At 37.4% G+C, this 72089-nt stretch overlaps 1 pseudogene; it reads left to right on the plus strand.

Annotated features, from left to right (window-relative positions):
- The first annotated feature begins 32510 nt into the window (after positions 1 to 32510).
- On the plus strand, positions 32511 to 33884 carry LOC137241851 (piggyBac transposable element-derived protein 1-like; annotated as a pseudogene).
- Positions 33885 to 72089: the final 38205 nt, after the last annotated feature.

Raw genomic sequence — 72089 nt, forward strand, 5'->3', positions numbered from 1 at the left:
GCGTTACTCGAAATGTCTCGGTTCTTAATGAGGATGATGTCTGTGCTCGGTTGTTCAAGTCTCTTTGCAGATAAAATCGACATCGGTGTCCAATTCGTAGTATTAGATGGACTTCAACGCCAAGTACTGTCGTTCACGCCTGTGTACAAACGTCTCGCCATAATCCACATAGGTAAATATAAACTGAGCCCGTGATTCCACGGAGCCCATATAAGGGTAAGGAAATAAGGTGTTTTTAAGACCAGACTTGAAACTTCAACATCCAAAGGGTCCTTAATATTTAACAGTGCGTGTTAAATTTCCACTAATTTGGACATCTTAACAGTAAACTGATTGATGTAGCTTTGCCTTCCAGTTGCTTAGGTTGACATCTTCGTATGACACGTTACGACAAAATATAATCATCATCTATTTGATCCGAAGGAACACGAGCGGCCCCACAACCACATTACAACAGAGCTGGTGGCTTTTTTGATGCCGTATGGACGGCAAACAAATGAATATAGTGAGCATAACCTTTGATCAAATCGAATACGACGAAATTAGTGTGCAGATTACGTTTGGGATGAAAGCAAGGCGGCTTTTTAGGAAGAAATAAAATAATAAAGGCAAGAAGGCGAAACTGCGATGAGCTATAAACCAACAGTAATAGCACCTGAAATTTGTATAAAAAAATTTAGAGGAAGATCGAAGGTTTCAAACCCAGAGGATAGTTTTTTAGGACGATGATGCCCATAGAGAGCGTGGATTAGGAAGGAGGATATAAACACATTCATATTTATCCTTAAAATTCGTCAAATATAATTAGGTCTATAAGGCATAATATGCGAGATACTGAGAGCTACCGGTGATCGACTAAGCCTTACCAGTGCAGATAAAGTTTAGCAAATCTGCTTTCGGTAAAAATTTAATTATGCAAAAAAAATTCCGGGGAAAACAGGGAATGATCTGCTTTAGCCTTAAGAAATAAAGCGAGGCCTCAAATAGCTTTACTCCTGTAGATATACAACCACGGATCGGTTATGGTGCCAAAATTGTGCGGGGGGATTTTAACGCCAGCGTGGGAAATGATAAAGCGTTTTAAGCGAAAAGCTTAAGGCTTCTTCACTAGAAGTGATTATGAGCTTCATCGTGTAGCGAAGAGGGAAGATACACATCTAGTTAGCAGCGACAACACCTCGATAGCAAACCGATAACTCGTCGATGACAAATCGGTAGCATAACCTTTGTTATCGATATCAAGTTTATAAGAACTCGATCACAAATCGATAACTTGTCTACATTTTGTCGATAACAAGCCGATAATAAACGGATGACATACCGATAACTTATTGATTAAGGTTGTATGCAAAAAAAGGTTAGGGTGGGGTACGTGCCCCCAGTTTGGTGGTATACTATGCCCTCTACAATCCATGAAAAGGACGCTTCCATAAAACGCTTTGAATATCGCGAAGCCTTCTTAATATCGATTAGCAAAAAGAGACTAAAGCCTACGCTCATCCAAACATTCGGTACTTATAATTAAAGATTCAGACTTGCTAAGCCCTTTATTATCCAGATCTTTCCAACTCCCAAGCGCATACATAAGACCCAAGTGAAAAAAAAACATATCCACAAAAAATCGTTGTCGACTTCAAGGGGCTTACGCTAATGTCAAGGTGTTGCCAGCGCAATTTATTGCGTTCCAAACCAGTTGCTAACCTAATCTACTCGTATCGAATTCTGCTTATTTATCAGGTGAGGTTCTGGTGATCATAAGCTCCTCACGGAAAGAGAAGGTTGGATTACATTGCAGGTGCATTGTGGTCATATCAAATTAATCTCACGATGATCGCATTACAATCTTATTGGTCCTATTTTCTACCTGATCTATAACCGGAAAGGTTCACCAACTACGATAAAACTACTCGAATCTTCCCCTTAACGCTACAAGTAGAAGAAAAAGAAAACTGTAAAGCAGTTTCTGACAGTTCAAAAAGGATCTACTTCTACTTTGCAATATATGGTTTTTAGCAGGCCTGACGAGAGGGTGGGGTGGGGGATTCCTCCCGGGCCCGGATTTTCTGAGGGGGTCCGGGATTTAGAGGTACTAAGACATTTTTTTAAATTCAGGAGAGTCTTTAGTTGTTCCATGTGCAATTTTTAAGCCGCATTTCAAAAGCAACGAATATCTGCATTTCGTTTTTATATTATAGTGAAGTGTGAAAAATAATTTGAAAAGTCCTTTTCCTTAAAATTTAAGAATAAATATTTCATTTGGCAGCTGGCTCAAAACCATTCAGGCATTCATTCCGTATCCGATTCGACTATTGATAATGATTTTTTCCTGGGCCTTCGAACAGTGGGGAGACAATAAAAACATCAACCAAAAATGTATGTTTACGTGAAACCGGAACCGTAAAGTTTCGTGGTGACACTGATGAAGGTTCATCTTCAAAAAGTCTTCCAACAATACCACCAACTCTGTATCAAAGTTCAGATTATTTAAACGACTTCAACATCGGTACCGTGAATAATGAGTTTTTGCGATCTGAAGAAATCAACGAAATAAGTCGTCGAGATCATCAAAAGTGCCCTGTGATTTTTTCACGTGATCGTCATGACAAGGTATTTCCTACCTCGTCGTTAAACAGAATCTTGCCAAATGGGGAGAAATTGGAGCGTGACTGGTTAGTGTGGAGTGCCAGTAGCAATGCTTTTTATGGCTTGGCATGTTGTCTGTTAAGCACCAATACTCATTAAATAGACCTAAAATTTGTTGTCCTGGCGGATATTCGAAATTGCAGGTGTGGGAGAAGCAATACGATAAACACGTGAAGGAAACTGTATTAGATCAACGCTAATATCGTTGATGCTACGCCTGATGGTGGTCACGTTGAGCAGACTATGTTCATTTCGCGCTACCTCCATTTCAATTCGACAGCAACAAATTTTACAATTCAAGAATGGGTTTTGGCTTTCGTGGATTGTAACCAAAAAACTAGTCAGGAAATCGCTGATTTAATTTGCCATACTCTAGGTAAACATGAAATCCCATTAAAAGATTGTCGTGCACAAGGATCTGAAAACGGCGCCAATATGAAAGGAGCTTACAACGGAGCACAGCGTCACATTCCACAAAAACTCGAATGCTGATTTTTCGTTTACTCGATTACCTTGTGCAACCCACAGGCTGAATTTATGTGGTCTTGATGCTGCAGAATGTTGTACGGCTTCAATTACTTTCATCGGAATTGTCAGTTCACAACGATGAGACATCCTCAAAAAAATTTACTGAGCTCTTCCCAGTCTTTCAGACACTAGGTGGTCGGCTAGAACTGCGGCAATTAGACCATTCGCAAACCATGTTCCAGGATTAACACAAGCATTAAACGCATTACTTAAGCTAAATTTGACTGCACAAGCATACGGAGATATTACCGGCATTCTCAAGTACATCAACAAGTTCGAATGTATCTTGCTGTCCTCAATTTGGTTCAAAATACTGAATACCATTTATGAAAGAAACGTCGTACTCCAAGCTAGAGACGCCATCATAGATGTTGAGGTCCGACATCTGGTTCCCCCCATAAATTCAGAAAACAAAAATTCGGAAACACATTTTTTCAGAAAACATTAGTCAGAACCCTTTTTTCAGAAAACCGAAATTCAGAAGTCAAAAATCCGGAAACAAAAATTCAGAAATCAATATTGAGAAGTCAAAATTAAGAAGTCAAATTTTGCGCAAAATTTTATGTTTTTTGCTGTTCGACTACTTTCTGAAATTTGACTTCTGAGATTTGACTTCTGAGCTTTAACGTCTGAATTGTGTCTTTCTGAAAAGGGGTTCGGACTAATGTTTTCTGAAAAAATTTGTTTCTGAATTTTTGTTTTCTGATTTTATGGGGGCACCGCGACATCTTCTGCCTTATAAGATGATTTGAAGTTGATCAGGAACCAATGGGAGAAAATTTTAAACGAATGCAAAACAGTTGCTATTCAATTGAACATCTCGCCAATGTTTCCGAACATTCGAAAGAGATGATTACGGATGATTCAGAGTCCTTTTAATATTTATATATGTATATACTCTTGGTGATCGTTGATTCGGTAATCGCTGACATTACTGAACGGTTTGCAGATATGAGAAGTTTGAACGACACGTTTTCCTTTTTGTTTCAATTTGAAGACATGGAAACTACAGTTCGGGCGAGCGCAGCAAAATTTGTCGAAAAATACAAGTCGCACGTTTCTCAAAGCTTATAATGCGAAATAATTCACTTGAAACGCATTTACGAAACAAATTTTGATAAAGGTCTGTCACCATTGGAATTGCTAAATGCCATCTATGTTCAAAATATGTATACAATTTTGCCCCACATTTGTGTTGTTTTACGTATCTTTTGCACAATACCTGTCACTGCAGCTAGTGTAAAACTTTTCTTTCAGCGTCCCTGCAAGAATCAAAAACTTGCATATATCGTGTTCATCTGAAGAGCGAGTTTCAGGACTTGCCACGCCTTGTGTTGAATCCGTTTTGGCAAGACAGTTAAAAATCGACACTGATGATGGCACAACGCCGAAACCGGTTGGTCTCGAAACCAAATTTGACAACGGATGACGGAAAATTCCTCCATATACATCAAATTTTGATATTGTTATAAAAAATTTTGCTGCGCAAAAAGCAAGAAAAGCCACCCTTTGATATCCGAACCTTCTATATTGAATAATAAAATTTATAATCATCACTATATTTATCAGAAATGTTCTAAAATGTTACCAAATACATAACTGGAAAAGATTATTTGAAACAATATGTCGCTGGTAAAAGAGAATTTTATTTCTACGTTAAAATAAAACAGTATAAGTTGTAAATATTCTGTGTTAATTTTATTTACAGCTCTTAGTCCAAAAATCATTTAGTTGATGTGGCAAAAATTTTGTTTGATGTAATCCATCAATAATGATTCATGAATGAGACGTCATTAATTCAAATTAATCAAATGTATTAGTGGTTTTTTACAGGTGGCCCGTAAATTGTGTAGTCCCGGGCCCGGATTTAGTCCCTACGGCCCTGGTTTAAGCTCTCTATTAAGTTGTGCTCTCATTAAACCGTTCCCGAGACCATTGGGGTAGTATCTTAATAGTGATATTTTCTTGATATTTCACATTGTTTTCTTACGAAGTACAAGTGCAGTATTTCTATCGAAAATAAATTTTTTACCGAAACATATATGAAATTGTTCTAGTTTTTGCAAAAAATATTCGCATAACCCTGCCTATCTGGACTTAGTCTTTTCTTAATGAACTGTAATGACCTTCCACGCGAACAACTGAAGCGTACTAGTTTTCCGCTTCTACAAAGGTTGTCCCTATATATGTGCTAGTTGCTCTGCAAAACATCATGCGATTAATCCCTAAAGAGAGTGATATGCGATTATTCTCTTTTGCCTTTATTGGGGTATAATTGATCTCCTCTAGTCCCTTTGGGTACAGTTGGGATAAGTCTGTTTGAAACTTATGTAGCAAGTTTTAAGAAACAAGGATCTGTCCCCTAGTATCCGTAGCGTACAAAGAGAACCTGACCGCCACTACCCATACGGGTGCAAAGGGGCCTTGTCCAACAGTGCCTGCTCAGGTTTTCTGCGCCTAATTATTGTTAAAACTTCTTTAGAGACTTTGGTAAACTATGGTCAACTGTGGTCTGGTAAAGTTCTTGTCAAACCCAACAAAACGACAACGAAAAAATATCAATCTCTTTTAGCGCAGTAGCACTCCAAAGTGGAATGCTCAGTAGCTATGCCAACGACTATCGCAGAAATTGTAAAATTCAAAACGGAATCCTCATTATCAACTTTTGTAGTTTTATAATGTTCCTTCACTATCTCTAGTGCACTAACATTTTGCGGGGAATTGTTGTTCGCATACTCCTTTGCGACTCATACCGGATTCATTCCAGGCTAAACGCATTTTTTGCAGGGTATCGGGCAAAACATGCGATAAGTCTTGAATGAGTTTGAGGTGAGTCACAAAGGAGTATGCGTCTATAGACAGTTTGGATCTCTTCATATGGGTTGAAGATGTCACTTTTGTTTGAGCATGCCCTTTGGAGAGCATAAGGCTGCCCGAACATGTTAAGTGAAGGTTGCATAAAACCGTATGATAGCAAAAGCTGATGTTAAGTAATAAACCTATTTTAAGCTTTATGGGTTATAGGAGCAAGCAGTGCTATTCCTTTAATCAAATACAACAGTTTATGTTGGGTGGCACACTTTTCGAGCTGCTCAACTCTCCCACGCCTAAATGAGTGCTTTGCCTAATTTAGTGCACATTTGAAATGTCAATTGTTGCCAATTGTTTTTTTTTGCTGTTGTGACAGTGCTTGCTTAATTATTGCTTGCATAACTCTTTTTTTCATTTTTTTGCATATCTTTCTCTTCTATATTTTTGTATGCATTTGAATTTTTAAATGCTCCCACTCTAACGGTAAGTTAAGTTCAGACAAAATCAACCCATATCACCAAACTTAAGCTACTGCGTCGCCCTTTATTGTTGTCTTAAATTTCTTGTTTGTTTTTATTTTCTTTGCTGTTTTTCATTACACGTGTTTCACTGTTGCGCATTTTATTGTTGAAACATGTCGCTTTTTATTTCTTTTTTGTTATTTTGTTGAACTTTGTGTCGGTTTTTGATTGCTGTTGCTTTCATTTGAACGCGTTTGCGCATTCAGCGTGGAGATGATCCTTTTCCATACATTTATGTATAACAACAAATTATATATTCAACATATGTATGTAGTAATGTATGTAAGTATGTAAAGGCACTGTAATATGTTAGTATGATTGTTTATGCGTGCCACAGAATAAATCATGCTTTTTGGTGAATTTTTGGTCGTTGTTTGGCTGGAGTTTTATCTGTTTTTATCCCCAAAAGATTTGTTGGGCGCAGAAGAGTCTTAAGCGGTGGTTCCTTGTTTGCTTGATATTTGTATGCATGTGTGTGTGAACGTATTCGCATACCTACTACGTTCATATGTGCATTTATGGATAGAGGCTGCCCTTTATGTAATCACTTCGGTTGTTGGTTTTTTGTTTTTAGGTATTTGGGTACAGATTAAAGGGTGATCCAATCAAATTAATTTTTTATTTATTTTATTTTTTTTTTATCTATTGTTCTAATAGTAAGACTCCTCGGTGCTTGAATTTGTGCTAGATATTTAACGATGGATGTGGACAAGAGGCGGAATATAGTAGATGCATTGTTCCTCACCCGAAAATATATAGAGAATGGAGTCCATGAGAGCTAAAACAGCCCTGAACAGTATAGAGCCTGGCAAAGCAGCAGGACCTGATAGGATACTAACAAAACATAAGATTGGTTGCTTATAACAGCTGCTGCATTATAACAAATGCCTGGCATCTAGGATGATTCCAACAACGTGGAAACGCACCTCGTGCTTATCCCGAAAGACAAAGGCGACCCGGATCTCCCGTCGTCTTTCTGGCAATTATGCATGCTCGAAATGGCAGGGAACATGATGGAAAGACTCCTAAAACAATGACTGATAGCATTCACTGAGTACGGTGGAGGTTTATCCCATCAGCAAAATGTCTTTAGCAAAGACCACTACCTTATAGACGAAATAGCCGAGGTACCAAATGATGTAAGAAAAACACGCCGTACTGCGCAATGCAAATTGTCTTATAGAACACGCTGGACCTAAAAGATGCCTTCAACTCCATCAGGTGGAATTACATGACGTAAACCCCTATCAAATTGTCATATTAAAGGATTACCTAAAATATGCATGGCGGTGCAGACACCATGTGGGGTCCTGACCTCTTGAATGCTACGTATGACAGCCTTCTGCGCTTGCATATGCCGGAAAGCACTTATCTTATCGCTTTCGCAGATGACGTGACAACAAGCCTATCACAGCTTAATTAAATCAAGTAATGCGCAGAGTTAAGAGTTGGATGAATGACTAGAACTACTTGAGCTTGCAACACCGAAAACTGAGATCGGTATTTTTTCAAAGATAACATTTCCCACGATAATCAGTATAATAGTTGGGGACCAGCAAGTAGAAAGGCGCATCTGTACGAAATACCTCGGAGTAAGGCTTGAAAACAAACTTACTTACTTACTTTATTGGGGCTTAACCGTCTAAACGGTTATGGCCGTCCAACAAGGCGCGCCAGTCGCTCCTTCGCTCCGCCAACCGGCGCCAATTGGTCACACCAAGAGAGGTTAAATCGTTTTCCACCTGGTCCTTCCAACGGAGTGGGGCCGCTCTCTACCTCTGCTTTCATAGGCGGGTTCCAATAGAAACACTTTCTTGGCCGGAGCATCATCTTTCATTCGCATAACATGGCCTAGCCAGCGCAGCCGCTGTGTTTTAATTCGCTGGACTATGTTGATGTCTGCGTATAGCTCGTACAGCTCATCATTAAATCTTCTTCGGTACTCGCCATCGCCAACGCGTAGAGGTCCATAATTCTTTTGAAGAACTTTTCTCTCGAACATTCCCAAAGCCGTTTCATCTGCTGCTGTCATGATCCATGCTTCTGCCCCATATAGCAGGACGGGTACGATAAGTGACTTGTAGAGTATGATTTTCGTTCGCCGAGAGAGGACTTTACTTTTCAATTACCTACCTAGTCCAAAGTAGCATTTATTGGCAAGATTGATTCTTCGCTGGATTTCAGTGCTGATGTTGTTGCTAGTGTTGAAAGCAAATTTACGTTCTCTCTAAAAAGAAGAAGGTATGAATGAAGCTATCCTAAAGGCGGGAAACGAGTCTAAACGACGCTGGAGTCAGCAACAGAGCTGTAGTGCTGCAGGAAAGTGGATCAGGGAACTGTTTTTCGAGCTTGAGAAATGGTTGGAGCGGCTACACAGAGAGGTCGAATTCTATCAGAGCAGCACCCTCTTTTAAATATTTTAGTAGTTAGAACATAACCTGAAAGTTTTATCAGCTCCGTCTCGAACCAAGACTTCTCAAACCTAGAGTGAAGAAATTCTTCAGCATACAAGCAAGTCTTCTGACACGAATATTATCCAGTTCACACACCCTGTAGGTATTCTCGCACAAACAAACTCACTCCTCCCAAAGCGTCGCAATCAAGTCCGCGAGTTGGTTTGGCTGTGTTAAAGGTAGTACTTAAATTTACTGAGTATTCTGTAGTCGACATGGAATTTATGTTCTAAAAAACGCAATTAAGTTCAGCTAAGTTCTTTTTGAATTTTGTGTCTAACACTGGGAAAATCGCCAGTATGATTTGAACATTTTATTTGAAAAAAAAAAATCACTTCAATTTCTTTCCTTTGTTTTTTGGGCGTTGTTTCCGCATTACAAACATACAAATGTACGTATGAATATATTTTCGTACTTCTTGTTAAAATTTTTTTTGAACTTGGCGTTAAATTGAGTTGCTTTAATTTTTATACAATTATTTTCTTTCATTCATTTTTACTATTTGTCTTCTACGCTTTTATTGTATTTACGCAAACAATCGTAAAATGAAGTGAAAAGTCAAACAAAATGACATTTGCATGTAAAAGTTGTAAACAAGAATATTATTTAGTTAAAACGGAATGAAAATTTTATTGCGCAGTAAGTGCGTAGGAGCTGGGAAAGTGGTGATGTTAGTATGTTTTTACATTGCTTATCGTTTATTATGTTTATTAGTAAGTGTAATTAGCATTAAGAGGATGTAAAAATTATTATTTCTGTGTAAGAAAAAAACAATAAATAAAAAGTGCAAATTGGATTGCATAAACATAAACTAGAAACTTTTGAAACACAAAGGGCACATTTAATAAATCTGGAATTAATTAGAATGAAATATAATGAATGGTTTCTTAGTAAAGACGTTTTTGTGTTTGGTTTTTCTCTTAAGTATTTTCGGAGTACATAGCATTTTTAAATCTAATGAAACTTTTTTAAGACAAATACAACTTATTAATTTTTCTATAATTGAAAAATTGTATTTTGTTTTTGGAATAGTAAGTAGAAAATTTTTTAGACAACCTGCCATAGCTGCGCAAATAGATCCATTTCTAAGGTTCATCATCAGTATGCTTGAGGCACGCTGTGCTAACCATTTAGCTATACAGCGGTGGTTTGTTTTGACGGATAAATTGCTACTTCTATTCCTCTTTGCCAACTATGTATATTTAATCAGCGTTGCGCAAAAAAAAAAAAAATATCATTACAAAAAAATTATTGTTCTGGCCTTGAGCTCGTTTCGAACCTTGAACCATTTATCAATAGGCCGATAAAACAAAAACAATTGTTGACAAATAAAACTTTTATCCCATCAAAAGAAACGTTTCCTATGAAAGGAACTTTTTTCTAATAAAATGAAACTTTTTTCCACTCAAATGCAATTCTTTCCAAATTAAATGAAACCTTTTTTAAAATTATTTTCTGAATAAACTGCAACTTTTGCAAATCAAATAAAACTTTTTGGAAACCAAATGAAGCTATTTTTAAATTAAATGGAATTTTTTTAAAACCATTTTAAACCTTTTACAAATCAAATGAAGTTTTTTTTTTTAAATCAAACAAAAAAATTAAAGTTTTCAAGTCAAATGAAACTTTCGAAACCAAATGAAACTATTTTCAAAGCGGTTTAAACTATTTTCAAATCAAATTAAACTTTTTTGAAACCATATGGAATTTTAAATCAAGTGAAATTTTATCAAATGAAATTCTTTCAAGTCAAATTAAACATTTTTTTAAGTCAGATGAACATTTTTTTAAGTCAAATGAAACTTTTTTCAAACCAATTTAAACTTTTTTCAATTCAAACGAAACTTTTTTAAAGTCAAATGAAACTTTTCCAATCGAATCAAATTTTTTTTTATAAAAAAACCTCAAATTTATTTGTACTAATAAATTTGATCAATAAATGAAATGAAATGAACTACAAATACAAATGCAATTTTTTCCATATTAAATTAAACCTTTTTTAAAATAAAATAAAATTATTTCCTAATCAAATGAAACATTTTCTGAACCAACTGCATCTTTTTGCAAATCAAACAAAACTTTTTGGAGCCAAATGACTCTACTTTTAAATCAAACGAAATTTTTTAAAACCAATTTAAACTTTTTGAAATCAAATGAAACTTTTTTTCATCAAATAAAACTTTTTTCCAATAAAATGAAACTTGTCAAATCAAACGAAACTTTTTTGAAACCAAATGAAACTTTTTTTAAAGCAATTGAAACTATTTTCAAATCAAATTTAACTTTTATGGAAAGAAATGAAATTTTTTTAAAACCACGTGAAATTGGTTTTATGAATGAAATAAAATTTGTTCAAATCAAATGAGACTTTTTTAAGTAAGATTAAACTTTTTTTCAATTCAAACGCAACCTTTTTTCAATTCAAACGAAACTTTTTTAAAATCAAATGAGGCTTTTTTCAAACCAATTGCAACTTTTTACAAATCAAATGAATTTTTTTTTTTTTTCAAATCAAATTAAATTATTTTCAAGTCAAATGAAACTTTTTTCAAACCAATTTAGATTTTCAAACGAAAATTTTTCAAAATCAAACGAAACTTTTTTCAAACCAATTGCAACTTTTTGCAAATCAAATGAAACTTTCAAATCAAATAAAATTCTTTCAATTAAATGAGACTTTTCTGTAATTAAATTAAATTTTTTTCGAACCCATTTAAACTTTTCCAATTCGAACGAAACTTTTTTAAAATCAAATGATATTTTTTTTTCAAACCAATTGCAACTGGTTGCAATTCAAACAAAACTTTTTTATAATCAAATGAAACTTTTTCCAAACCAATTGCAACTTTTTGCAAATCGAATAAATTTTTTTCAAATCAAATCAAATTTTTTGTAACTAAATGAAACTTTTTTCAAAGCAATTTAAACGTTTTGCAATTCAAACGAAACTTTTTTAAACTCAAATGAAACTGTTTTCAAATCAATTGCGACTTTTTGCAAATCAAATGAAATTTTTTTCAAATCAAATGAAACTTTTTTCAAATCAATTTAAACTTTTTTCAATTCAAACAAAAATTTTTTAAAATCAAATGAAACTTTTTTCAAACCAATTGCAACTTTTTGCAAATTAAATGAAAAATTTTCAAATCAAATGAAACTTTTTAAAGTCAAATGAGACTTTCTTCAATTCAAACGAAACTTTTTTAAAATCAAATGAAATTCTTTCAAATCAAATGAAACTTTTTTTTAAGTCAAATGACACTTTTTTTCAAAACAACTTAAACTTTTTTCAATTCAAACGAAACTTTTTTAAAATCAAATGAAACTTTTCTGTATTTAAATAAAACTTTTTCAAACAAATTGCAGCTTTTTGCAAATCAAATGAAATTTTTTCAAATCAAATGAAAGTTATTTTTAATAAAAATTTAAATTTTAAAAAACCAAAAAAAACTTTTTTCCAGTCAAATGAAACTTTTTTAAACCAAATAAAATTTTTTTAAAATTTGAACTTTTTTGAAGTCAAATGAAATATTTTGAATTCAAACGAAATCTTTTTCATACCAACAAAACCCTTTTTCAACCTAATAAAACTTTTTTTCAACCAGATGCAATCTTGTACAGGTCACATAACACTTTTTTTCAATTCAAATATATTTCTTGTTTTGCTATCTATAGGTTTTGGGCCTGACTTTTACACTCACAAACAACTGTGTGTTTTAACGTGTACTGTAGCAGCTTTATATGAAAAAATTTCGCTTTTGCCGAACTTTGACCTTTTAAATTGTGTGAATTATTTATTTATTTATTTATTTATTACAGCGTATGCCTAGTGTGAACAATATTTATTAAATCACATTGTAGAACTTATCTATAGGTAAGGTTTTACAGTGTACATATAGCCTGCTTTTAAATACATAAATTTCTTCACAATTTTTTATTTCATTAGGCAATTCATGTAAGTTTTTAAATCCTTTATGGAAAAGATTTTGTTTCTCCACTTCTGTTGTATAGAGTGGCATTTTTTTTTTTCCTACGGGTATTAAAATTATGGGTTTCGTTAATATATACAACATTATTTGTTAAGTATTCAGGACATTTCCTTTTCGTATGTTGAAGATCATTTTCATAGTATAATAAAAAATAATTTGTTTGACACTTAACCATTTTAGTTTTATTAGCATGTCGCTTATCGACGCATCTGACTTTTCCCGTAACACAAATCTCATAAACCTATTTTGCAATATCTGAAGTCTATCTATTTTTGTATCTGGTATAATAAATAAGACTGATGGGCAATATTTATCAATGTTTTGTGTACAATATCCTTAAACTCTCTATTTAAAAATTTACAGGTTCTTTGCATAAAACCGATTTGTTTAGCTATCGGTCCTACAGTATATCTAATATGTTCATCAAATTTGAGTTTGTTGTCAATTACAATCCCAAGATGTTTTATTGATTTTATTTGCTCTAACATTTCATCTTTCACCCTGAGCTCAATACACGCAACTTCGCTTTTGATTTTCGGCTAATAACAATATATTTTGTTTTACTCACGTAAAGTTTAAGTCAGCCATTTATATAAACTATCTAAGTCACACTGTATTTTTGTCACTTAAGTTGTTAAATTACTTTCACTTATTCTAAGCAGAGAATCATCCGCAAACAATTTTATGTTACAGTGTTTTACAGCTTTAACAATATCATTTATATAAATCAAAAATAATAAAGGAGTCAATACAGAACCTTGCGGTAAACATAATGGAACCGAAATTTCGTTCGATACTTTATCACCGATTATGGTATTTTGTTTTCTGCCAGTCAAGTAATTTTGGAACCACTTTAATTCTTTACCCTGAGTTCCCATGACTTTAATTTTCTAGAGCAAAATGTCACGATCCACTGTTTCGAAAGCCCTTTTCAGATCCAGGAAAACGCAAACAGTGTCTTTTTTGTTATTTAGATCTTCCTTCCAGTTAGAGATCATGATATTCAGTGCCGTTTCACATGGGTGTTTTCTTCTAAGTCCCGATTGTTCGTCTTCCGAGTAATTTTCTAACTTATTTTTTATAACTCTTTCCATAATTTTTTCATTACATGTTAGTGTATTTATAGGTCGCATTTCTTCAGGTTTATACGTATTTCTTATATTTTTGACTGGTATAATGGTCGACTTTTTCCATCTTTGTGATACAATGCCCATTTCCTTGCTTTCATTTATAAATTTTTGCATAAAAATAAGCTGTATACTCTATTGAATCTTTTAAAATTCCTTCTGAAAAAAGATTTTTGCCACCAATTTTGTTCTTGAATAGCCGAACTATTTTGATAATATCATCTGCTACAAATTTATTTAATTTAAATGTAAAACTGCTCTCAGATACGTTTCAATTTAAAAAAAAATGTTCGATACTTTGGTTTATTTCTAATACACTGTTTACGAAAAATTTATTGAGCTCATTCGCAATTTCGATCTTTTCTTCGATTTGCTTATCTAATATTTGATTTTTATTGATTTCTTGATGATCTTCTTTCAGGTTTATGGGTTGCTTTAGGTTTTTCCTCATTTCTTTGCTATTATTATACTCAGCTGAGCAGAGCTCACAGAGTATATTAACTTTGTTCGCATAACGGTAATCCGTAACGGCATAAACTAATCGAGATAGATATATACCTCTATATATCAAAATGATCTGGGTGAAAAAAGAAATTCATTTAGCCATGTCCGTCCGTCCGTCCGTCTGTCCGTCCGGCTTTAAACACGATAACTTGAGTAAATTTTGAGGTATCTTGATGAAATTTGGTATGTAGGTCCCTGGGCGCTCATCTCAGATCGCCATTTAAAATGAACGAAGTCGGACTACAACCACGCTCACTTTTTCGATATCGAAAATTTCGAAAAACCGAAAAAGTGCGATAATTCATTACCAAAGACGGATAAAGCGATGAAACTTGGTAGGTACGTTGACCTTATCACGCAAAATATAAAATAATACAAATTTTCGACAATGGGCGTGGCACCGCCCACTTTTAAAAGAAGTTAATTTAAAAGTTTTGCAAGCTGTAATTTGGCAGTCGTTGAAGACATCATGATGAAATTTGGTAGGAACGTTACTCCTATTACTATATGTGTGCTAAATAAAAATTTGTGAAATCGGATGACGAACACACCCACTTTTAAAAAAAAATTTTTTTTAAAGTCAAATTTTAACAAAAAATGTAATATCTTTACAGTATGAAAGTAAATTATATCAACATTCGACTCCAGTAATGATATGGTGCTACAAAATACAAAGATAAAAGAAAATTTCAAAATGGCCGTAACTCCGCCATTTTTCATTTAATTCTCCTAGAATACTTTTAATGCCATAATTCTAACAAAAATTTACCAATCGTTTTGAAATTTGGTAGGGGCATAGATTTTATGACGTTAACTGTTTTCTGTGAAAATGGGCGAAATCGGTTGAAGCCACGCCCAGTTTTTATACACAGTCGTCCGCCTGTCCTTCCACATGGCCCTTAACACGATAACTACAGCAAAAATCGACATATCTTTACTGAACTTAGTTCACGTACTTATCTGAAGTTACTTTATCTTGGTATAAAATATGGCCGAAATCCGATTTTGACCACGCCCACTTTTCCGATACCGAAAATTACGAAAAATGAAAAAAAAATGCCATAATTCTATACCAAATACGAAAAAAGGGATGAAACACGGTAATTGGATTGGTTTATTGACGTGAAATATAACTTTAGAAAAAACTTTGTAAAATGGGTGTGACACCTGCCATATTAAGTAGAAGAAAATGAAAAAGTTCTGCAGGGCGAAATCAAAAGTCCTTGGAATCTTGGCAGGAATACTGTTCGTGGTATGGCATATATAAATAAATTAGCGGTACCCAACAGAAGATGTTCTGGGTCACCCTGGTCCACATTTTGGTCGATATCTCGAAAACGCATTCACGTATAAAACCCTCATTAATACCATTAAATTGATATCTCGAAAAGGCGTCCACCTATTAAACTAAGGCCCACTGCGTTTTAAATAACCATTAACACATTTCAATTGATATACATGTCATACAAACACATTCCAGGGTTACCCTAGGTTCATTTTGCTAAATGGTGATTTCCCCTTACTGTCCCCTTGTCTCTGAAGCTCTCAGCTGAGTATGTAATGTTCGGTAGCACCCGAATTTAGATTTCCTTACTTGTTTTTGCTTATCAAGATTTTGTTCCCCATGTATTTCGCCTTTTTCTTTTTGATAAGTTCTTTGTATCTTTTGTTTATTGCTTTATAATTGTCCCAATTTCCTGTTTGCCTATACTCATTTAAAAGATTATATTTAAGTTTATTTAATTGTGTAAGTTCATGATCATACAACTTATTCTTAAGTTTTACTTTCACTACTTTTTCAAATGTTAATCCTGTCATACATTGTAGAACTGCATTGTTTACTATGTCTAATTGGGATTCTATACTGGTTGAATCATTTATCACAAAACTGCATGCGCGCAACAAGTTAAGTAGATTTTCTTTATTATAAAGTTCCCTTGAGGTAATTGTTTTTTTTTTTTTTTTTTTTTTTTTGTTCTTATTTTATATGGTGCTGATGTATTAATTTTTATTTTGATCGTTTCAGCGTCTGATATTTTACACTTGTCCATATTTTGCCAAATAACATCATTCGAATTTGAGTATAGAAGGTCGATTTTTCTTTCAGTTGTATCTGTGACACGTGTGTTGAAGACTATTTTTTGCTCATTGCCAAATCATTACACAATGTCTGTTGATTAGGTGTTGTTAGCATTATTAACGTTAATGTTATAGTCTCGAACCACGAAGCAATTCGCACTTAACTCAACTTTTTCCAACAATATTTCATTTAGATAATTTAAAAAGTCAGAATCACTCGTATTAGGTGAGTGATATAAAACCACTAATTGCCATTTTTTATCGCACCCTTTTAATTTTATTATGATGCACCAAATGTTATTATTAATGCTGTTATTATATATAACGTTATATTTCACCGAGTTGTGAGCATATATTAAAACACGACCTGTGTGTCTGCTATGTGAGTCACATCTAATTACCGTATAGGCATTAATATGTAACTCTGCTACTCTAATATCACCCGTGGTACATGTTTCCGAGCACAATAGTAATGCAGGTTTATGGTTCATGGTTTTTGGAATAAGTATAACGTAGTTTTTCGAAATTTGACCATTGATAAATTGGACTTTAGAGAAGAACTAAAAAAAAAAAACAAAATATTAAAAAATAAAAAGGGTAGCTTCAAGTAGAAATCAATGTAATAAATCTATGAAATTAAAATAGGTTGGGTTAGGTAGTAACTGCCCTGGTAGGGGAAGCTCACTTGTAAAATATTAAGGTCTGTTGTGATACCTCATACAATAAAATAATAGTGACGTAGCTATAGCTACTTAGAGAATCTTTGCGTAGCAACGATATAGCTTCGAATGAGATCGATCTTAAATCCTTCGGAGATCAGAGTGAGTCGCGATTGAAGTACTTTCGCCTAGTTCTTGCAAAAGCTGGGTAATCAAACAAAAAGTGATTCGATGATTCCACTTCATCATCCTCGATACAGCTTCAGCAGGAAGGGGTTTCCAGTGCATTGAGACGTACAACATGGATTTACATTGGAAAGTGACCTTGTCGAAACTCCAATGACCATTGATAGATGAGCCTTAGTGAACCCAATTATTTCGACAGACCTTCTTCCATTCACTTCCGGCCGGAAGAAATTAATTAAATCTCCCAGACACTGCCTACAAAATATTTTTGAATAACTTTTTAAATTGGGTTCAACTGAATTAATGCTCAAAACCAAGCCAATTTCATTAAATATTAATTCAATATAACTCATGCCTTAATCAGCTTCGAATACCACACGCCTCAGTACAATGAACATGCACTTGAACCTAGCTCTTAAGCCTTTGCTTTAATCACTGATTTCGGTAGAAAGTCAAAACATTAACATTAACCAAATGCACAATAAGGAATACATATTCAAGCGTATGTACGTGTATGTATGTGCATCCTCGTAACAATAATCCAACAAACAATATTGTCTAAATCAAGAAAGCTGAGAATGACCAACACATACACATACATATATATTATATCAAGTACGTACGAGTATTTCATAAACAAACATAAATGGAACAAAACGGAACCGAATACAAAGTGGCAGGTATTACTATGAAAATCCTGCTATTTTGTATTCAACTGCATATTGGTTTTAGATATACCCTGTAGGAAAAATCTTCAGTTAACTGGAGCGGTTATAATAAAATTAGATTCATCACTAGTTTGTCGTAAGAAGGGTTGGGTGTGTATAAATTAATTGTTGGTTGGGCTAGTATCTTTTTTGAGAACCAAAACTAATTGAAAGCAGAAAACTCAACTTCAATATCTTAAATGAAAAAAAAAAATCTAAAAATTTTTTCCCTAGTATCAATAACAAAAACAATTGTATAAAGCAATTTGAGCATATCTCGCTAATTAAATACAGATAAAAATATTGATATAATAGTGAACATCGGAAGTGTTGCTTATAAATTCAATGCTATAAACCCAATGTACTAAGCTCTTAGGGCGCGCCTATAATTATTCCACACAATTAGGATTAAAAAAAACAATATGGGTGAATAAAGGAATAGCAACAAAAAGGCAACACTTCGAGACCAATTGCAAAGCGAGCAGCGGAGAATTCATATGGCTGAGCGGTTAAAGGTATTATCTGACTTTAAACCAGCATAGAGTATGAAAGTTGGAGATTTCGAGTTCAATACTCAGCTCCCAAGTTAGCTGATGCAGAAGTGAGATTCAGAAACATGTTCTAGTAACCATCGCCATTTGTAAACATTTTAATTTTTCTCTAACATCAATAACGAAAATAAAAATCTTGAAAAAGTTTTCCATTTTGGAAAAGTGGAGCCACTTTCCCTAAGTATTAGAAAAAATTCAATCTCGCTATATCTTCGCAATTATTTGAAGCAGCCAGTTGGTGTGGTAGAGGTAGAGGGAGTGGAAGTAAGAGCGAATGTGAGGGGAAGTGGAAGTGGGAGTGGACATGAATAATGGGAATTGTATAAAGAAAAAGGTTAAAAAGTGAAAGAATGGAATAAGAAATAGAGTGGACGAAGATGGAATAGAGGCTGAAAGGGGAACGGAATGACCACTTTTTCAATGTAGGCAAACCAATTTCTGGACACCACAACACAATTATAAACGCTTTCTAAAATAATTTCTTTTCCGATCTTTAAAGTTGAATGAGTTTGTGAATATCCACGGGTAGATGATGTTGAGACTTGGGTTGGAGGAGCTGTATTGCGCTGGCTACCCCTTCAATCAATTTGGTATTTGAGTCACCTCTTGCAACAGGCATACCTGCCGTGGTAATCTTCCATCAAATTGATTCGTATTTGAAACTGCAGCTCTAATTCGCAACAAGAAATTGTGGTAATCAGTTACTGATTTTCCTGCTGGGTATCTCGTACACACCTATAAGTCCTTATACATAAACAAAAGAAACTTACATATATGTATACATATTGTTACCAGCATGAAAGAGACTTACAACGTGCAACATGCAACATGCAACAATGACAGAAAACCGCAAAACCAACAGCAACTGAAGCAAATTTGGGTATTAGTTCAACAAGAAGTTGAAATAAAAATGGAGTTTGAGGTTTGTTTCGTGTGCGTGTATGTACGTATGTATGTATCTTGCTGTGAAACAACAAACTAGGTAGATAAAGAGCTGTGTACAACTTAGTGTTTCTGAACTGAGTCGAAAAAGTAAAAAAAAAAAAAAAAATTAAAACAAATATTGAGGAGCATGCTTGTGTATCAAAAGGGGCAAAAAACTATCGCATATCAGACCAGTCTTATCCACACCAACCGGTGACACTCAAACTATGTTCTTTAACTAGCAGTGAACTGTCTTCCGGTTTTGTTTTTGACTTAGTATACTACTGATATATTTCTCTCTTAAATTTGATATATGACAGCACACATACACAGACACTTCGAAGTTTGTATATCTTGATATCAAGATGTTTGTCTTTCTGGCTCCATCACCGCAGAAGGCTGGAAAACTGAGATGGAATTTTTTTTTAAAAAAGAGGATCATTTAAATTTTGGAACCTTCTCGAGTTCTATTTGGGATGATTTCCGAACTTTTTGGGAACGCTTTATAATTCTTTGGGCATAATTACCGGACTATTTTGGGGACTATTTCGATACTAAACACCTATGTGATTTTCTTCGGGCTAATTTACCAACTATTTTAGGAATGTTTTAGGTGCTTTTTCGGAAATGCCGAGAAACTTTTCGGGAATATTTTAGGGATGTTTTGCGATAGTTTTCATATAAAAAGGAATCACTTATATATCGGCACGTTTCGGGATTGTGTGTTGGGAAAATTTCGGCACAACTTCGGACCATCCCCCGAGAAGACGGAGTAACAGGATTATAAAATTGCATACCCACGCTTATATATCTTTCGGGCGTAGTTTTCGGACTGTTTCGGGATTGGTTTAGGAATTATTTCGGGGTAGGCCGCTTTATTGGTATTGTTCAGTGTAGATTGGGAACTACTTTGGGATTGTTTAAAGAGTTATTTGGGAAATACTGCGGTGTAATTTTTTTCATGTTTTAAGGATGATCGTGGTACTTTTTTTTGATAATTTGTTTTTTTTTCGTCAAACGGGATCACTTATACTTCGAGAATTTCGGGATTGTGTTTGCGATAATTTCGGGCATTTTTCAGGACACTTTTGCATATCTTTTAAAAACTATTGCCGCACTATTTCGGATTTTTTTTTTTTCGTAATTATTTGGGTATTCGACTGTGATAGCGCTCAATCCAATTTGGGAACTATTTGGTATTTCTATACTCAGTTGAGCAGAACTCACAGAGTATATTAAGTTTGATTGGATAACGGTTGGTTGTACAGGTATAAAGGAATCGAGATAGATATAGACTTCCATATATCAAAATCAGGATCGAAAACAAATTTGATTGAGCCATGTCCGTCCGTCCGTTAACACGATAACTTGAGTAAATTTTGAGGTATCTTGATGAAATTTGGTATGTAGGTTCCTGAGTACTCATCCCAGATCGCTATTTAAAATGGACGATATTGGGCTATAACCACGCCCACTTTTTCGATGTCGAAAATTTCGAAAAATCGAAAAAGTGCGGTAATTCATTACCAAAGACAGATAAAGCGATGAAGCTTGGCAGGTGGGTTGAACTTATGACGCAGAATAGAAAATTAGTAAAATTTTGGACAATGGGCGCGGCACCGCCCACTTTTAAAAGAGGGTAATTTAAAATTTTGCAAGCTGTAATTTGGCAGTCGTTGAAGGTATCATGATGAAATTTGGCAGGAACGTTACTCCTATTACTATATATACGCTTAATAAAAATTAGCAAAATCGGAGAAGGACCACGCCCACTTTTAAAAAAAAATTTTTTTAAGTAAAATTTTAACAAAAAATTTAATATATTTACAGTATATAAGTAAATTATGTCAACATTCAACTCCAGTAATGATATGGTGCAACAAAATACAAAAATAAAAGAAAATTTCAAAATGGGCGTGGCTCCGCCCTTTTTCATTTAATTTGTCTAGGATACTTTTAATGCCATAAGTCGAACAAAAATTTACCAATCCTTTTGAAATTTGGTAGGGGAATAGATTTTGTGACGTTAACTGTTTTCTGGGAAAATGGGCGAAATCGGTTGAAGCCACGCCCAGTTTTTATACGCAGTCATCCGTCTGTCCTTCCGCATGACTCTTAACACGATAACTTGAGCAAAAATTGACATATCTTTACTGAACTTAAGATCGCGGGTTCGAATCGAGCTCAAGGCCTAACAATAATTTTTTATCATTATTATTGTTATGATAAATTTTTTCTTAATTGAAAAAATTTTTAAATTAGAATAGAAGAAAGAAAAAATTTTAGACAACTGCCAAAGCTCGTTGTATAGATCCATTTCGGGAACTGCTAAATTCCTTCATCGGCAACGTTTAGGCGCCGCTGCTATAACCATTCAGCCATCACAGCGGTTTTTTATTTTCTCCATTAATCCTACTTCTATTCTGTTTCGTGCCAATTGATATTCACAACACTGCGACATCTGTTGCAGAATGGCTGTGAAAATTGGACTTGTTTGTTGGCAATGCCGCCATAGTGTCATATTTTATTGACACTTTTTTCCCCGTGCTCTGGGATGTATTAACAATTTTTGTTGTTATATCGGCCTACTGATTTTAAGATCGCGGGTTCGAATCGAGCTCAAGGCCTAACAATAATTTTTTATCATTATTATTTTTATGATAAATTTTTTCTTTCTTCTATTCTAATTTAAAAATTTTTTCAATTAAGAAAAAATTTATCATAACAATAATAATGATAAAAAATTATTGTTAGGCCTTGAGCTCGATTCGAACCCGCGATCTTAAAATCAGTAGGCCGATATAACAACAAAAATTGTTTACTGAACTTAGTTCACGTACTTATCTGAACTCACTTTATCTTGGTATAAAAAATGAACGAAATCCGACTATGACCACGCCCACTTTTTCGATATCGAAAATTACGAAAAATGAAAAAAAATGCCACAATTCTATACCAAATACGAAAAAAGGGATGAAACATGGTAATTGGATTGGTTTATTGACGCGAAATTTAACTTTAGAAAAAACTTTGTAAAATGGTTGTGACTCCTACCATATTAAGGAGAAAAAAATGAAAAAGTTCTGCAGTGCGAAATAAAAACCCTTGAAATCTTGGCAGGAATACTGTTCGTGGTATGTATATAAATAAACTAGCGGTATCCAGCAGATGATGTTCTCCCTGGTCCACATTTTGATCGATATCTGGAAAACGCCTTCATATATACAACTACCACCACTCCCTTTTAAAACTCTCATTAATACCTTTAATTTGATACGCATATCGTACAAACAAAGTCTTTAGTCACCCCTGGTTCACCTTTATGGCGATATCTCGAAAAAGCGACCACCTATAGAACGAAGACCCACTCCCTTTTAAAAATACTCATTAATACCTTTCATTTGATACCCATATCATACAAACAAAGTCTGTAGTCACCCCTGGTCCACCTTTATGGCGATATCTCGAAAAGGCGTCCACCTATAGAACTAAGCCCCACGCCCTTTTAAAATACTCATTAACACCTTTCATTTGATACCCATATCGTACAAACATATTCTAGAGACACCCCTGATCCACCTTTATGGCGATATCTCGAAAAGGCGACCACACATACAACTACCACCACTCCCTTCTAAAACCCTCATTAATACCTTTAATTTGATACCCATATCGGAAAAACAAATTCTAGGGTCTAGGGTCTAGGGTCCAAACGGCGTCCACCTATGGAACTAAGGATCACTCCCTTTAAAATACTCATTAACACTTTTCATTTGATACCCATATCGTACAAACAAAGTCTGTAGTCACCCCTGGTCCACCTTTATGGCGATATCTCGAAAAGGCGTCCACCTATAGAACTAAGCCCCACGCCCTTTTAAAATACTCATTAACCTCTTTCATTTGATACCCATATCGTACAAACATATTCTAGAGTCACCCCTGGTCCACCTTTATGGCGATATTTAGAAACTGCTTCCACCTATAGAACTAAGCCCCATACCCTTTTAAAATACTCATTAACACCTTCGTTTGATACCCGTATTGTACAAACACATTCTAGAGTCGCCCCTGGTCCACCTTTATGGCGATATCTCTGAAAAGGCGACCACACATACAACTACCACCACTCCCTTCTAAAACCCTCATTAATACCTTTAATTTGATACCCATATCGTAAAAACAAATTCTAGGGTCTAGGGTCTAGGGTCCAAACGGCGTCCACCTATGGAACTAAGGATCACTCCCTTTAAAATACTCATTAACACCTTTCATTTGATACCCATATCGTGAAAACAAATTCTAGAGTCAACCCTGATGCACCTTTATGGCGATATCCCTAAATGGCGTCCACCTATAGAACTATGGCCCACTCCCTCATAAAATACTCTTTAGTGCCTTTCATTTGATAGACATGTCATACAAACACATTCCAGGGTTTCCCTCGGTTCATTTTCCTACATGGTTATTTTCCCTTATGTTGTCACCATAGCTCTCAACTGAGTATGTAATGTTCGGTTACACCCGAACTTAACCTTCCTTACTTGTTTTAAGTTCTATTTTTGTAAAAATACTGCGGGATCGTTTTGCAAATGTGTTAAAGATGGTACCTGGTACGAAATGGTTTAAGGAATCGTTTATGAACTTTTTTTGGTACTATTTCCGGACAATTTGGAACAATTTCGGGTAACTTTGGTAATTATTTGATTATTAGTTTAGGATTGTCTTTAAGAATCATCAAGAGACTAGTTTGGAATCGTTCGTGATTGTTTTAAAGTTTACATCGGAACTATTTTAGTTATAATGTCATATCAATTCAGGGATTTTATTTCAAGATTATATCACATCAATTCGGGATTGATTTTGGATTGTTATTGTTAATTGTTATAACTTTGTGTCTATTTAACTTAGAGCAACATTTCCTTCATCGGATTGGATTTAAAGTTCAACAAAACTTTCGCTTCATAAAAAACTTCAACAAACATGTCTGACCCTAACAACGTCATAACCTTTACAAAAATATTAGATAAATAGCAGAATTGTCAGACTTACTTTGGTCTAGCTGCATAAATTTTAAGAAGTTTTTACCTCTCACTCTCCCTCCCCCTCTCACCCCTTTTCATTATTCTTTTGCTCACTACTCTCTCCGTTTACCTGACTCCCTCTAAATCTTTTCTATCCCTTCTATTCTCTTTAGCTGCCTCTCCTTCTCCCTCCCCCACTCCGTCTATCCCTATCTCTCTATCTTCGCCTAACTCTACCCCTTTCTCAGTCTCTTTTCTCCTTCCTTCGTATTCTTTTTTTTACTTCTTTTTGTCCTTCTTAATCCCTTATTCACAATGCCAGTGCCAGTTCCAGTCCCAGAGGGCTGTACGTATTTTTGAATGCTGCTTCATAAAATAGTAAAAACCAAAAATGTTGTCTAAAAAAATAAATCATGGGGTGGCCCACCATTACAATTTTGATGTATGAAAAATATATGCCAGTCGATTTTCAGACCTAGTCAATATGCTCACAAAATTTCATAAGAATCGGTTGAGCCCATTCGAAGGAGTTGAACCACAAACAATGTGACATGAGAATTCGAGATATAAGGTATACAAATTTTACAGCCAGCAAGTAAAAGAGTGCCGCTTGATTCTTGAACCGTTTGCTTTATTTTTACATCGTTTTGAAGATCACGCTGTTTATAGCATATTGTGTTAATTTTCTATGTAATTCTATTGAAATCATGGGATATAAGTAGCCATTAGAGTCAAACGTTGGCATCCATTATCTAGATGGATGCTGCACATCAGAGCTTTTCAGAGCATCGCAAAACTATATGTCGGTCACCTACATCCCGGGTGATTCAGCAAAGCAAGCTGTCAATTAGTTTTCGCTTGTACTTAAAGCAGTAAACATATCTTACGTGAATTCTATGCTTATTTATTCTCCTTGTACAAACATACTACTACGAAAAAATTGTGTTTGTATTCGAAGCTCTGCCGGCGTTATGCAAACACTGATCTAGATGATAGTCGGAGTAGCAGAATAAGTCCAACTGACCTTAATGGTATTGAGATCAGTTCCATCTTTCCAGGAAATAGCAGTGACATTTTCTTCTATTTTGTGAAACTTTAAAATATATTCTCGTCTAAAAGCCTGTGTTAATATCGTTCAGATTGTTGTGCTAGATAGTTTAAAAAGTGGGAGTTCGTAGTAAGGGAGGCTATGCAGAAGAGGGCTCATGAGGAAGAATGACTGTGGCGCTTTGTTGCATTCAGGCAAAACCCTGCCCGTTTAGGCGAAAACAATAGAAGTAGAAAGAATAAGTTCACAACTACTTTGTATGACTGCTGGGTATATCAGCATTTGTTTTTATGTATGTGTAGTTGAAAATCTATCTTTGTATGACTACTGTATTAGTTGGCTTTACACATTGTTCCTATCGCTTTTAAAATATAGCGTTGCAGTCACAGCTTGCAGGTGGAAATGGCAAATCTGTCAGAATCGATTTCATAGTTTGACATTGTTGTACTTCGTAGACAAAACTTCGTCCGTTAGTTGGTTCTATAACTTGATGTATTTAATTACAGACATTCTATGAAACGTAAGCAAAAACCAATGAGGAAAAAGCCTATAAATGTACATAAAACAAACATTTTTTGGAAATTACATAAACAAGGTGAGTCGATCAGGAGACACGAAGATTTAACTAAATTGATCGAGTGGAAAAAAGTGCTACTACCGGCTAGTGTCGGGAAAGAAGTGATTTCACTTGACGTAGCGTACTAAAATTGTTGTCAATAGATTTCGTGTATTTAGGTTGCAACATAAACAACAAGTATAAAAATAAAAAAAATCCGAGATGGAACGACACGTGAGGTCAAACACAGCTCTCAGTAAGGAAGGGTGGCAGACTAGTATGCGTTTTCAGTATCTTCTCGAGGGCAAATGTCCCATGTGTCACTGAGCACATTCTCTTCGTTGCATAGAGGCTTATTCATATCATGGCTAATAAAAGTTTCGAGTTGGTATTTAAACCTCGTAGAGTACGCACAATAGAAAACCATATTTTGAGACAAGGCGAAGTCGATCCACTTCAGGCTTGGTTTGGGAAATATGGCGGAGGCAGCAATTGTCTCTTAGGTGTGGAAAAACTTCCTAATATCGATGAAGAAATTAGGTTGTGTCTTTTGTGAATAAGAGTAAGGTAGAGTTGTTAAGAAGTGGTTTTTCAAGAGCACTTCCATCTAGTCTTTAAATAGCTTTATCATATTTAAGAATACATTTTATCTATGTTGGCCTACAAGGCTTGGTGATTTCTATCCAACTTTAAATTCATCTTAGGTAATATGGAAAATTGCCCGACGACGATTGGCCCCTTACGGTCTTCCACAACCTAAGACCTTCTAGAGAGAAATGGGTAGAAGAAATTAACTGACGAAATTGACAAATTAACTATATTCAAAGGGGTTAAAGTAGGAAGAAAAGATCGGTGACAAGACTTTTCAAGCTTCCCATTTTAAGCTTGGTAAAAATCTAGACCTAAAGCTCGAGTGTGGTGAAACTGCTATAGGTTTGGCAGTGACTGAGCACGCGTGTGTTTGCCTTGAACTTCTTTAGGATAATAATCATCTGGGTACAATTGAATGGAACGCTACGTAGAGACTTCGGAGTGCCAATAGCCACCTTTAGACTGAGTTTGTGCAAGCGAGTCTTAAGCGAGCTAAGGAAATGTGTGGCAGTGCTTGCGTTTTTCTGAGACTTCTGGCCAGGAGTGGATGGCGGAAATCTGCCGAAGTATTGGACTTCATTAAGGCTCATTTATATCCCTGTGTGTGACGGGTCATTGATCCAATGGAGCTCCAGCTCATCATAATGTACGGGGAGACCACTACTGCTGCAACTCCATGAAAAACCACAAGCTAAAATCATCGAGTCCGCTCATGACCATCTGACCATCTTTTGTTAGAACTCGGTATTTTATGTGGCATCATAATGAACCTTTATGTTTTTATAGTAAATTTCTTCTACAAAGATATCTGCCACACAACCTACCCCCACACACATAGTTTTATTCGAACAAAAAATGTGATAATTTTGTTTGGTTGCTGTGTCGCCCGGCTAGCAAAGATCCGGTCCCGAGTAGCGCATGGGACGTCATTTTGATGCATATCTCTCCTGGAACCATTTGCCGTTCGAAGCATTTGGTGCAGACAATGAACCTGCTGAAAGCTTTTACAGAACATTAAGGTACTTCCTTAAGTTCGGACAGTATATAACTGCTCATAGTTAGAAACTTAGTGGGTGCTAGAGCTCGGAATTCACATAGATAGTCCGCGACCGCTTCTCGCCTCGCCGCGGCTCCTGAAAATGCTGTTAAAAGGGATCGTCATTATTTCAGTATGTATGCCAAGCGCCGGTGTGCCATGATTGTGGCACTGATCATTCTCCCACTATTTAATTCGTTCAGGTTTGCTTTGTTATCTTGAAAATGTCTGAGGAGTACCAGTTGGAGTCTGCTGACTGCTTGAATCTGCCATATATGTTTCTTTTGGTTGATGTTGGTAGATAAAGCATCTCGACCGCTTCCGCATCATCCAGTAGTGTATCTGCGCTTGCAAATTCGTCCGCCTTCTTGTTGCTCTCCATGTTCCTGTGGCCAAGTAACCATATAAGTGTTATGTTTGCGAAGTCAGCTGGGGCTTGAAGTGACCCCTCGCTGCTACTGATTATCTTAGGCGAAATGATGGGGAAGGTAAGCGCCATGAAGGCAGTATAGCTATATGAGTAAATGCACACCTCGCGCCAAATTTTACATTTAATTAAATACTCATCAATCAGACGTTTGAACAAATCAATAGCACACCAAAAAATCAAACGGGTAATCCTCATCGTTCGTTCGCATGACATCCTCCGTCTGCTATGAACTTTTGAAGTTTAGATTTAGCATGTAGCATATGCACTATGACAGCAGTGATTTTTGGTTTCCTAATAACTTTTGTCTATACACATTGCTAAGATAAATCTTATTTGCTTTGTTGTTATTGTTTTGAATTTACAAGCACAAACCTAACAAGGCCCTTAGCACCTCCAACATTCTCCCGAACTTTATCGTTCGCTAACAATCAACTTTGACTTTTATAAGTTTAAAGTAAACCAAAAACTCTACACAAACCCACTAATCTACGTCATTGCGCTCAGGTGTGTATTTCGTTAACGGGCCTGCTGTAACTGTTGTATGCCAATACATAAAAGCGCGCAACAATATTATTTAGAATGAATGTGTTGGGTTTGAGTGCGCTTAGAAATTGAAATTCAATAAAATCCTTTTTGCTTAAGTTTTGTTCAACAAAATCTTTCTGTCTACCGAGCTTACCAAATTGTTGTCACAAAGGCGGTGGTGCGGCGCACGGTGGGATATTTCAACAATCTAGCTGGCCAAAATTAAAAGAGCAGTTATTTGTGTTCAAAAAGTGGATTTCTCACTTCACTTTTATGAAAGGAAATATTCGACAGTAAATTCACGGAGTTCCGGGCAGAATTACTATGGATCGGGCCCCTGGTTTCGGATGGACCCGGGGTAATTTTTAGGCATTGCATGAGATATGTCAATATGGGTATCAAAGGAAAAGTATTTTACTCCGCATTTCTATGAACATGTTTAAGAAAGGTTGCCACTTCGGGTTGCCACCTCACCTTCTTTTTATACTCAGTTGAGCAGAGCTCACAGAGTATATTAACTTTGATTGGATAACGGTTGGTTGTACAGGTATAAAGGAATCGAGATAGATATAGACTTCCATATATCAAAATCATCAGGATCGAAAAAAAATTTGATTGAGCCATGTCCGTCCGTCCGTCCGTTAACACGATAACTTGAGTAAGCTTTGAGGTATCTTGATGAAATTTGGTATGTAGGTTCCTGAGCACTCATCTCAGATCGCTATTTAAAATGAACAATATCGGACTATAACCACGCCCACTTTTTCGATATCGAAAATTTCGAAAAACCGAAAAAGTGCGATAATTCATTACCAAAGACGGATAAAGCGATGAAACTAGGTGGTGAGTTGAACTTATGACGCAGAGTAGTAAATTAGTAAAATTTTGGACAATGGGCGTGGCACCGCCCAGTTTTAAAAGAAGGTAATTCATTGAAGATATCATTATTTAATATCTTTACAGTATATAAGTAAATTATGTCAACATTCAACTCCAGTAATGATATGGTGCAACAAAATGCAAATATAAAAGAAAATTTCAAAATGGGCGTAGCTCCGCCCTTTTCATTTAATTTGTTTAGGATACTTTTAATGCCATAAGTCGAACAAAAATTTACCAATCCTTGTGAAATTTGGTAGGGGCTTAGTTTCTGGGACGATAACTTATTCCCGTGAAAAAGGGCGAAATCGGTTGAAGCCACGCCCAGTTTTTATACACAGTCGACCGTCTATCCTTTCGCTCGGCCGTTAACACGATAACTTGAGCAAAAATCGATATATCTTTACTAAACTCAGTTCACGTACTTATCTGAACTCACTTTGTATTGGTATAAAAATGGCCGAAATCCGACTATGACCACGCCCACTTTTTCGATATCGAAAATAACCAAAACCGAAAAAAATGCCATAATTCTATACCAAATACGAAAAAAGGGATGAAACATGGTATTTGGATTGGTTTATTGACGCAAAATATAACTTTAGAAAAAACTTTGTAAAATGGGTGTAACACCTACCATATTAAGTAGAAGAAAAGTTTGGCAGGGCGAAATCAAAAGCCCTTGGAATCTTGGAAGGATAACTGTTCGTGGTATTATATATATAAATAAATTAGCGGTATCCAACAGATGATGTTCTGGATCACCCTGGTCAATATCTGGAAAACGCCTTCACATATACAACTACCACCAATCCCTTTTAAAAGCCTCATTAATACCTTTAATTTGATACCCATCTCGTACAAACACATTCTAGAGTCACCCCTGGTCCACCTTAATGGCGATATAGCGAAAAGGCGTCCACCTATAGAACTAAGCCCCACGCCCTTTTAAAATACTCATTAACACCTTTCACCATATCGCACAAACAAGTTCTAGAGTCAACACTGATCCACCTTTATGGCGATATCCCTAAATGGCGTCCACCTATAAAACTATGGCCCACTCCCTCATAAAATACTCTTTAAATTCATTTGATACACATACAAACACATTCCAGGGTTACCCTCGGTTCATTTTCCTACATGGTCATTTTCCCTTAGGTTGTCACCGTAGCTCTCAACTGAGTATGTAATGTTCGGTTGCACCCGAACTTAGCCTTCCTTACTTGTTTATATTTATTTGTATATCCACTACCATCTCGGAAACAGCTCAACATATTTGAATGAAATTTGGTACATCGATGTAGTATTACATGTTAAGACTTTTCATCTACGTGTTACCACTGAGTATGTTTTCACAAGGTTGCCACCTGTTGCCAATAAGGGTACAGTTTCTTACAAAATTCATCACCACTCAAAAAATAGTGGCTGCGCATTTTTTGTAATTAAACTTTGAAACAAACACAAGTTTGTGTATTGCCAAAAATTACTGACATGACATGCCATGAAAAAAAGATATATCTTTTTGTTTGCAAGGTTTTTAAAAAATGTTATATTGAAAAGTGGTAGTATTACAAGAAGAATATCTCAGTTAACCCTCTAGTGCATACCACAGCCTTTAGACGGGCAATCCAAATCATTTAATTAATATAAAAAAAAATTGAAAATTTTCTGTGCAGAATATCTCAAGCTTAATTTATGTGCTATTAGTTTTGTCATTCAAATGTTGGCTTTGAGCTTATATCAGTTTGAAGTTGCGGTTGATCCAATTCGCGTGATTTTAATTGTTTGCGCTGCATTTTGCTTCTTATAAAAAAATTAAAAATTGTTTGTGGTGCTGTAGAGCGGAATAAAAACTTGAATACGAATTTAAGTAGTATTGTTTATACATAAGAGGCATTATTTTTGAAAATATTTATAGTAAGAAGGTAAGTAAATTGAATTTAAATAACCCCGCCTTGAGGCGGACCCATGCAGATAAATAAATAAAAATAAATGTAAGGCGCGATAACCTCGGAAGAGATCTAAGGCCGAGCTTCTCTTCCAATTTGCGTCGTGCTCCTCTTGATTTTCCTTACAAATCGGCCGGACGGGACCTACATGTTTTATGCCGACTCCGAACGGCATCTGCAAGGCAGATGAGTTTTCACTGAGAGCTTTTCATGGCAGAAATACACCCGGAGTGCTTGCCAAACACTGCCGAGGGGCGACCCCGCTTAGAAAAATTTTCTTCTAATTGAAAAATCTTATTTCTAAAATTTTGATGTTGCTTTGCCCGGGAGTTGAACCCAGGGCATACGGTGTGATAGGCGGAGCACGCTACCATCACACCACGGTGGCCGCCGTGCAGATACGTGTGTTTATTTTCATAGCCTTTGCTGAAAAAGAGCCACGTTACTACTTGACGATTTGTTTAAATTTTCGTTTTATTATTAGAAATGTTCCGATCAAATAATAAAGACTTATCAGATGATGAAATACAACATTTTTTTGAACAATTACCGTCTGACAATGAATTTATGGAAAAACACACACCTTCAGCTTCACGTCAACGAACTGTTTTTTCGAGGTGACAAGGACACCCTAGATTTTCGAAAACATTTACGAACACCATATGATTGTTTTCAATACTTTGTTTCAAACGATTTTCTAAAGGTATGTCTTTAAATTAATTTTTATTTACGTTCCAGATATTACAGGTATTTGATAAATTTTTCTATCCAGATTGTAGCTACTCAAATGAATCTTTATGCCAACCAAAACGATATTTCTACAAAGTTTAAAACTGACGAAGTGGAACATCGAAAATTTTTGGGGATCTTGTTTTTCATGTCAGTTTTCCGGTATCCGAGTTCTCGCTCGTATTGGGGACAGTATTCTCTGGAACCGGTACGCTTAGCAATGACTTGTAACCGTCTTGAGGAGCTCCGATCAAAACTTCACTTTAATGACAATTCTTTATGTGCAAAGAAGGTTGAACTTGGATTGACCCGTTGTATAAAGCGATACCTCTTATTCAACATTTCAATAACCGTTTCGGGTCAATTCCTATGCTTCAGCGTCTTTGTCTGAATGGACAAATATATTTTTCGAAGATGCAAAAAAATCCTTTTGAGCAGTATACTTATGCCGGCAAAATCCCATATCGAAGTTATTTGTTCTCTGCGACTGTACGGAGTTTTCTTACAATTTCGAATCATATCGCGGCGCTGGGGACAATAAAGTTTTTCCTGAGCGTCCTGATCTAGGAGCTGCTTCGAACGTCGTTGTAAGATTGTCAAAAAACATACCTAACAATATAAATCACATCCTATACTTCGATATTTTCTACACATCAGTAGGACTACTAGTTTATTTGAAAAGCCGCGGAATTTAGGGATTAGGAACAGAGCGGGCAAATCGCATTTCGAACATTAAACTTTCTACTGATGCTGAGCTTCAAAAGAAAAATATCAGTCGTGGCTTTTCCGAACAGTATGTTGGAGTAGTGTGTGGCGTGGAAGTAAGCAATGTTCTGTGGTACGATACAAAGCCAGTTCGTCTTCCTTCTAGTTATGTGGGATCAGAGCCCTTTATAAGTCGCATCATACCCCTCAACAATAACACTTTGGGCTCGAAAAGACAAAGAAAAAATTGATATAAGCTGCCCAGCAATACTAAAAGAATACAACAAACATATGCGTGGAGTCGACTTATTAGATGGACTTATCGGACGATACCATATTCGAATGAAGACAAAAAAGTGAACAGCTCGCTTATTCTATCATTTACTAGATGTGGCTATGGTTAATTCTTATATATTGTACAAGAGGTTGCATCAAAATCCTAATGAAATGCAGTACACCCTACCTGAATTCAGAACAGAAGTTGCAGAAATATTATGTTGGATGCGTTCAATTGCGTCAACGAAACTGGTCGCCCCCCTTTAGCTTCCCCTTAACCAAAAGCGAAAAAGGTGTACATGCCACCAATATGCACTCGCTATGACAATCAGGACATTGATGCAAGTTTTTAGATAGATCCGGAAAGAAAATGTGCAATTATCGAGGTTGTAAATCAGAAACCCAAGCATTTTGTGTAAAATGTGTGCACTCAATTTTGATACAATTTTAGATGTGTGCGGTTAGCTCCGTTGACGTTGTAGATGGGAGTATATTAAAAAAATAAAAAAAATTGGAATATTTTGAAAAATCGACTTGTGGCCAGCTAGATTGATCAAATACCCCACCGTGCAGCGTAGGCAATTTTGTATTAGTTTTTCGCACACAACGCGTCTGCAATCTTATGAAAGTTCATATCGAAGGGAGTGAGCGTAGTACATTATTGCAAAGCTCAGCACAGTTAGCTCGTATAGTAGCTTCTGTTGAACTTTGTTTTACGTTTGTTACCTTGAAAGTGTTTTTCAATCGAATTTCAAACTTAGCAGCATTTAACACGTACACACACATTTTATAAATCTCTAAAGACATTAAAAGTTTCAAAAACAAAGGTTATGATGTTTAAAAAGTTTTAATGTAGCATTTGCTTCATTTTGCTAAGCAAATTTGCATTGCATATATTTCGGTGTGTTTGCCGCACTAATGTACGATAGCCGGTTGCGCTAAGCTACGAGAAATTTCTTTAATTTTGTGTGAAATTAATAATCTTCTCAAAGTTTTTTGCTAGAATGTATAGTATTTTTTAGTGCTCAAGTTCCCACAGCTTTTTGAATTTTAAAATATTATCGAAATCTCTTTTTTTTTTTTAAATTGAAGCCAAAATCGTTTTGGTTCAAATTAGATAACTCAAATCCTAGCAGTTATGGATTTAAATTTTCTAAACCGAAATGGTTACGTTTAAAATCGATTTATCGAAACCATAACCCAGTGGTTTTTTCACCACTGAAATCTTACAGTTAAACGTAAAACGAAAGCGTAATGGTTTAACCTGTTACATTTTTCGAAACCTCAAACATTGATATAGATCGCAGTCCACAGTAGAGCACCAAGGAACTGTGCTGCCGACGAGTTACCGAAAAAGGCTTTTGAACAGATCGAGCTAGACCAGTTTTACTCAGTTCTGCACATCTTCCTGTAGTTGCTTGAAAATACTGAATAATTGCTTGAAAAATCTGATCGCGGGCCGAAAGAGATACCTAATTAATTTTATCGTCTCTGCTTAAGTCCTTTGGTCGAGATATTAATGGACCAATCTTTGATGGCATTACTTAAGGGAATCATTTCTAACTCAGTTGTAGGTACGAAGAAGAAAATAATTGTTAAACATTCTCCTTGCAGATGCCCTGGTTTTGCCATAAAACTTATGTAGTATCTGAAAGGACAACTCATCACTATTTGACAATATTCTGTGCTGTATTAGACGAATTAATTTATAAAAACTTTTACGTCTTTAAAGAAAGAATTTTTCTAGCTCGTTTAATGGTATCGTAAACGAATAGGCGCCCCAACGGTATCCCTTGCTTTGCCTTTGGACATATTCGAATAAAAACTACAGTACAAATTTGCTTTCACCATCATCGTATACCATTTATGAAACTCTGGATTTTTACCCTTTCAGTGTATTCCACGGGTGCGTCCGTATTTGCAAGATGAGCCAATCTTTCAATATCTGAAGCAAACTCCTGCAATGTCTCATTTGCTTTTTGGTAGCGGTTTTGCAACTCAATTTGGAATATCTGTTTTCTATGCTCGCTTTCATAACGTCGTTCTACAGCAGCCATCAATGCTTCATAGTTGATCAGCTCTCCTTTGGGAATCGTCTGTAGGATTCCGGCTGCTGGCCCCTTCAATGCCACGAACAGTGCAGCAATTTTATCTTCCGCATTCTAGTTGTTCACTGCTGCCATCTTCTCAAACTGTAGCTTGAAGACCTGGAAAGGAACAGAACCGTCAAAGGATGGTGTTTTTACCTTCGTATTGCTTGCTGAAACAGCTGGATGATTTAATTGCAACTGCTCCATACGACCCTTCAAATCATCGACTTCTGCCTGAAGTTGAGCGATTTTTGCATCCTGCGCTTCCAGTTTTGATTATACCCTTGCTTCCTGTTCTGACAGTTGCGAAGATATGCGCGTCTCTTGTTCTTTCAGTTGTGTTTCCATCTTTGATGTTATATGTGTCTCCTGTGATTCCAGTTGGGATGCTATACTTGTCTTTTGTTCTTCCAGTTGAGATGCCAGTTGAGATGTTATTTCTGTCTTTTGCGATTCCAGTTGAGATGCCATATATGTCTTCTGTTCTGCCAGTTGAGATGACACTGCCGTTGTTTGAGCAGATATTGCAGCTAAAACCATGTTCAAGTCTGTGCTCGTAACTGTCTGCGGTGTTTCTTCCATTTTTGTTGTTTCCTCGCCATCAAGATGAAAGTCATACTCTTCCACGTCAATTCCTTCTAATTCTATTGCCTGTCGTAGTCGTTCCTGAAGTTCTAGTTTAAAGCTGGTTCTATTCAATCTACGGCTCTCCAACTCCTTCTTCAGTTACTAGATCTTCAATTCACTTAACTTTGGCATATCCAAGTTGTATTCGAAGTCTTCTCCTGCGAAGAATGTATATTGTATAATACAGCCTCAAATCCTACCCCGCTTATTTTTCACCAGAATATGAAAAAATTTGTTGTTGTTGTTGTACTACCGATAAAGACACTCCCCGAAGGTTTTGCCAGCCAATCTGACGAACGGAATTTAAGAAAATATCATTAAAATGTGTCAAAATCTGTGCCTTCCAAGTATATTCGCAACACACATAAACTTGCTTAATCCCATGACGCAATAAAACCAGACAGATTAAGTCAGCAGTACATTAAAAAAAATTAAAATTTTCATAATCCGGTCATGGATTTTAAGGTAGTAGGGAGGGAATACTTTTGGTACTATTCGTTAGTGATGTTATTTGCGGGAAAAAAATTCAAGGTCGATATATCTCCACATTATAAACGAGAACATGAAAGAAATGAGAGGATAAAACAAAGGAAATGGGAAGTAAATATAGAAGAAGTTGGAGAGAAGTTGGAAAAGTAAAGAGAGCAAGAGGAAGAGGGAGAGTGAGAGGAAAAGTAAAAAGAAGGATATTGGTTTGAGACAAGGTAGTAAGGAAGAGTAAGAATAACATAAGGATAACATTAAGAGTAATAATGAAAGCTAGATTTGGATAAGAGCAATAGCGGGAAGACTAAAAAGAAAAGTGTGAGTATTTAAGGAAAAATTAAAGAGATAAAGCAATTTAATGCGTCGTTTAAGGTAAACTAGAAAATGTATAGGGTAGAGAAATGAAGTAGAAGAGGGTTAGACAGAGGAGAGGCAGGTGGATAGATAGAAAAAGTCAAAACACTGTCTGTCGGGTTTGGTAATACGGCTGCGTGTATTTCATGTTTGTATAAACGTTTCCAGAGCTGTATGAAATAAAGTTCTGATAAGCTACATATTTCTTTTTTACCATCAGGTGAATTTATAAGCTCTGACTTTGTGAAGCATCGTTGCTGTAAAACCTCTACCGCTATATATCTACACCAGCCGCCTCTGTTTGCTCAATGAGCCTACCTCTTAACGCTTGGCTTATATAGATAAATGTTGGATCTTGGGACCGTATACCGTCAATCCCGAATTTTAGTATTACAATCCTCCTAGATACTCATTCGCAACTTAATGATATTTTTCCAAATCGTTAATCATCTCACCGCCGTCAACAATCTGTTTCCATATTCTTTCGCTGTGGACAATGTGATACTATGAATAAGCTGTTGTTGTTGTTGTAGTAATAAGGACATTCCGCGAAGCCCTTGGGTATGCTATTGATGTTAATGGTCCTTTACCAGATGCAGATCCGGTACGTTCCGCTAATAAGCATCATTAAATTACTAACCCCAACATCTCGGGAACGATTTATTATGACCATATGAAACCTTCTAAGCCATACCGCTCTCCCACGCCCTAGATCCATGGGGAACAGAATTCACCATGGGTAGGTGAGAATGACAATTGGTTTGGAGAAGCTACAAATTGCGCTGGCAATCCTTTGAAAGGGTTGCGCTACATAATCCCTTGGATCAATTTTGGTATTTAAGTCACCTCTTAGGACAGGCATTGCTGCCGCTGATATATTCTAAGTCTGCCGCTGCGGGTACAGTCTGAAGACCCAGCCATTCAGTTCGGTTGGCTAAAACATTTCCTTTACCTATAAAGAAAAGGAAATCCCACAAAAGAAACCATAGACCACGGTCGTTATTTTCCTGCACATAACCTGTATTAGAAAAGAGTTAATGTAGTATTTTTTTAGGATACTGAAAATATTAATGCTGCAGATATGTCAAGAACCAACACTTAAATTTATGAGAGCGAGTATTGTCAAATGTGACTGCATTTTGTTATATTGACGTCAGCTGTCTGGCTTATAACACCACGCTTAGTCCTACAAATATCTGCCACACGCAGCAAACTAAATATCTGGAAAATATAAAACGAAAGAGTAAGGGCAAGAATGTCCTGTCACGCTGCAGACTTTAGGGTACACTTTTTCTCAACATACGCAAAGGAGAGAAGTATCCACCGGAGAGGCTTGATAATGAGCTTGGGATTAGAGCCACGAGGGACACATACATTGCGGTGCCAAAATTATTATAATATGAAATTTTTTCCGTGTATCAACTAATATCTAGTACGTGGTTTTTAAGGTTCATACAAATTTAAGGTTCCATATGTTCTCTACATGTGTATTTGTTTAGATATGCACCTGGATATGCAATACCAATTTTCAACAACTAACAGCCTGATTCTAATGTGGTACCAACTTTCTTCATCACGGCAACTTTCTTCATGTGGTAGCTTTTGTACCCTTTTTATATTCTGCCCACGAAAGTAGCCGGATAATTGTTTACCCACTAAAATAGGTGGTAACATCGATGTAACCACACAAACGCTGTTGTTTAGAAACAGGCAATACTGAAAAATAAAGAATTGTGAGCGCAAATAACTAAAAATAATAGTAAAAAAGTGTTGCCTCTTGCTACACATATTTGTTTCCATGTACTTTCACAGTATATATGTATTACAATGTAGATATGTAAAAACGTATGCATGTATGTACATATATATATACACATCGTCCCGTTTACTCGTTAACATCGTATCTACGAGTGATACATTTTCGGTAAAGCCATGGCGGAACCATACACGGTGGCAGCATGGTGACATACCTACAAACATAAATAAAAATTCCATGTACTTCGTTATTGTAAATTCGATGGACAAATGTCAAAATCGTACTGCTCCGGAAGTTGATGTATCAAATTAAATAAAAAAAGTTTATATTCAGCTGTCCCATGCTGCCACCTTGTATCGTTCCGCCATGGGTAAAGCGAAGAAAACCAACTTTTAAATTTCACCACAGAGATTGGTGAGTTTTTCGGTGATGACAGCGTTACCACTTTGGCCAGAATCGCGAATAAAACAACTGGTAACGATTTTCGGTTACATAATGTTCTGGGTACTATTTTACCGGTAACGCTAAGAATCGGGCCGTAAATAACGAAGAACAAACGGTTTAGTATTTTGCTATTTCTCTTTCCCGATTCATGTATTTTTCTTAGTTTTTTTCTTACTTTGATATTCAAATTATTTCGACACATATTGCACGCTGCACGCTCCTTAATATGTTACGTGGAAAAGCCCTTGCAAAAGCAAAAAGAACAATGCCAACAACAAAGTATAGAATTGTCATCGCCATCGTTACTGTCAAGGTGCCAGTTTGCAAGAGCAACTTGCAAAAGATGAATTGCATGCAACAGCATTGCGATTTGTGCGTGAGACAAGGTTGTTGTAGTGGTGGCATATGTGACAGCATTCACATACATATTCACACATGTGAAGGAAAGTCCTTTTGTTTTGTTTGCTTGTCTGTTTGGCCTTGTGCTATGTTTTTGATAGCTGTAAGTGTATACGATGATATGCGTTAGATCTTTTCGGTAGTAAGATTGTGTGTGGAGGTATATTTGTTTTTGATTAATTTATCGGTGCCTAGAAAGCTTACGGTGTTGGTGATTTTTTAATATTTTATAGCTGTACATATGCAAGGACTCGAATTATTATCTTGGATTAAGCCATTAGTACTAATTGAATTCGAATACGAATACTAAAGTGAACTCATTAAGCCAAAGGTACGCATTTCAGTATGAACACAAATGTGCTGAACAATATTAGCACAAATGCGAATACGAATTTGACGATGATCAATAATAAATATGAATCTAAATATTAGTACTTTTGTGATTAAAAGTTCCTGCAGTAAGTGGAGATAGCAATAACGACCCCCAGCTGATTAGGGGGTTAGAATGTACCCGCGGTAGGTATGTCTGTCGTAAGAGGCGACTAAAATACCGGATTCAAGGGGTTTGTATAGCGCAGCCCTTTTAGGTTGCCAGCGCAATACATAGCTTCTCCAAACGCACTTGTCAACTTCACCTATGCATGGCGAATCCTGTTTCATTAACAGCCGAGGCTCTGGCGAACCCGAACTCCTCATGGATCTAGGGGTGGGAGGGTAGGATGTCCTGGAAGGTCGCATGTGGTCATAACAAATCGTTCCCGAGATGGTCGGGCTTGGTACCGGAACGTACGGGATCTGCATGCGGCAAAGAACCATCAACATCGATAATACTCCCCAATGCCTTCGTGGAGTGTCCGTATCGCTAAAACAACAACAACATAGTAATAACGAATATGAGGTAAAGACGTAAAACCACTAAATAAAATATGCCCCTTAAATGTGATATGTGAACAACTCAGTGAGGGTAGAGATTACCAGGTATGGAGAATGAATAAATTAAAAAGACTGTTTATATGGGAGGGTGATCAGTTTTTTTTTGCCGTCATATGAATGATTCCCCTTATGATTCCTTATCGTCTATATTGGCAAGACAGGATAAAGTGCTGCTACAACAACAACAAACCACATTGGTGCTCAATCTCGACAAACCTGTGTGGAACCTAGAGTGAAAGTCTGAACGGGGGTAGCTTCGGTGAGGCCTAATCTCCAATCTTCTCTCTCCTTTTATTGTAGCTATAAGAAAACTCCCCGCAGGTTTTGGGCAGTTTAATCGATTTTGATGGTCCCTTATCGGATATTGACCCGGTAAATTGAGGAAAGTAGTCCTAAGATACTAGCCGATCGCCGCGGAAACAGTTTGATGTGACCACGTCTAGGCCATACAAACGACCTAAATGTGCGCCCTTTCGTGAGGCACATAAGTTACCCTAGTCTTAATTCTCATTGAAACATCGACTTCCTTTATAATATTTTGTTATTTTTATTCGATCTTGCAAAGCAACTTTATTACTGTTTATTACGTTTTTTGTGTCTCGATAAATTAAGATCATGCTGTATTAGTCTCATGCTGTGAGAATATTTTCGGCGTTAGATAATAAAGTAAAGGTATGAACAGTGTGTTGATGTACGAGTTTAAAGCAAGCATATGGGAGCTTCGTTGGGCAGAGAATACCATGTTTGGTAGTTCGCAAGTATCTAGGATCGCTTCTGGATCATTCCTGTGGCTTAAAGAGTAGTTTCTCGGACTACTGAGGATTACTAATGCCAACTTTAGCTTGTATAGAAGGCTCATATCGTTATTTACAGTGACAATTCCTGGGATGTTGGGATGATGGGAGGGAATTTGGCCGATGGCTCTTAGAATGGTGAGAATACCACTTGGGGTGTTCTTTCTCTCCTTCTTTGGATCCCTTCAATGAACTACTTGCTTCGGGACCTTGAGGATAGGGGCTGTGAAGTGTTAAAATATGCCTATGATCTTGCAATTTCTGTCAGAAGTGAATTTCTGAATGCACTGAGGGACGTTTAACAGGGTGCCCTGGCTGTCGTGACCAGGTGGTTCGAATCATGGGGATTAGCTGTCAATCCTCGCAAATCAGATATAGCTGAATTTGTTTGACCCTCTAATTCTTCTTCTGTGTTCAAAGGCTAAAAGCGGTGCTGCTATTGGCGATGGCTGTAATAGGCTGGACCTTTTGTACAACAACGACACTGCCACTAAAATACTGAATCTAAATCTGGTTAATATCGTGATCAAAATGGCTGTAGCCCAGCGGGAAATGTATCTTCGTGGCGCGAGCCATTGGGAATAACGTACACTACATCATTTTGGGGGAATTCGATTGCAACCCAGTCAGGACATACTTTTGTGTGGCTACTGGCTTCCGCTCCTGTTGTCACATTCACTACTCATATGCCCTAAAGGCTTCCCTCAAGGAGAATTATAATAGTATGATTTTCCATTAAATTTATACGCGGATAAAACCACGCTACCGATCGCAATGCCGTAGGTAGAACGTTATCCGCCGCTGTCTCTATGAGAGAATTTATCATCTTCTCAGATATTCAGGCGGCTATCAAAGCGCTTAGATCAGATACCGTGCGATCGAGGATTGCGAGGATTGTCCGACGTGACTTGCAGTGGCATCTTGCTGCTTTTTGGTAAAATATGTATTGGTGCTAGGACACAAGGATACTCCTAACAAAGGACAGGCTGATCTTTTGGACTGGGCTTGCACTGGCAACGTGTACTCTGCTTCTGCTGTGCTACCAGAGCATACCGGATCTGTATCCGGCAAAGGACCATCACTTCGATAACACACCCCAAAGCCTTCGGGGAGTAACCTTATCGCTACAACAACAACAACAACAGACAACCCAACTGTGTTACCTGTATTGAGAACGACGAAATGGAGTCGTCCAGTCACTTTATGATCAGCTGTTCAACCTTTGCGAGGACTCTCCAAGTACCAGCCAAGCTCATTATATTGCTTTTTTGAACTGGGCTATGAATCTGCGATTATTAATCACTGCGAATGCTGTGCTTCAGCAAGAAAATTACTCTCCCATCTATAAGTTATTTGCTCTTAATCCCTTTTTGATAGCGAGATTCTTAAATATATAAGAAGCCTCCACATAGAGTAATATGCTGCTAGAAAACAGTGTAACGAATTTTGGGGATTTCGTGATAATTACGCACCTTCCACTAACGGTCGAATTGCTAAACTGTGGAATAAATAACTCCAATATTCACTATTGCAAAATGGTCTTTACTTAGACTACTTAGGGAGGAGTACTTCACAATTATACTTCACAACTAATAGCGTGTTTAAATAAAACTGATTAGTTATTCCTCAGGTTTTGCTGCTTTTATACCCACTGTTGCCTCCCTCGCATATTTCTCCTAAGGTCTAGACTTTTAAAGAATATGGAACAGTTGTGTCGCATACTTGGTTATTTAGCTATATGGGTGTATATGTGTGAGTAACAACTTCTACTATTAGCTGATGTCTACACGTGTGTATGTGAGACATATCTTCACTTCGAGCTGCTGGTTATGTGTGTGGAATATTCTTCGTTGGCTTTTAAATAAGCGTGGTTGATTGCTTTAGTGTATACATGTACATACCGTAAAAAATTATTGGATTACGTGTTCCATTTTCTTCATGTTGGAGTACTCTAACAATACTCCTTTGCAATGCGTTTGGGGACCACCATCAGCGGATCGTTGCTCGTTTTTTAACGACCGCGATCACGACATGATGACGATCGAACAGAGTTCCCAAAAGTAAAATATTGCATACAAATAACTGATAATAAAATTTTACTATGGCAACTCTGATAAAATGCAACCGCGCACTGGTTTTATTTATACATACTATAGTATAGAGAAATATTAGTTTCTTTATTCACGCAAATGCTTAATAACATAAGAATATTCGTAGTATAAAATATAAAAGTTGTATTGCCCCTCTTCATTTACTTTCATTTTAAATTAAATTCACTTCGATAATTCTTTCCGACACATTTCCTCTTTAGTACTTTGGCATATGATCCTCTGTGGGTGCTCCATGGAGTACTACAGCGAAAGTACTTTGGAAAGTACTCTCACGTATGTACTCTATGGAATAATCACAAACAAAGCGAGAGTGGGATCACCAACTCCTCTCCTAGGACATCGCAATGTTAATTGGAGCACATTTTTTGTATGAATACAGATTAGTTTTGGAACACTCCTATACTCTTAAAGGAGCATTCCTTACACCATTTATGGAGTACTCGCGTTTTTTGAAGGGTAAGTGTGGCTGCTTGCTGTTTTTGTTGTTGTGCTTATTTACTAACATCACAGTGATTGCCAGCATTCGCCACAATATATATAAAGATCTAAAAATTCTAATAGCCAAACAGTGTTATCAATCGTGCAATGCAATACTGCCACGATGGAATCTTTTTGCGTTACATAATATCTTTTTGCTTGGCAACCATGTTTCAAGAAACTTTGATTAAACTTCTAGCTCAAGAAGAACACACTAATCACATCTGCATTTCCTCAAGGCTTAAGATACACACTTAACTTTCAAGGTTTTCCATAAATCATTTATTTATTATCCTTAATGCAATTTTAACGGTAAGCAGAACTATGAAATTTTCGCAAAATTTGCACTCTTTTCTATGTGCGTGCGTGTGTGCGTGCTTATAGCATATGCAGCTTCGTAAATATTCATGAAATGTTCTGCTCTGCCTGCATCGTTTTATATGTTGCATACAACGAGCGCCCTTGATGCATGCCACGCAAAGCAAATGTAATGCAACGAAAAACACTTAAAATTTGCAAAAGCACCTGAGGGATTTTCTGTCGGTTATTGCGGTTGGCTTGCACAAATGTTGTTGGCAGATGAGCTGCTGCCAGATCAGTTTTATGTATATATTAGTATTGTTGTTGTTGCATGCACACAATTTGTTAGCTTCTTTACGCTTGAAATTGTCGGCGAGCGTTGATTGTGACATTATGCGCGTGCGCATTTACTGCTTATTGGATTTGGGCCACAGTTTGTTTTGCACACGTCATAGTGCATAAGCGCAATCTTATATATATACACTCACACACACATGCACGCATATACGCGCATGTACGATTTAAAATTAAAATGTTTGTGGCACGCAAGTAATCTCTCAGGTTTACCCTTTCTTAAATATTCATTACTTTTTTCGCTAAAATCTTTGTTATTTTTTCTTATATTTTTTCTTGGGCTTGTCTGCTTCTTACATGATACAAAGTGCATGCAACATGGCTGTAGGGATTTGGTTGTAAATTTTTTTCTTTTTTGAAAAATTTTTTAGCGCGGATTTTATAAAACTTTTTCCATTAAGTGACAACGAAGAATAAATAAACGAAACAAAACAGATTGCTTACAATTTTTCTTGTGCAGCAACATCAAGAAATAAGTGGTAATTTTAAGAATTTGTCTGCACTTGTATACAGGGTGCATCATATTGTGTCCTATATTAGCAAGTATCGCTTCAAATCCAACTTACGAAGCCAAGTGCTGCTGCAGCAACAGCTACAGCGTGAGTCCAAGAGTACAAAAGCAAAAGAGAACTCTACGACCAAAATTCATTCAAGAGAGTTGCAGCGGTTTATGGGTGGGAAAATTATACCCACTGTCAGGCTTGACCAGCGGCGTACTTACAAAGCTTGACAATCACTTTGATTTAAACGCATTGTAAGTGAACTACTTAGGGTGAAGCTATTTTGAAGTTTAGATGTGAATATACCAGCCGTGTGTATGACTGATGTGGCTGAAATGGCCGGTCAATAAAGACCTCACATAAGCTAAATGTTTGCTTGTGTGTGATCCATATGTAGCAGAGGCACAAAAGATAAAAATAAAAAAGAATATACACTGCATGAAGCGGAAAATGCGAATACCTTCACTATATTTGCATTACTTACACAGTTTTAGGACAATATGGAAACACCAAAAATAAGTATTTCAGACATTTCGGCAGCAATAGGTATCGTGTAGAATTCATGAAAAACTAAGAGATCAAAATATATTCATATATTTAAGAACATTTATCAGGGGAAAGAATGTATATGACATCTCAAGAAGCGCGTATATCACGAAGCTCGATCCTTCTATGTACGCCGTAATTTTATTTACTTCAAGAAAGAAAAATAAGCTGATTCTACAGCATACACGATAATCTTTTTGCTGCCCTGCTTTTCACCACTGATGCCCGTCAAGGTGAACTTGCTTTTTGCAGGGTCAGTGAGCCTGCGACAGCTCGCTTTATTACTTCTTAAAAAATTCTCGAAATCCAGCCAAATAACCTACGGAGATCTTAAGCTAGGCAAGAGAACCTGGTCATGTGAGACAGAAAGGCCTTGGCGTCATTCAAACCAGTGACATACGCCTGCACATCAAGTAGCTTGTGGACAAACATAAGCGCGCGAAATGGGGGAACCCTCAAAGAACTAAGATCCCTTTACTGGTATGGGTACACTATGAGAATTAACCTCTCAAATTCTACGATGCACAATAAACAAATATCTATCACTTTTAACGACAAAGTGCTGTCAGATGCGAAGAAATGCGCGAACGCTTTTCTACCAGCAATACGAGTACGTAATTCAATCCTCGATTGAAAAATCTACATGGCAGCCCAACAGATGCGCTTGTTGTTGTTGTTGTTGTTGTAGCGATAAGGACTCTCCGAAGGCCTTGGGGAGTGTTATCGATGTTGATTGTCCTTCGCAGGATGCAGATCCGGTACGTTCCGGTACCAAGCCCGACCATCTCGGGAACGATTTGTTATGACCACATGTGACCTTCTAAGCCATACCGCCCTCCCATCCCCCAGATCCATAAGCAGTTCGAGGTCGCCAGAGCCTCGGTTGTTAATGAAACAGGATTCGCCACGGATAGGTGAGGTTGACGATTGGGTTTGGAGAAGCTATATATTACGCTGGAAACATGAAAGGTTTACGCTACACAGCCCCTTGAATCTCTTTGGTATTTTAGTCACCTCTTACGGCAGGCATACCTAACATGGGTATATTCTAACCCCCTAACCCGCTGAGTGATACAGATGCGCCCATAAACGGAAATACAATGGGTTCCACATTACAACTACTAGCAAATAGGTTGAAGAAGCGGGCTCTCTTCTTATGTTGCGGGCTATCATCTTATGTCCCAGAACACTATCTACACCATATCCCATTAGGGAGAGAAATGAAATGGTTAGCAGTTTCTGTTGAAACCCCAGAAACCAGGGCATCCGAACAGACATCTGATTGATGAGACTACATCGCCCAGGGGTTTAAGGCGTCATCTCTGTAAGCATTATGAGGAAATATGGCATCTGGAAACACAGCCGTACGAAGCAAAAAAGCACAAACAGGTGCTCAGTGATATCCAAAAACAGGCGTCGGACCTCTATGCCAGGAATTTCCCACCGAATCCAGTAATTAAAGAACTGGCAGGCGAGGAACGTACTCTCCCTAGGGAAACGCGCGCCACTATAGCTCAATTTCGTTCTATAACTGGGTACTCTTACCTATCCAGAATCAACTGCGACATACAAAATTTATGTACTGCTTGTAATTTGTCTCCACCTGACATTGTGGAACCAACACCTCTAACACCTTTCTCATTATGGCCACCCACAGCAAGTTTCGTTGGACTCCCTTTAGAGGACATTCGTGACAATTTGTGATTGTTCGCACCTATTGTACGGGGCGAAGCACTGCTATAACAACAACAGCAACAGGTTGAAGAAGCCATCAAACACTCTAAACTGCACAACCGCAGTAGGCTCGAATAGGATTGCCATACCAATGCTAAAGAGCCTTGACAATGAAGGCCTTAGTTACCAGGCAAGGCCAATTCTCTTATGTGATTTTTGGCGGTGGTTTGGGTGTATAATGGAAATGGTTTTTATGGATCAGTTTGTGCAGTTAGTTAGTCAGAAATTACCGAATTTGGCACGGCTTGTCGGAAGATCGTTCCACTATACCTCAAATACCATCTATCTCATGGCCTTAACCCAGGGTTTCACAACAGTTAGTTACCGCATTTAATATATGGGCTTCTCAAGTTGCGTATGGTTCACGTATAAGGACGAAAGAGTAGATGGTGTTGAGTATGATTGAACAACTTTAGGCACCAACCGAAAAATTAGACCATATACCAATATATCACTTACTATTATTGATCAAACTACTTTTACGTTTGGAATTGTGATATTTTTGTGATTGGTAAGACTCAAGTAAGGGAGCTCCGAATAAAAAAGTACAAGGTGGCAACCCCACTAAAAATATATATTTTTTTAAATTAGTTATTTTTCATTTGATGCCCTGATTGTAGTTACTTGTTTTTGTGAAACGGCGGTTGCCCTTGTCCGTCCTGATGTCACGTTGTTTCAACTTTTCCCAAATATTTAATCTAAATTTTTGGTTTTAGTGGCAACATTTGTCTTATAGAGTGGAGATCGTAGCACATTACACGAAAGGGAAATTTATCCCAAAGTTTTTACGTCGTTTCCGTGGAAATAGCCGATATAAAAAGGATAATTGTGTGATTAATTACATTCCAGTTACCCTGTTGTTCTAGCATTGGCCAGATTGACCAAATTCGACAAAAACTACGGGCTATTGTTAGGTGTCAATTCTATTTAAGAGCAATTTTTCCGAGATATGACGCAAATTATTCTTCCCTTAGTTTGTACCAATAAATTTTAAACCATTGGCAACACTTTGATCATCACACCTGTCCTGATGTATGACCCAGAATCATGGACGCTGTCGAAAGTAGCTGGGATGACTTTCCGGAAGATTTTTGGTCATTCTCGTTATACCAACCATGTAGTTATTTCAAAAGAATTCTTATAATGAATCATATTACTACTGAAATTTCCAAAAATCTACCCACTACTAATGCCACACCCTGTTTCTCAAATTGCAAGTGTAAGTGCGAGTATACTTGGACACTTGGATTTGCTATTTGTGAATTTGATATGCTTCTCACAAATGCAATACAAATGTGAGACATGTTGAAAGTTTGAGGTTTAGCAAATATAAGCATGCATATGTAAGAAAGTATGCTCTCATGTATATATGTATGTATGTAATTGCATGGCTTAAACAACTTGCCTCTTTGCAACTTTTATGCAACTTTTGTGCAACCTGCATCATGCAGCCTAAACAAAAGAGTCAAAAGACAAAAGCGCCAACTTGGTAATTTTGCAACTTTCAATTCCCTACTCTCTTAGTAGCAGCAACATAAAACAATAACAACAATATTAATAAATTTAGCAATCCCAAGTAAGTATGCATTGTAGCGCATTTGTTAGGGTTGTTTGTCTCATACAGCTACACAACTACACGGCAACTCTTGTGTATCTGCTGCTAACAGTCACTTGGTGTCCTTGCAAAAACTTACAATTGTGATGCTTGCTGCGGTATTTTGAACATCTTGAAGGCACAAATCATTTGAGATCCAAAGACAAACAACTGGCAAAGAATGTGTGATTACAAAAAGAAATTTGAGAAGTGCCAAAAACGTTGCTTGCTGGGATTGAGTGTGAATGAGAATAATGTGCAGTGTTATGATGCAAGTTTAAGTTTGTCATGTTGAAGGTGAGATTAAGTATGATGAGTTTTTTCTTGGTAACGGGCTCTGAACTTTTTAAAACTTACTTATGTAGCTGAAGGATAAGGGTGCGAATTTTTAGCAATTGGAAAATATAAAGATGGAAACGCAGGGCGGGGTATTGTTACCTCTGCAATGCACGCTGGCCATTAACCAACTGCTCATGCGGTTCGATGTTGGACCCGTCAAACTTACATCGTACGTAGATAACGTTGCATTACGACAGTTAGTTCTTTGATGGATCGGGGATTTATGGATATACATACCTGGGTATCTAATGTCGGGTTGGACGCCAATGCGGAGAAGACGGTTATGAATTGTGTTTAAGAGGTTGTATAAGGTCCTGCATTGGTCTAGACATAAGTTAGGAGGTTTGGCCAAACAGGAGAAACCTTATACCAAATATCTTCTAATATATATATTATAAATGGGAAAGTTTGGATGTTTAGATGTTTGGATGTTTGGTTGTTTGGATGTTTGGATGTTTGTCCAGACGTTTGTCTTTGTGACTCAATCACGCAAGAACGGCTGGACCGATTTGGATGAAATTTTGCACACATATAGCCAATAGCCTAGAAGGATCTACAGGATATATTTTTTTTAAAAGGGGAGGTCCCCGCCCCTAGGAACAGTTATAATTTAATTATTGTATTTTTTCGTCTTTGTGACTGAATCAGCCCAAAACGGCTACACAGATTTTGATGAAATTTGGGACACAGACAATAGTCTACTTGAGAAATTTTTTTCAAGCATGGTAAGGGGGGCGGGGATCCCATGACCCCTTCGAACAATTACTTTTTAATAATTTTTACACATTATAATTTTACCTTTACTGACCTTCACCAATATTACAACTCAATAGGTCAAATAAGTCGAGGGCTTACAAAATGAGCAGTGACACCCTCCGCCCCCCCCCCCCCAATTTTTCTGTATTATTTCGGGATCATTTGGGGACCCTTCCAGAATTGAGATGGTTTGCGTGATACATCAGGGTGATTTGGGGACCCTTCCGGGGTCATTTCTGGATCCGTCCGGTATGTCATAGGAGTCATTTCGAGACTTTTTTGTTACTTTTTCGGGATAGTGTTGGGACCTTCCCGAATCATTTCTGGATCCGTGCGGGATCCCATCGGGGTTATTTCCGGACTATTTCGGGTCATTTTGGGACCCTTCTGGAATCATTTCTGTATGGTTTTCGCGATACGTCGTGGGTCCCCTCGGGGTCATTTCGGAACTTTTTCTGGACTATGTCGGGATAATTTATTAACCCTTCCTGGATATTTTCTGGATGTTTTTTGGGATCCGTCCGGGAGCCCGTCAGGGTCATTTCGGGACTTTTTCGGGACTATTTCGGGATCATTTTGGTACCCTTCAGGGATCATTTCTGTGTGGTTCTCTGTTTAAGTCTAGAATCGTGTCGCTGTCATTTCGGGTTTTTTGGGTCTATTCCGGGAACTTTTCAAGACCCTTTGGGGGCATTTCTGGATGGTTTTAGGAATCCGTCCGCGATAGCGTCGGGGTCATTTTGTTGCTTCTTATGGATAATTTCGGGATCATTTGGGGATCCTATCAGATTATCAGCTCATTTAGTTTTTTTGATTCAATTACAAATATAAAATGCATTGCACAGAAACAAAATTTTAAACAGATAACTTGATAAGCAGGCTAACGTGAATAACCCATATATTTCATTTTCTCCTTGCGGACGGGGCCGCGGGTAAAGGCTAGTATAGAAATAATTCAGACTGTAAGTTGTCGTGATAGCTAAACGTGAAGAAGGCCTCGAGGGCACTTTGTGGCTGTCTATCATTGCCATAAAGTGCCGCCGATGCCTTCTTCAGGTTGGGCTTCCACGACAACTTACTATATAGAATTATTTCTATATATTTCGTACCCCCAGCGGGTTAGGGGGCTTAGAATATACCCGCGGTAGGTACATATGCCTGTCGTAAGAGGCGACTAAAATATCAAATTGATTCAAGGGGTTTTGTAGCGCAACCCTCTCATGGGGTTGTCAGCGCAATATATAGCTTCTCCAACCCAATTGTCAACCTCACCTATCCGTGGCGAATCCTGTTTCATTAACAGCCGAAGTTCTGGCGGCCCCAAGTTCCTCATGGAACAAGGGGGTGGGGGCGGGATGGCCTAGAAGGTTAAATGTGGTCATATAAATCGTTCCCGAGATGGTCGGGCTAGTACCTTAATGGTGCTTTGTTACCGGAACGTACCGGTTCTATATCCGGCAAAGGACCATAAACATCGAGAACACTCCCCAAAGCTTTCGGGGAGTGTCTTTATCGTTAATACAACAACAACGAAAACGGCACTTTTGCCTTGGAAATAGAGTGGGGTGACGTGGGGTCTACGCCATCTCTCTCTCTCATTGGATATTTACAGCGATTGTTAACACCACCATATACTTTGGTAGACGGACACACAAAATCGAATGAACCTTAAACAATTTGGGGGGGTTGCAGGCTGTCTATGCTTAGCATACCGGGAGCCCTGAAAACAACCCCGACGGCTGCACTGTATGCCATTCTGCACATGCTGTAGACCTGGTAGCGAAGAATATAGTGGTTACAACTGCAACGAGACTCAATGCCTCGGGACAGTTTCAGCACGTACTATACGGCCAAAGTAGTATAGCTTCATCAAATATTGAACGGACATACTACACGATGGAAGGTAGATCGAGGGCGCTCAAATGACAGACGAGGTGAAAAATGTGTATACTGTTTTTCAGGTGGAAGTAGTAGCCGTGACCAAAGGAGAAGGAAGGACTGGAGGACTGTTATAAGTCTGTAATCTATATATGTAATCTATAAGTGTGTAATATATCTATTTTAGCCCAACAATTTAAAAAGTGTAAGAGTGTACGCAATCTGTGGAAAGAATCGGGATAGGGAGAAATATATCTATATTGAGTCCCTGGGCATAGAGAAATAAATGAATATAAACAAGTAAGGAAGGCTAAGTTCGGGTGTAACCGAACATAACATACTCAGCTGAGAGCTTTGGAGACAAAATAAGGGAAAATCACCACGTAGGAAAATGAACCTAGGGTAACCCTGGAATGTGTTTTTATGACATGTGTATCAAATGAAAGGTGTTAATGATTATTTTAAAAGTGTGTGGGCCTTCGTTCTATAGGTGGATGCCTTTTCGAGATATCGCAATAAGGGTGGACCAGGGGTGACTCTAGAATGTGTTTGTACGATATGGGTATCAAATTAAAAGTATTAATGAGGGTTTTAAAAGGGAGTAGCCCTTAGTTGTATATGTGAAGGCGTTTTCGAGATATCGACCAAAATGTGGAACAGGGTGATACAAAACATCATCTGTCGGTTACCGCTAATTTATTTATATATGCAATACCACGAACAGTATTCCTGCCAAGATTCCAAGGGCTGTTGATTTCGCCTTGTAGAACTTTTTCATTTTCTTCTACTTAATATGGTAGGTGTCGCACACATTTTACAAAGTTTTTTTCCAAAGTTATTTTTTGCGGCAATAAACCAATTTTTTCAATTTCGAAAGTGAGTTCAGATAAGTACGCGAACTGAGTTTAGTAAAGATATATCGGTTTTTGCTCAAGTTATCGTTTTAACGGCCGAGCTGCAGGACAGACGGTCGACTGTGTATAAAAACTGGGCGTGGCTTCAACCGATTTCGCCCATTTTTACAGAAAACAGTTACCGTCATAGAATCTATACATCTACAAAATTTCAGAAGGATTTTTAAATTTTTGTTCGACTTATGGCATTAAAAGTATTCTAGACAAACTAAATGAAAAAGGGCCGAACCACGCCCATTTTGAAATTTTCTTTTATTTTTGTATTTTGTTGCACCATATCATTACTGGAGTTGAATGTTGACATAATTTACTTATATACTGTAAAAATATTAAATTTTTTGTTAAAATTTGACTTTTAAAAAATTTTTTTTTAAAGTGGGCGTGTTCTTGATCCGATTTTTCTAATTTTTATTTAGCACATAAGTAGTAAGGTTCCTGCCAAATTTCATCATGATATCCTCAATGACTGCCAAATTACAGCTTGCAAAACTTTCAAATTACCTTCTTTTAAAAGTGGGCGGCGCCATACCCATTGTCCAAAATTTTACTAATTATATATTTTGCGTTATAAGGTCAACCCACCTACTAAGTTTCATCGCTTTATCTGTCTTTGGCAATGAATTATCGCATTTTTTCGGTTTTTCGAAATTCTCGATGTCGAAAAAGTGGGCGTGGTTATAGTCCGATATCGTTCATTTTAAATAGCGATCTGAGATGAGTGCCCAGGAACCTACATACGAAATTTCATCAAGATACCTCAAAATTTACTCAAGTTATCGTGTTAACGGACAGACGGACGGACGGACGGATATGGCTCAATCAAATTTTTTTTTCGATACTGATGATTTGGATATATGGAGGTCTATATCTATCTCGATTCCTTTATACCTGTGCAACCAACCGTTATCCAATCAAAGTTAGTATACTCTGTGAGCTCTGCTCAACTGAGTATAAAAAGCGGATGAGCTATCTAAACAGGGTGCATCAATCGAGGCTTGTACCGTAGATGCTGCAATCAAATTGGGCCAGATTAAAAGAAGGCATTGTAGGCTCATGATGGGTACTCGAACTAAACATTGTCACTTCGCGTCACATGCTTTTAAAGTAGGCTTATTCAGTGATAGCAGATATAGGAAGAGCGGGTTGAGGAAGAAAACGATCGAGCACGTCCCTTGCTCGTGCCCTGCGCTCGCACTGCTAACACTCCAGCTATAAGGTATGGGAAAGCTATCAGATATAGAAGCAGCAAGTAGCATACGTCCTGGGAAGCTTCTAGAACTTCCCAAGAGGATTAGGACTCATTCAGTATATGTGAGTTCCTCACAGACCAGCCAGTTCAACCTCACCTAAATATCATTTCCCATTTTATCACATCTGCTTTGCTGACGCTTTGTCAATTATTTAATACTGAAGTTCAAAAAAGGTTTGCAGCTATTAAGATAATATATAATTTATAATTTATTTTTCTTACTTTTTTTTCTAACAAGAAAATCCCACTCAAAATGCTCTTACTAGAAACTTTCTATACTAAGCTATTGAAAGACATCTTCCAACCAGACTCCGTATTCTGGTGCGTAAAAGTTTGATTGGTCCAACGCTACAAGTCCAACATTGCCTACCATTGGTATAAAATTGCAGCTACAATAAAACTAAATAAAAAATAAAAATTTAACAAAAGAAAAACTTTTGTGCACGTTGCCTTCGTGCTAAATATGAAAAGTTTAAGTTACGTTGCATAATTTGAATGTTACGTTGCAAATCCTAAACTGACGTCCCTTACACGATAGATCTTCAACATACGTTTGCAAAAAAGAAGACACATAAAGCCAGAAAAAAGAATATTGGGATAAAGTGGCGGGCTAGGATTGTTTTGGTCTTATATAAAGAGAGGAAGTAAAAAATTGTGCTATTGTAAAAGTGTAAAAGAGTATATTGTTGAGATGGTGGTTGGATATATGTAGAAGGAGGCTTAGAAACGATGATAAAGCATGTTTATATGTGTCCTGTGCATAACCGTACATACATGATTCAGTTTTTATAGCCAACTAAAGGTGAATAAACTTTTTAGAATAACTGCTGCTTTATAATTGTGAGCATGATCAGAGAGTTTGCATTATGTAAAAAATGTTGTTGTATGTATTTGTGCATGTAAACTTAAGTGAGTTTTGAGAGCGTTTGAATATAAAAGTTATTGAATTGTATTTTGTGTCTTCACTCCAAACAGTTGGTTTTTTCTTTGGACATTTCATGGTTACGATGGTGAATGAGGACAAAACGAAGTACCTGCTGTCTTCCAGCAAAGAGTCAGCGCATACGCGCCTTGGCAACCACGCTACTGTTGGCAGCCATAATTTCGAAATAGTAAAACATTTCGTTTATTTGGGAACCAGCATCAACACTAGCAACAACATCAGCACTGAAATCCAGAGAAGAATCAATCTTTCCAATAAATGCTACTTTGGACTAGGTAGGCAATTGAAAAGTAAGGTCCTCTCTCGGCGAACGAAAATCATACTCTACAAGTCACTTATCGTACCCGTCCTGCTATACGGGGCAGAAGCATGGACCATGACAACAGCAGATGAAGCGGCTTTGGGAGTGTTCGAGAGAAAAGTTCTTTGAAAGATTTATGGACCTCTACGCGTTGGCGATGGCGAGTACCGAAGAAGATTTAATGATGAGCTGTACGAGCTATACGCAGACATCAACATAGTCCAGCGAATTAAAACGCAGCGGCTGCGCTGGCTAGGCCATGTTATGGGAATGAAAGATGATGCTCCGGCCAAGAAAGTGTTTCTATCGGAACCCGCCTATGGAAGCAGAGGTAGAGGGCGGCCCCCACTCCGTTGGAAGGACCAGGTGGAAAACGATTTAAACTCCCTTGGTGTAACCAATTGGCGCCGGTTGGCGGAGCGAAGGAGCGACTGGTGCGCCTTGTTGGACGGCCATAATCGTTTAGACGGTTAAGCGCCAATTAAGTAAGTAAGTAAGTAAGTTTCATGCTTACGTATTGAATTTCAATACTAAAACTAGCAGCACAACTTTTTCATCTTGAAACTTAGCATTTAAAATAAAAGGAAAGGAGAGGAAAGGAAAAAAGAAAGAAAGGAGAGAGAAAAAGAATGATTTTAAGTCAAATCGTGTACTCAATTTTTTACCGAAGTGTTAACGGTTCTTTCCCCTAGAATTTTCACGCTTGTAGATCCTCAGTAGATCCCTGCACTCGTCCCGACACGCTTCGCTTTCCGTAGCTTTTGCTAGCTTATATATTTCTTTTACATGTCTTCTTAGAAGATACATCTTATTGCTTCACCATGGTGGCTTTGCTTTTCCTCTGAATCTTCTTAGAGGGCAAGATCTATTATACGCAGTCATAAGCGTTCATGATTGACCAAGCGGGAAAGGCTTGGGTTCAAGCGCGGGGCTGTAAAGTGTCGAAAATTATGTGTACGTCTTACAACCTTAGACTAACAAAGTTGCTTCTCTCATTAAAAATAGAGGACTGTAGACTCATAACGGGTATTCTGACTGGACACTGCCTTCTGACGTCACGTGCCTTTAAATTAGGCTTGGTCAGTGATAGCAGATATAGGAAGTGAGGGTTGGAGGAGGAAAGGGTGGAGCACGTTCGGTGCTCGTGCTCTCCGCTTGCCAAGCTAAGACTCCAGCTATTAGGAGTGATACAGCTGCCAGATCTAGCTTCTAGTATTTGCCAAGAAGACGGAGTTATTTTATACATAGCTCCTGGTTTTTGATAGGGCTTTTCAGTTTGGTCGTTAAAACAAACTTTTGGTAAGACTACGGACTCATTCAGTCTATGTGAGGTCCTCATGGACCGGCCAATTCAACCTAACCTAACGATTCTTTATCGATGAGTTATCGATTTGTTATGGGTGTGTCATCACCAGACACAGACGAGTTATCGAAGTTTTAGAAATTTGCGATCAATAACAAAGGTTATTAATGAGTTACTGATTTTGTATCGACGAGTTATCGATTTGTTGTCGAAAGGCTATCGATTTATTATTGAACAGTTTTATATACATATTTTTATTTATATAAAAGTAATCGACACTTTATGGGTTTGTTTGTAACCTAACCTATCGAAAAGTTATTGATTTATTGTCGGATTATTACCAATTTGTTATCGGTATATCATCGAGTAGTTATCGAAAAAATGTCGATTTGATATCGAAGACTGGAGTAATCTAAAGAGGTTACCACTGTGGAAAACTGAAACAAAATTTTATCAAGGGAGCTGACAGTTTCATACAACAGAACTTCTCCTCTGAGAAGTATCAAGAGAAAAGCGGAGTCGCCAATGTGAAACAAAGGGTCTTCTTAAAATATTGAGATCTGTTATTTCTGAGCGGACACAGAATCCTTCAGTGAAATGGCAAGGTTAAGGAAAATTCTATTTAAGGAAGATACAATCCAAGGACTGATAAAAAAGCATGACGGGGGATGGTCATATAGTAGTCTTCCTATAAATCTGAATACCTCGACAGCATGCTACTCTCTACATCCCACCTGCAGACCTAATGGCCAAAAATATAGCACGAGCAACTGCAACAGCTTAAGTGCCGGCCGTATGGCCGCAACAGTAATGCACCTTTATCGATTTCTTAATTTTGCAGTGTCTTCCCTATGCCATAGGAGAGTAGTTATGAGGTGTACGGTTCCAGAAACAAATGCAATTATATTGTTGACAACCAGACTGCCCTAAATGCAAAACAGTCCTACTTGATTAAAGCAGACATCTTTTGTAGGTGTCGAGCAGCTTTGAATGTTTCCCTCTGCTAATTTTCAGGGCAGAAATTGGTGATAAGATGGCCTGTATATCGGATAAGGACACCTTCTATGATATACTAAAAAATACGTAGGATAATGTTCCCCACTTCGCAAATCGAACTGGTGCTAATCGGATGCCGAGGAGGAAAATTAGTATTCACACTTATGCCTACAGTACTTAAGTCCATGCTATATTAAGCTTTAGGCTGTGACTCTTTCCAAATCACCTACGACTGAACGAGCTAAGATGTCAACCAAAATGTCAACCAAAATGTCTTCACAATTTCATTACGATATACTAATTTTTCTTCGAGTTATGGCTCCCAACTGAAAACTTGTATAAAAATATTTCATTTCCGACTGTCTTGAGAAAGCGTGCATATAGCATTACGCGGTTCGGGACAAATCGTATGAATTTCTACAATTTTCGACCTTACCCCAATATAAATTGTTCTTTCTTCAGAGAAAATATTGAGTGAATATGTATTATATGGTACATATGTGTTTGCAGGGCCGGATTAATCCTCAACGGGGCCCTAGGCAACCATCAATTGGCGGCCCTTTTTCCACGCCCGTTCCTTTCTTTTTTCGTTTAAAAAGTAAAAACTTATATCTTGCATTAAAATTTTATTGTCACAATGTAATAATGTCAATAATATTACTATCTACATTTTAAACATGTCGCTTTTAAATTTTTTTCAGCAAATTCATCAATTATATCATCAATATAGATTTTGTTCAATAAATCTGACTCAATGCAAAGTATACCTAACACCCTGTTGCAATGTATACCACAACCAGTGTACATTTTGAGATAATTCTTTTTTATTTTTCAATATCCTTACTCTCCTTTCACTTCGATACACTTCCTTGCACGTTCATACACTTTTTCAAATGTGTCGGAAATATCCTTTTTACGAACCCTGTATGGTTCGTCGGTCGTCGCCTTTTGAATGCGGTCAGCTGAGTTTTATTTATTTGAGTAAAATTAATTTTTAGTTCTGATTATATTTTTCATTCACTCTCTAGAATTTTATGTTTGTAAGAAAATTTTAGAAGTCTTTTTAATTTTTTCAGGCAAATGCCTATTCTGCCCACTTGTTAATCCGACCCTGTGTGTTTGAAAGATACAAAATTAGCAATAGTTTGTAAACCAACATCATAGAGTATTTGTAACAAGTTTTGTTAAAATAATAAAAGATTCAACAAAAACAATTGATAATAAAAAATAAAACAATTTTATTAAAGAAATAAAAACTTTAAAAGAAAAAATTAAAGAGATTTTTGCGCCCCAATAGAACTGGAGAGTTGATGCAAGGGTGTGGATATGGCAAACTTATGCAAGGGTCGGGTCTGTTGTTGGTAACTGTGTCGATACAGAAATAACTAGGCCCTGCAAGCTGCAAAATCACTGAAGTATCACTCGGGCGGACAGCAGAAATTCTGGAGGAAGCATGCTTAAGCTGCAGCCCCTTCAATGTATATATTGATAGTCAGGCGGCGATCAAGGCAATAATCTCAAACAGAACTTCATTCAAAAGTGTCTTAAAATGCGAATAATCATAAGGAAGACTTCAGTCAGACCGGACCATTCACTTATACTGGGTTCCCGCTCATAAAGCGATAAACGGTAACGAAAAGGCTGATGAGTTGATATAAGAAGGTCCAGCTCTTGATGGATTGACGGTATACGTCCCAGTATGTTTGGGTGAAATCAAAAGGAAACAGGAATGCATATGATCCATCAAGAAGAAAATGTGTGGAAAGATGCGCGGGCTGCAAATTTCATAAGATCATTTGCAAATACTACGACGTAAGATTCTCAAAGTGTCTCATATATCTAAAGAGACAAGAATTAAGGCTCATGATGGGCTTACTACCAGGACACTGACTTCTGGCGTCACATGCTTGTAACTTGCACCTCGGCAGTTAAACAGATATAGGAAGTAACGGTTCAGCTCGTTCTGTGTTCGTGTGCTGTAATCGCAATGCAAGGCTCCAGTTACTAGAGGTGACCGAGTTGCTTGATCCCGAGGAAGAATTGAGCTAGATTGTAGAAAACTTCAAGTATTTGCCAAGAAGACCAAGGCATTACATAACGTTTGTTGATGACCTAAGCAAATACATGTAACATTATGAACACCCTCCGTCTGTATGAGGTTTTTATTGACTGGTCAGTTTAACCTAACCTTGATTTGCTAGTGATGAACAGATTGTTAACATTCAAAGAATGCGCGAAGTTGCCACAGCTGCTCAAACTTTACCCAAGAACATGCGTCATGCTATGTCATAAAAAGCAAGACTGCTGCAACAACTTCAGCTCGTGCATACCTTTTATGTATAACAACACGCTTAATCTTTTAGATTATTCAAACTCCTCCTACCGTGTGCTCTCCTCGGGGTCGTCAGAGTCGTATTTGGTAGATAAACAAGATTCGTTGCGTGATTTTGACAATTGCGTATTGCAGTTATAATTCGTGCTGGCGCGCCCAAAAAAAAAATTCTTGTTAAGAGTAAACATTATTTAAGAAGAAATATCCAGAAAGAGTTCTTAAGCCCAATATCGAAGCACATAAAATCCCTAAAAGGGAGCGTAGAGTTCATATCTTCTCCTTCATTTATTTTAAATATATCTACAAGACATTATGCCCACAGATAGGCAAAACACAAAAAAACAAAATAAAATAAAATTATATAATAATTAGAGCTTACGATTTCTCGAACATGTTCGAGAAGAGATTTCTCGTGAGTCTCACCTTCTCGTGCGATTCTCGAATTACTCGTAAGGCTGGCGTGACTCTCGAATATCGAATTACTCGTAAGGCTCGCAAGCTTCTCGACATTCAACTTAATCGATTCATTGGCTCTTTTATATAAAGCTTACAATTTTTTCTGGAGCACAAGCCAAAATGTCCGCAAAACCACAAGTAAAAAACCCCAAAATGCATAGAATATTGCTAATGCAGCAACTGAATTGAAGGTCGCGAAAATCGCGAGTTTTATGAGTGATTCCAGATTCGAGAATCTCGCGGGCCTTACGAGTAATTCGATCATCATTTTCACAGAAAATAGTTATCGTCATAGAAGCTTTGCGCTTACGAAATTTCACAAGGATTGGTAATTTTTTGTTTGACTTATGCCATCAAAAGTATTCTAGACAAATTAAATGAAAAAGGGCGGAGCCATGCCCATTTTGAAATTTTCTTTCATTTTTGTGTTTTGTTGCACCATATCATTACTTGAGATGAATGTTGATATAATTTACTTATATACTGCAAAGATATTAAATTTTTGTGACTTAAAAATTTTTTTTTAAAAAAGTGGGGGTGTTCGTCATCCGATTTTGCAAATTTTTATTTGGCACACATATAGTAATAGGTGTAACGTTGCTGCCAAAATTCATCATGATGTCCTCAACGACTGCCAAATTATAGCTTGCAAAACTTTTAAATTACCTTCTTTTAAAAGTGGGCGTTGACACGCCCATTGTCCAAAAAATGTTTGCTAATTTTCTATTCTGCTGCATAAGGTCAACCCACCTTCCAAGTTTAACCGCTTCATCCGTCTTTGGTAATGGATTATCAGACTTTTTCGGTTTTTCGAAATTTTCGATATCGAGAAAGTGGGTGTGGTTATAGTCAAATTTCGTTAATTTTTAATAGCGATATGAGATGAGTGCCCAGGAACCTACATACCAAATTTCATTGAGATACCTCAAAATTTACTCAAGTTATCGTGTTTATGGACAGAAGAACGGACGGACGGACATGGCTAAATGAATTTCTTTTTTCGCCCACATCATTTTGATATATAGAAGTCTATATCTATCTCGATTAGTTTATGCCGTTACGGGGTACCGTTATGCGAACAAAATTAATATACTCTGTGAGCTCTGCTCAGCTGAGTATAAAAAACACACTGAGGTAGGTGTTACACCTTACATATTTAATGTATTAAGCAGGTACTTTTTAATTTTGAAAGCCGGGTTTCAAGCTGCTAAACTTTTTCATTGATTATTGAAATCATGACAAAAGCCACGAAGTGGGTCATGCATTTCGAAGTTCGATCTGCAGGTAATTATGTGCAGTTGTTGAAAATATCTAGACGGTCTGACTGGAATATTGAACTTCATTTTGCCAAGCAAAAATGGGCTAGCTATCACCCCTCTTAAGAGTTTTACTATAAATAATACACCAAGCATATCTTTACGGCTCTGTAACTCTAATAGCTTCAACAGGTTGCAGTACGACGGAAGATTACTTGACGTATCCCATGGTAAGTGTTCCAACGCAAAAACTGTTTTTGGACCGATTCCAGTTTATCGCAGTGAATCTGATAACGTGGGCTCCAGATTATCGAAGCATATTCCAATATTGGCCTCGCCAATGATGTAAACAGAGTTTTGGCCTTAGCCCTATTAACGCAAGTTGCAATATGTAATTTAAAATCAAGCTTATGGTCCATTGTAATACCTCAGTGAAGTTGGTGACTTGCTTAATAATATAATCTCCAATCACATACTCATGGGATTGGGGGGTTTTCTGTGTATAACACATGAAATTACACTTCGGAAGGTTTAGTGACATGAGGTTTACATTAAACCATACACCTAGGCTCTAAAGATCGGACTGAAGAAGTGCTTCTGCTGATCGGATGGGCATAATAAGTTTCACGCTTCAAAATACTTGGTAGGTTATTAATAAATAGTAAGAATAACACTGACACAAGATGTCTACCAGAAGTTACATTGATAAATTTCGACCAACAGTTGTTAAAAATAACTGTTTGTTTACGTTTACTCAAATAAGAAGAAACTGAAGAGAGAAGTAAAGGATGACAGCCTAGCCGGCCGACTTTGTGTAAGAGTAGAGAATGGGAAACTTTATCAAACGCCTCACTAAAATCTTTGTAAATAACATCGATTTCGCAGTTAGCTTTAAAGCTATTGGGTACAAAGGTCGTGAACTCAAGTAAGTTAGACACTGCTGACTTTCGCTTACAAGATCCGTGCTGTGATAAGTAAATAACCGAAGATACACTAAACGCTAGTTGCTTTGTGAGAATCGCTTCTAACAGCTTGGGGGAAAAAATGTCGGCTGTGTGACCACAAAATAAAATCAAACGTACTCTTAAGTCGGTATATTATTAAATTTGGTATACGGGGAGTTTTGCATCTGCGTCGAAACATTTCCCGAATAACTGTATATATTATATATGCATTTGTCTATGTATGCATGCGTGTGCACTTGTGTCACCAAAACTTTTCATATTTTCAGCTCGTTTCACGCGACGTGCAATGCAAGCACGTGCCAAATAAAAATAAATTCTTTCTGTATAAAAGAATTTCGAAAAAAGAGTTTGTTGAAAAAAAAAAAAAAATTTTTAAAAGTTATGCAAAAGTTTTTTGCTCACAACAACACCTTGCCACTTGTGAATGGCAATTGTGATGACAACAAAACTAAAGCAAAATTTCCAAAGAGATTGTCAATATTTCTTGTTGCATTTTAAATATAAAATTCAAAAATTGTTGTCCACATGCTTCTTTATTTTTTTTTTTTGTACGAATTTACATAGCACATTCTGAGTTTGTTAAATTAAAAGCTGAGTTCAGTAAACTTTACGAAAATATTCGCGAATATTCCAAATTGCTTATTTATTTTAAGAATGGTGACTACAGCAGTAGTGGTGGGTAATGAAACTATTTTTTGAGTGTTAACACAGTAGCACAGGCACACTTTGCAGTGTTAACACATTGTGTTGACACAATTGTGTTATAACTGATTATCGAAAGTCGATATGAGTATTGGCACAATATCAGAGCACATTACTGTGTTACGTACCTCTAACGCCACGCTTCACGCCATTTAGAAAAGTAAATCATGGCAACATTTATCTTCTTTCATACTCCCATGTTTAGGGAATCTACGTTATATAACCACAACTTTTGTTTAAATAGAACATTTTCAACTTAGAGTATACATTTTATGCCCACATCTTTTAAACGTAATACACAGGCAAGATTATGAGTACAATCAACACACAAGCAAAACACAAGCACAATGGACTATGTATGTATGAATGTGCACTTACGATCTGAGTGTCATTCTCTGTGCTATAGAAACAGTCAGCTTTGTGCCATCGAGTGTGCCATGGTGTTATAAATTAATCGATAAGTGTGCGTGTGCGTGCTGCACATTACTGAGTGTTAACACAATAACACAGCACAGTGCTGTGTTACTCAGCCTTATTCAGCAGTCTTGAGTTATTTGATTGTGCCTGTTAATGTTGTTATTTTTTCATTATTCAAATTAAAATCAGCAAATTCAATAAGCAGCATCTGGCATTTGCTTTTGTTATTGGCATTTCATTTGGTGTTAAATAACTTTTGCCGTTTCGCTTAATTTGATCTCAATGCCGCGGCTACCGCAACAGCTGTCGATTTTCTTACGTAGTTGATTTTAGGTAGTTCGAGTTTCCTTTTTAATTTAAGTCAGCGTAATTTCTCTACTCAAACCACTTAAGTATACAATATTTCCTAGAGCCGCCAGAGATTTGTCTTTGGGAACTGAGCTCTCTAACTTTTTGTTCTAAGTATGTACTTAGGTATGCACGGCTGAGTGCATTTGTGTGATTGTGCATCACGAAATGATCCCTGTAAAGAAATTATGAGCTCTTAGCTCCGATTAATAGTTTAATTGAGTGCTGATGATAAAATGTTTTATTTGTAATGATTTTTTAGGCTATGCATCAATTATCACTAACCTACTTACTAAATTGGCGCTTAACCGTTTAAACGGTTATGGCCGTCCAACAAGGCGCGTCAGTTGCTTCTTTGCGCTCCTAACTGCCGTCTGTTGGTCACAGGAAGGGAATTTAAATTGTTTTCTACCTGATCTTTCCAGCGGAGTTTGGGCCGCCCTCTTCATCTGCTTCCATAGACGGGTCCCGATAAAAATACTTTCTTAGCGGGAGCGTAATTTTTCATTCGCATAACATGGCCTAGTCAGCGCAGCCGCTGCGTTTTAATTCGCTGGACAATGTTGATGCCTGCGTAAAGCTCGTATATCCCATCATCCAATCTCCTTCGGTACTCACTGTCGCCAACGAGTAGAGGTGCATACATATTTCGAAACACTTTTCTTTCAAACACTCCTAGAGCCGCTTCGTCTGATGTTGTCTTGGCCCATGCTTCTACATCATATAGCAGGACGAATACAATAAATTGGCCGTGGCTCATTGAACAAGGGATCTATAGCTTTAACAACTTACGTCGCATTAGAGGAATATATGACAAAACCTCCTTAAGATCTATGATTTTAATTATAGTATCAGCTCACCTTAAAGTGACCTTGCTTCATAATTTATGTTGTCAGACTTTGTCGCTGCGGGAGTTTGCTTCGAGTGACGAGTTTTGCAGAATTCTGCAGACTCCAAAATGTCGGTTTATAATCGGGTAGCGATGCCAATGCCCAGAATAAAGTTTGATGTAGCAGTAGATGCAACGCAAGAGGCGGTTTACTTTTCGTGTACAATGTTGTTGTTGTAGCAGTGCTTCACTTAGGCGCGACTATTCAAAAATGGTCATCAATATCCTCTAACGGGAAACCAAGAAAGCTTGCAGTTTCAACAGGGGTGGATAAGAGAGAAAGCGGTGGTTGAGGCGTTTGTTTCACATTGCAATTGGAAAGATGGTTGGTGTCATGTGGTGACACATTACAAGCACGTCATACATTATGTATGTCGGGGTTAATTCTGGATAGAGGAGAGTTTAACCTGTTACAGTGTATAGATCGAAATTAAGCTAGAGTGACGTGCGTCTCCCTGGGGAGGTTGATTTCCACTACTGAAAGTTTAGGGTATTTGACTTTTAGAACAGGGTTCGCCGGGAAACTCCTATCATGGTGATCCGACACGTTTTGGTGGATTACTCTGAAGACCTTTTTGTGCACTTTTTATTCATACGGCTGAGTTTTCAGGTACCGTATTTCCTCATGCTTGCGAAGATGACTTCTTGAGCCCCGGGAGGCGGGGTCTCTTCAATCAGATGCTTGTTGTTATGCTCAGAGTTCTGGGTACTTAGCAGAAACTGTTTGTTCAGTATTTTATTTGTCTTTCTTATGGGGAGTACTCTTGTCTCACTATGTACATGGTGTGTTCCGCGGACATAAGAAGACAACTCTATCATGTGGTCTTTATATTTTATAAGTAAGCTAAAAGTCAACATACGTTACATAAGTAGTTAACTTTACCTTCACAAGACCAATATTTTCAACGTTAAACTGGATAGTCTTGAGTGAAGAATCGCTCGTGGACTACTTACTTACTTACTTAATTGGCGCTTAACCGTCTAAACGGTTATGGCCGTCCAACAAGGCGCGCCAGTCGCTCCTTCGCTTCGCCAACCGACGCCAATTGGTCACACAAAGGGATTTTAAATCGCTTTCCACCTGGTCCTTTCAACGGAGTGGGGGCCGCCCTCTACCTCTGCTTCCATAGGCGGGTTCCGATAGAAACACTTTCTTGGTCGGAGCATCATCTTTCATTCGCATAATATGGCTTAGCCAGCGCAGCCACTGCGTTTTAATTCGCTGGACTATGTTGATGTCTGCGTATAGCTCGTACAGCTCATCATTAAATCTTCTTCGGTACTCGCCCTCGCCAACGCGTAGATGTCCATAAATCTTTCGAAGAACTTTTCTCTTGAATACTCCCAAAGCCGCTTCATCTGCTGTCGTCATGGTCCATGCTTCTGCCCCATATATCAGGACGGGTACGATAAGTGACTTGTAGAGCATGATTTTCGTTCGCCGAGAGAGGACTTTACTTTTCAATTGCCTACCTAGTCCAAAGTAGCATTTATTGGCAAGATTGATTCTTCGCTCGATTTCAGTCCTGATGTTGTTGCTGGTGTTGATGCTGGTTCCTATATAAACGAAGTTTTTTACTATTTCGAAATTATGGCTGCCAACAGTAGCGTGGTTGCCAAGGCGCGTATGCGCTCGTGGATCACATGTTTAAAATTTCAAATTGAGCCAACAATATATCCTAAAAAAGCAAACTGTTTGTCGTTTATAAACGAGTTTACACTGAACCCATTAATGAGATAGAAGCCAGTTTTGATAAGGCTTGTCCTACTTTCTCATCCCTAAGTCATATTCCTCACGAGAAGAGTATAAGCTGAAATAAAAGAAAGCTACAATAGATGAAGGTGAAGGCGAAATAACTCTTTACCGAAAGTAACCCTCAAAACTAATTTTAATACAGATTGGGATCCATACCGTAGATAATGGGAGAAACCGATTCCCTCTGTTAAAAGGATTTCGTTTAAAGAGTACCACAGTTGTATTACTTCCTCAAGTGAAAATGATCTACGCTATGAAATAACTTCATCCTTTGCTACTTTCTGCATTTAAAGCTGACATCAGGGAGGAAATCATATGAGATAGCTATGCTAAATTTGGTTGGTCTACTTGGAGAGACCATCGTGAAGATAGGAAGGTGAGTCGTTGGACATCTGTTTGTATATAGAGAGTGCCTCTGACACAGAAACTCTCAGTAGTACAGCATGCACCCACGTTCTCCAAGATGTTTTAAGAAAGAATTTGCCTTCAAATTTTATATTTCAGCTCCTCAGCTCGATGTTGTGAAATACTGGTTCGAAGACGAAAAAACATTATTCTTTCTCTTCTTATTTTCCTAGAGGACTTCCATTGGTTTGTTTATATCTAAATACATTAAAACTTTTACGTTGACCGATATACATAAATGCGCCCACACTCACTGATTGCAAAAAGTCATCGCAGTCGAAAAGGCAACAACCTAAGGCAAATCGAACTTTTCTTCAAAAATAAAATAAAACTAAAAAGATCTGTTCAATACTTTTATTTCATTATTTGCACGTATTCTTCATAGAATTTGGCACTGAGGTGATTGTTTTGCTGCCTCAAGTGTTTTTTCAGTTTATCTTTCGAGTATCGTTGTTACATACGCCCATCAACCACGTAACCAATGAACCGACACACGCTTCAAGCTTATTGCTTATGGCGAGCCAACTTTTACTAAAACTTCCAATTCAAGTTTCTTTTCTTTCTCACTTTGTGCTCTATTTGCATTGCTAGTGTTTGTGTTTGTTGTTGAAAAAAAACTTCACCAGCGCGCATAGATTTTACGGTCAATTGATGCAATGATGTGTAGGTGTGATGTTGCTTTTCACACGGTTTGTGTGTGGCTTTGTGCGTATATGTGTAATTGCTTGTGCGTTTCCATTTGAAATCATTGTAGTGGGTAGCAAGATTTTCTTTTTTGCTTGCCGAATTTTGAGGTAGCAAAAAAGTTTCTAATTTTATTTATTGAAAAGTTTGCATCAAGCCAAATCAAGTTGAAAGACTGATTGCTGCAGGAACTAAGAAAAAAAAAAAAAATAAAATAAAATTCTTGTGGGCATGAGTGTGCCAGTTCTCTATGTAAGTGTGCCATAGCCGCAGTAAGTTTTTTGAATTCAACTTTGGCTTCAAGTTGTGCCACAAGTGCGCATTTCACTCCATTGGGTAATTTATTTAAAATCCAGTAAAGATTCTGAAGCTGAGTGGTTATATACCTAGCTGGGTTAGGTGGTTGGTCGCTATGCCGTCCAGACACCAAGGGTCCGAGCACATTTCTCCTTGAACCAATTGCTGCTGTTTCAGTATGACTAGTCGGTGCTTCGTTCGAATCATTTGGTGCGGGCAATGAATATGCTAATACCTTTTACAGATCACCTAGAACTTCCTCAAGCTTCTGCAATATATAACTAACCATAGTTAGAAACCTGGTGTGTTCTAGAGCTGAGCATTCACGCAGGTAGTGCTCGACTGTTTTTTGCTGCCCTCCTCATCGAAGCTCGTGCTCGTTCTCTCGGCAGTCAGGAACAGCTCCCAGTGTCCCGCGATTTTTGCGGCGATCCTAAAGATTTCTTTTCTTGACCTATTTAGTAGCTCCTCTGTTATCCTACCATCGCAATTCGGAAAGGTTCGCTTGGTCATTTTGCAGGTGTCTGAGGAGTTCCTGTTGGAGGTTGCTAATTCTTTGAATCTGCTATTTATGTTTCGCTGCGTCCAGCATTGCCCCTGCACTTCAAATTTGGTCCGCTTTTTCGTTGCCTTCCATGCTCTTTTGGCCAGATACCCATATAGGAGTTATGTTTGCGAAGTTAAGTTAGGTTAGGTTGAACTGGCCGGTCCATGAGGGCCTCACATAGACTGAATAAGTCTGTAGTGTTACCAGAAGATTGTTTTAACGAACAAACTGAAAAACCCTATCAAAAACTAGGACCCATGTTATAAAACAACTCCTTCCTCTTGGAAAATACTAGAAGCTTCCTAGGACTTAAGCCACTTGCTGCTTCTAGATCTGACATCTGTATCACTCGTAATAGCAGGAGCCTTAGCCTGGCAAGCGCAGGGCACGAGCACAGAACGTGCCTGATCGTTTCCTCCTCCAGCCCACACTTCCTATATCTGCTGTCACTGACCATGCCTAATTTAAAGGCATGTGACGCCAGAAGGCAGTGTCCAGTCAGAATACCCGTCATCAGTCTACAGTCCTCTCTTTTTAGTGATGGAAACAAGTGTGTTAGTCTAAGGTGGTAAGAGCTACAGATAATCTTCGACACTTTACAGCCCCGCGCTTGAACCCACGCCTTTCCTGCTTGATCGATTATGTGCACCTCTCGCTTTCGCTTAATCTCGCCCAGTCTAATTGGGACATCTACGGAGCAAGTTTCAAGGGATGCGCCCTTTTTAGCTAGTTCATCCGCTTTTTCATTCCCTTCTATTCCCATATGCCCTGGGACCCAATATAGGTGTATGCTTCTCCCTGTACCGATTCTCTCCAGGGACTGCTTACACTCTAACACGCATTTAGATGCTGTGCTCTGTGAGATTATTGCCTTAATTGCTGCTTGACTGTCAATATAAAAGTTAACACTATTGCAGCTTGGGATATTTTCTTCCAGGGTTTCTACTGCTTTGGCTACGGCTACTATTTTCGCTTGGAAAACGCTAGAGTAATCCGGCAGCTTGTAGGATCTCCTTATTTCAGGATCAGCACAGTATACTGCATACCCTACTCCTTCCATTACTTTGGAACCATCTGTGTACACATGTATCGCCTCGTCCGGCACCCTAGAATTTGTTTGTACGATATGGGTATCAAATGAAAGTGGTTAATGAACATTTTAAAAGGGAGTGGGCTTTGGTTCCATAGGTGGACGCCTTATCGCCATAAAGGTGGACCAGGGGTGACTCTAGAATGTGTTTGTACGATATGGGTATCAAATTAAAGGTATTAATGAGGCTTTTAAAAGGGAGTGGTGGTAGTTGTATATGTGAAGGCGTTTTCCAGATATCGACCATAATGTCGACCAGGGTGACCCAGAACACCATCTGTTGGATACCGCTAATTTATTTATATATATAATACCACGAACAGTATTCCTGCCAATATTTCAAGGGTTTTTCATTTCGCCCTGCAGAACTTTTTCATTTTATTCTACTTAATATGGTAGGTGTCACACCCATTTTACAAAGTTTTTTTCCAAAGTTATATTTTGCGTCAATAAACCAATCCTATTACCATGTTTCATCCCTTTTTCGTATTTGGTATAGAATTATGGCATTTTTTTCATTTTTCGTAATTTTCGATATCGAAAAAGTGGGCGTGGTCATAGTCGGATTTCGGCCATTTTGTATACCAATACAAAGTGAGTTCAGATAAATACGTGAACTGAGTTTAGTAAAGATATATCGATTTTTGCTCAAGTTATCGTGTTAATGGCCGAGCGGAAGGACAGACAGCCGACTGTGTATAAAAACTGGGCGTGGCTTCAACCGATTTCGCCCTTTTTCACAGAAATAAGTTATCGTCCCAGAATATAAGCCCCTACCAAATTTCACGAGGATTGGTAAATGTTTGTTCGACTTATGGCATTAAAAGTATCCTAAAAAATTAAATGAAAAAGGGCGGAGCCACACCCATTTTGAAATTTTCTTTTATTTTTGCATTTTGTTGCACCATATCATTACTAGAGTTGAATTTTGACATAATTTACTTATATGCTGTAAAGATATTACATTTTTTGTTAATATTTGACTTTAAAGAAAAATTTTTTTTTAAAAGTTGTCGTGGTCGTTCTCCGATTTTGTTAATTTTTATTAAGCATACATATAGTAATAGGAGTAACGTTCCTGCCAAATTTCATCATGAAATCTTCGACGACTGCCAAATTACAGCTTGCAAAATTTTAAAGTACCTTCTTTTAAAAGTGGGCGGTGCCACGCCCGTTGTCCAAAATTTTACTAATTTTCTATTCTGCGTCATAAATTCAACTCACCTACCAAGTTTCATCGCTTTATCCGTCTTTGATAATGAATTATCGCACTTTTTCGTTTTTTCGAAATTTTCGATATCGAAAAAGTGGGCGTGGTTATAGTCCGATTTCGTTCATTTTAAATAGCGATCTGAGATGAGTGCTCAGAAACCTACGTGCCAAGTTTCATCAAGATACCTCAAAATTTACTCAAGTTATCGTGTTAACGGACGGACGGACGGACGGACATGGCTCAATCAAATTTTTTTTTCGATCCTGATGATTTTGATATATGGAAGTCTATATCTATCTCAATTCCTTTATACCTGCACAACCAACCGTTATCCAATCAAAGTTAATATACTCTGTGAGCTCTGCTCAACTGAGTATAAAAAAAAGAGAAAAGAAAAGAAATGAAAACGAAGGGAGAGAAGGAAAAGTAGCATAGGAAACAGCGTTGAAGTAGAGGATAAAGAAGTACAAGAAAGAAGAAGAAGAAGAAAGAGTAGAAAAAAGAGAATACAAGGAAAAAAGATCAAGAACTTGGAGCAGAAGGAAAAGAGTAAGAAAACGAAAAGATTTAAGAACGAGAAAAGAAGAAAAATTCAACGTAGAATAGCCAGTTCTGTATACTTGAAACTATTCATCTTTAAAAATTAAAAAGCTCACTGTGGCAATTGAAAGTGAAGCTCACCTTAATATTCTCCGAAGTAAATTGGGCAAATTATTAAAATTTTTAGTATCTGCTCTTGTCTCTCCATGATCAAGCATGAGTAAGATTATAAAACATCATGTACTGGGACAGCTGAGTATAAAATAGCAAAGCCTTTACAACGGATTTGTGTCAGTGTAATTTTTAAACGCTGTTGTGTATGTTGTGTTGTTATTGGTGCACTTTTCAATTTCTTGGCTTAAATAAATATTGTAAATGAAGTTTTCTTCTTTTGCCACTCAAAAGAGGCGCATACAATATTTATTTGCGAAAATAAAAGTTTTCATTTAATTTGCAATTGTTATTGTACTAAATTTAATTTGCAGCTTGTTTATTTTATTCTTGACTTTTATTCTTTAATATTTTTTTTTGTTATTCTCAATTTGCATTCGAGTTTCGAGGACTACACGGCGTATGAGTAA

This window comes from Eurosta solidaginis, chromosome 2 (assembly GCF_040869045.1).
Source record: "Eurosta solidaginis isolate ZX-2024a chromosome 2, ASM4086904v1, whole genome shotgun sequence".
In the NCBI taxonomy this organism is placed as follows: domain Eukaryota; kingdom Metazoa; phylum Arthropoda; class Insecta; order Diptera; family Tephritidae; genus Eurosta; species Eurosta solidaginis.